This window comes from Anarrhichthys ocellatus, unplaced genomic scaffold (genome assembly GCF_004355925.1).
Source record: "Anarrhichthys ocellatus isolate YVR2014 unplaced genomic scaffold, GSC_Weel_1.0 scaffold65, whole genome shotgun sequence".
NCBI classification, from domain to species: Eukaryota; Metazoa; Chordata; class Actinopteri; order Perciformes; family Anarhichadidae; genus Anarrhichthys; species Anarrhichthys ocellatus.
The window spans coordinates 1572331-1644419 of record NW_022280095.1 but is presented as its reverse complement, the minus strand read 5'-3'; the positions used below and the strand labels follow the sequence as shown (position 1 = coordinate 1644419).

General features: G+C 39.9%; 3 protein-coding genes across 3 annotated transcripts; 1 reads left to right on the top strand and 2 right to left on the bottom strand.

Moving 5' to 3' along the window:
• Positions 1–2158: 2158 nt before the first annotated feature.
• On the top strand, positions 2159–4238 carry ugt5d1 (UDP glucuronosyltransferase 5 family, polypeptide D1). Its single transcript, XM_031872684.1, has 3 exons — positions 2159–2452; positions 2556–3269; positions 3654–4238. Exons 1-3 carry the CDS (start codon positions 2159–2161, stop codon positions 4236–4238), a joined length of 1593 nt encoding a protein of 530 aa, XP_031728544.1.
• A 9547-nt stretch (positions 4239–13785) lies between these two features.
• postna (periostin, osteoblast specific factor a) lies at positions 13786–30597 on the bottom strand. Its single transcript, XM_031872711.1, has 22 exons — positions 30345–30597; positions 29582–29680; positions 25950–26014; positions 25685–25842; positions 25416–25580; positions 25155–25301; positions 24822–24963; positions 23591–23803; positions 23353–23487; positions 22968–23116; positions 22371–22507; positions 21510–21640; positions 21209–21339; positions 19976–20078; positions 19811–19878; positions 19659–19704; positions 19527–19559; positions 17295–17858; positions 17177–17203; positions 14855–14941; positions 14655–14690; positions 13786–14356 (listed from the first exon to the last, which is right to left on the bottom strand). Exons 1-22 carry the CDS (start codon positions 30461–30463, stop codon positions 14301–14303), a joined length of 2811 nt encoding a protein of 936 aa, XP_031728571.1. The 5' UTR covers positions 30464–30597; the 3' UTR covers positions 13786–14300.
• A 3872-nt stretch (positions 30598–34469) lies between these two features.
• On the bottom strand, positions 34470–57064 carry trpc4a (transient receptor potential cation channel, subfamily C, member 4a). Its single transcript, XM_031872647.1, has 15 exons — positions 56528–57064; positions 53183–53412; positions 52503–52721; positions 47491–47631; positions 46724–46900; positions 46064–46264; positions 39430–39775; positions 38638–38777; positions 38340–38540; positions 38104–38225; positions 37686–37881; positions 37390–37584; positions 37049–37090; positions 36525–36614; positions 34470–36026 (listed from the first exon to the last, which is right to left on the bottom strand). The coding sequence occupies exons 2-15, from the start codon at positions 53339–53341 to the stop codon at positions 35340–35342; spliced, it is 2916 nt and encodes a 971-aa protein (XP_031728507.1). The 5' UTR covers positions 53342–53412; positions 56528–57064; the 3' UTR covers positions 34470–35339.
• Positions 57065–72089: the final 15025 nt, after the last annotated feature.

Sequence of the window (72089 nt, the reverse complement as noted above, 5' to 3'; positions counted from 1 at the left end):
ACTATCAAAAACCATTTCCAGCTTTCATGTGTGTGAAACACACACACACAGAAGATGTCACCATAATGGGAGAGTGATTTGGCAAGTGCATACCTGCTCTCTCTCACTCTGAAAATGGAAAAAGCAAACAGGGGAATGTGTGTCTGTTGATTAGAGGTGACGTTGAACGAGGTTCCACTTGGATTGACGTGTTCATATTGGCCACTTTAAAAGGGCCACTTTGTGGTTTTCCAATGGAGTTCCCTAAATATATATTTCCCCACTCATGAAAACAGTCCATCCAGTGCCGATTTTCAACCTACTTTTCCTCTGTTGTTCTTCAACGTTTGCCTTCTTCAGGTCACAGATGATGGAATTTATCATGGAAGATATTGTCATGGGTTTTCCTCCTCCAGTCAACTTGCAAGAACTTCTTTAGATCATACTTGGAGAAAGCTTATATTTTTAGTAAGCTGTATGGTGAAATTGATTTTCTATTGGGACTTAAAAAAAACAAATGTAAGTGGAATGAAGCAATTTTATTTGCCAAGTTTAGCTTTAATATTTTCAACAAAATAGAGACTTCCTTATGTACATGAAAGAAAACAGCATATCAAAAGCACAAAAGCAGGAAATACTGTCCTTAATGAGTTCATTAATTATTAGTGCTAGGTAGAAGCATTTAATAACAGCCCAACCAGGCTGCAACCTCGGTTCTGAAAAGTGAAGCCAATGCGAAAGTGTCTTCAACATGCATTCTCTCTACTGGCCGTCAGAGGACGACTCCTCTGGTTTCAGTCCTATTGTATGAGAATCTATGAAAAAACGACTCTACCTCTCTCTTGATCTACCTCAGTAAACACTGTAAACATGAGTTTTTGGTCTCAATCGCTAGTTTCAAATCTTCTTAAATACAGCATGATGTTCATTTAGTAAATGATGATCCCATTTAGAGTGAGTCCTGAGTAACATTACAAAACACTTTTTAGTCCAACACCCAGGCCAGGCGCCAGGATGAAGTGACTGAGGGGGCTGTTAGAAATGACAAGGGGTCATTTTTTTATCATGAAAAAAAATCAATTGATTTAACCATGCAATAGCCTCATAAGGCTAAACAACAACAACAACAACAACAACAACAGTATGCTACTTTTAATATAATCAAAGACTACACTTATTAATCAGAGTATCCACATATGAATGTAAAATTAGCAGAATGCTAAATATTTATTAACTTATGAATGATTCTCTGTCAAAATCAACAGGGGGAGGCATGTTGAAACAGCTACAGTATTTTCGTCTCTCTCTCTTTCTCTCTTTACAACCATGAATCAATATTGATCTCAAGGTACTGATATGAGAGCACATGCCTGGGATCAATGAGTTCAGTTCTAAGACCTGCAACCTCCATTCAACTGCCAGCCGTATTTTGTACACAAATTGTACAGAGCAAACCTCCGAGTCAAAAACTTGCAGAAAATAACCGCATGACTAACTGCTAAAAGCATAATAGCTCATACATGAATCCAGGAAACCAATTTATGTTTCTCCAGGTACTTATTTGTACCTTTAAGATGATATGCATGGAACTCATGTGGATTAACATTACACAACCCACTCTAATACTCTTGTGAATGAGGTCACAGGTTCTTCTGACGCAAGCTCTCATGAAGGAGAAAAACACATCCACAAAACCAGAACACTACCACTACCAGCAGTTCAACAACATTACTAAAAGAAGTAATGAAACTATGATGACATGACGAAGAAGAAACCATCACTTTGTATGTTATCTGCAGAACATGCGTGGTCATTACTTCACTTGGACACATGCCATATTCCAGTAACTCATTCACCTTTGAGGACCGATCATCTCTGAGACTGGAGTTTGACCTCAATTACATAAGGAACCGTTGGATGAACTGCAGTCTGCAGGAAAGAAGCATCACTGTTCCCACTCTTGAACATGGGTAAGTGAATTTCAGGAACATTATCAAGTTGTAGTTCGTATCATACCATATTAAAAAAAAAAAACACCTGTAAATTCTCATTTGCTACACCAGAAGAAACTGTATAATTTTACATACCTGACGAAAATCCATATTGTTTAGCACAATTCTTCGCTTGTTGAAACTGAAGAGATTTCTCATGTTCATCTCTTTCTTACACTTTAGGAACCATGCCATTGCATTGTGTGTGTGGAATATTTGTATTCCTCAGTGTATGTCTGATTTCCTTCACACCACCTTGCGATGGAGGAAACATCCTGGTGTTCCCTGTGGACGGCAGCCACTGGATCAATATGAAGATCCTGCTGGAAGAACTTCATGCCAGGGGACACAGCATCACTGTGATGAGGGCATCCAACAGCTGGTACATCCCAGAAAAGTCTCCTCTCTACACAACCATTACCATGGAAAAGATTGAAGGTTTCGAGGACTTTTTTGAGGTGTACCTAAAGGAGAATATGAGGGTATGTCATTATGGCTCATGTATATGGCCCCACGTGGGTCATCTAGTCATTCAAATATTAAGATGATCGCTTTTTCACCACTTTAAAAATAAACATTTTTCAGGCGCAGAGAGAAGGAGCTTCAGCACTTACTTTCTTCAAACTCACCAAGGACTTCCTCTCTATGATCTCTATTGCTCATTCAAAGTGGACTGATGCCCTCGCTCAAATCTTTGATGATGAACATTTGGTCAAAAGCTTAATGGATGCCCAATATGATCTTGTTCTCACTGACCCAGCTGTAGCACCAGGGGTCATACTAGCCAAGTATCTCAAACTGCCCATGGTGCTCAATGTTCGCTGGATCGCCAGTGGAGAGGGCCACTTTGTGATCGCCCCCTCACCACTCTCTTATATCCCAGTGCCAGGATCAGGCTTAATGGACAAAATGAATTTCATCCAGAGGCTTAAGAACATATTTTTCTATGGCATTGTACTGTTCCAGCAGAAATTCCTGGTGGGGCCGAGCTATAGCGCCATCTGTGATAAATACATAGAGGGTGGATGTGACGTCATCTCGCTTCTTCAGGAAGCAGACATTTGGCTGTTCAGGTCAGATTTTGTGTTTGAATTCCCTCGGCCCACAATGCCAAATGTCATCTACATAGGAGGGTTCCAGTGCAAACCAGCTCAACCTCTGCCAGCAGACCTGGAGGAGTTTGTTCAGAGCGCTGGGGAGCACGGAGTCATCATCATGACTCTGGGGACTTCGGTGAACGCTTTGCCCAAGGAGGTTGCTGATGAAATCGTCAGCGTCTTTGCCAAGATGCCTCAGAAGGTAACACATGCTCATTAATTGACTTTTGCAATAGCATGGCATGTTAAAAAAACTGAAATTTAAAATTGCTACTTGTTTGATCTGGAGAGGCTTACAGATATTTAGGCAGCAATAGATCCTTCGTTAAATCCATTACATTAAAAGCAATATTAATCATGAAACAGACAGAGGCATTAATAAAAAACCTTTCCGCATGGAATTTGTCAAAAAAGCCCCTGACAGAAGGGTGCCCATCTGTCAGGAGCTATAAATATAAAATAAATATATAATAAACGTAATAGACTTTGTAAATAAAGAACACAGGGTGCAGCAATGTCAACATCATCATATTGCATATATGCTGGTGTACACAGTAAATTCCTAATGATTTCCTTTTCTATTTAGGTGATATGGAGGCATAAAGGGGAGCGTCCTTCTACTTTAGGCAACAACACCCTGATAGTGGACTGGATGCCACAGAAGGACCTCCTGGGCCACCCACAGACCAAAGTGTTTGTAGCTCATGGAGGAACCAACGGAGTCCAAGAAGCCATTTACCACGGGGTCCCTGTGCTCGGTATACCCTTGTTCTTCGACCAGTATGACAACCTTCTACGGCTGCAGGAGCGAGGGGCCGGGAAGATCATTCAGCTAGCTGATGTTAACGGCCACAGTTTTGAGGAAGGTATTCACGACGTGCTCCATCATGACAGCTACAGACAGAACATGCAGAGACTGTCACGTTTGCACAGAGATCAGCCGATGGCACTCATGGATCAGGCCATCTTCTGGGTGGAATATGTGATGCGCCATAAAGGGGCTCCTCATCTGCGAACAGAGGCCTATAAGATGCCCTGGTACTCATACTATTGTTTAGATGTACTACTACTATTGCTGACTGCAGTGACAGTACTGCTGCTCTCTACTTTGGCTATTTTCAGGTTCCTGTGCTGCAGAGCTAGAAGGATGACCAAAAGCAAACAACACTGATTAAGGTCAAATTGATTTAGAAATATGCTACAATGTGTTCTCTAAAGTGTTTTGTTTAGACAAAACATATATCTTACAGTGTCTAATTTGTATCTATTTATTATTTATGAAGTCAAATTATAATTTGTCATATGATTTAATCATATTAAATATAGATAAAGTTGTATAGAGATGTATCTCCTCTACTGTTTCAGAATGAACTGTCAAATGTATTTAGACAGATTAAGATTGCAATTGTAAAATACCCACAAATCATTTGTGAGAGTCTGATCTTTGGAGAGTCATTTTGCAAGTGTACACCTGCTCTCTCTCAAACTGAAAGTGGAAAAAGCAAACAGAGGAACCTGTGTCTGTTGAACAGAAGTGACATTGACACTGCGTGGTTTTCCAATGCAGTTCCCTCAAAGGTACTCATAATAACAGTCTATCCAGTGATGATTCATTTTGTTAAATATTTGTACTTTGGTCAGTGCTCTTTCCAACAGATAATGAAAAGCGTGGTTGTCAATCCAAAAAAGTTTAAGGCAACCAATATTCAACCACATTTTTTTCTGTTGTTCTTTAACTTTTGTCTTCTTCAGGTCATAGAATTTATAACTAAATTGTGGGTTTTGTCCTCCTCCAGCTGACTTGCAAGCACTCATCATACATGGAGAAAGCCTTCATTTTTAGGAAAATAAATTATTCTATATGTAACATGTTGCTTCTTTATTAGTGTGTTGTGTCCTGTTATACAGGTGGCAAAGCCATTTCAGACTAATTCCATCACAACACTTTGACCTGCACTTTCACCCCAGAAGTGTGGATGTTTAGATTGATGATATCTACAAAAACCCTCTTCGCCTCCAATACAATAAATCAAATAATCATTAGCATCAACGTGTAAGGAAATGTTTATTGGTGGAGCAGCCATTTGTCAGCCTTACAAGACATTTTTAATTATTTTACTTTATCTATTTAATTAAATGAGGCAGATTCAGCCAAAAGCTACACATTCCTCTACAGTTCCTGGTTAGAAAGACATTACACATCCATTTAAAGAATAATCAATTGCCTAAATACACTCATTCACACAACTGGTTTCATAAAAAAAACGATAATGTAATTTGGCAATGCTGTATCAAGACAGAGAGCAAAGCTAAAACATGAGCTGTAAATTGAAAGTGGAGGCAACCAAGTTGCTGAATAAACAAATTGCAGGTAAGAAACTTCTCCTCATTCATTTGTCCATTTGCTCTTATAATCTGAGTGCTTCCTGGTTTCAAGCCATTTTCTCATACATCATGTGTGGGGCTGCAGAGACCCCTCACTGAAGCATGAGTCAGACATCTCTGGGTTTCCACATGGTCATTATTCTGTCCAGAGCCCTGCTGAAAAATGAAAATGGCTTCTGCAGACTGTAACAAAAATAACCCTTCTGATACTTTAATGGCAACTTTTATTTATTTAAACTTAAGCTGTTACATAAAACATATGGCACGGCAGACTTTTGCATGGCTGAGTAGGTTTGTGCTTTAATGCTATTTGGATTGTTTACATTTAGCTGTTAATCATTTTTGAAGTAGTTACTTCATGCGAATTATTTGACAGCTAATGGTGAACAAAGTCTGGTAAACCTACTGTGTACCAGGTTGCTGTCGGGTGTACAGGGTGTGTTTGCCTTCCTTGATATGGCTGGAGACAGAATAAACGACCAAAATAAAGGAAACACCTGGTAAAATAAGGAACACAAACTATAAACCCTGATGGGGAGCAGTTTCCTGAAATGTCTGCTCAATGTCCTAGGTTTAAACACTAGTTTACGCAAAGTGATTCTGAGCTATCATTATATTCTCATAAAGCATACAATGTGTAATGGCAGAGGAGTTGATGGCATCTGTCAAGTTGTCATGTATTTGTCTCTGAAAACAATTATAAATTCTCCAATAAGCTCAAGCAGAAGTAAAGTAATGAATGTTTATCATGAGTGTGGAAGTTTTTTACAACATATTTTATCTCTTGCTGTATGGGAGATCTTGGACACTGCCAAGAATCAGTGTATCAACAAACCATTAGATGATGGAATTTGTCATTTTCATTGGGGACTTAACAAAGACTTGATATTACTGGAATAAAATGTTGGTTACACGTCCTGTAGGGTTGGGTACTGAACTATGTACTTTTAATGGTACTGACTCAATTGTGTCGGTACTTCTTAGTACAGATTTACGTTAAATTAATTGGTGGCAAATTCCGGTAGCCTACCTGAGAGCACATCTGGGTGAGAGAGTATAGAGAGAAAGAGAGTCTGCAGCTTGTTAAAGTCACAGTGAGTCAGTGCAATGGTGAGCCGAAAGTGGTTGCAAGTGTGGTTACACTTTTCATAACTTGACATTTGCTGCAATATTTGTAATTTGAAATGCAAAGCTGTTGACCACTACACCCATCTTGGCATCCAACGAAAAAAGAGGAGTGAGCAGGGAATATAGGCCAGGGTATTGGTTTCCAGCACTCCTCCAGTTGATCCACAGCTAACTATAACCATAAACAATGCAAGAGCATTACGAGGACGCCAGAGGCTAACGTTATGCAAAACTTGGCAATCAGTTATATCTTGCTTGTTATTTTTTGTATTTATATCAATCCGTATAAATGACATCATCTTCTAAAGTAAAATCAATGCCAGTGAGAAGATAAACCAAAAATGACTGTGGAAAATCCTATAATTTCTGAAAATAGACCATATTACAACAATTTCCCTTTCCTAAACAATCCAAAAACAGATGCCTTGAAGCAAGCAGTGGCTGGAAAGAAAAGGCTTCTTTGATAAAGCACAAGCTCATATGTTTTTGGTTATGAGATGAGGGAGGTTGTTCTGCTAAATCCAACTACTGTACAAGCTAAATCACTTATCATTCGGTGATGTACTGCTTGAGACTCCTGAGCTTACTGATGATGGAAGCAAAGCTGTTGGTAATGTTCCAAGGTACGAAGGCGAAGTGAGGTGATTTACGAACATTCAAAAGAAGAAAGAAACAGGATTTGTAGCATTGTATGACCATTGTTACTTTTGTGGATCAAATGAGCAGGGGTCAAATTTGAATGTTATTTTATGAATTAGCATCCCATTACCAAGTCACAGTTAACAAAAGTAATGCTCTATTGCATTGATTCCCTCATTAACAATCTATAATCGACAGTCAGTGTCATATTTGTTTACAAATCTGTAAACAATTGTTATAATGAAATACACCGTGATTCAAAGCTGTTGATTCACTACAATTTGATTTTGATCAGATGGAGTTTCAATTTAACTCAGACAAGATGCAGTTAAGATATTGTAATTCCACATTAATTATAATTATTCATCTTTTATTGACTTGTTGTTGACTGGGACAATACTTATGGTGTGTTTGAATCCACCATTTATCATTGCTGACACATTTTTTCATTTCTATTTTCTCCTTCTTCTCAATTCAAGTGTGTTTTTGCTTCAGTTGATGCCTTTGGCCAGGATGAGTTAGTTAGTTTGGAAGTTGTAAATGTTAATGTTGTTGCTTGCTGCAGAGTCCATGCGTTGGCACACACTTTTTTAAGTTGCCAGAGTAATTCTAAGCTTGAGTTTGTAGTTTCTTTAGAAATTGATAATTATCTTTCCACTGTAACTTAACACCATCACAACCCATTGTAACCAACATGAATTCAAACTGACCACAGCTGCTATTCTCTGCCAAGGAGGAAATTACAAACTTTTAACAGTCACATTTCAACCCTAAAGAGGAGTGAGTGTTTCATACTCAAAGGATTTTGTGTGGCATATTGAAGGTTATTTTGAAGTATCCATAAACCTCAAACAGTCCTTTGCATAAAAGGGTGAAAGAGTTACAACTAAAACTGAATGGAGAAATAAAACGGAAGAATTGATGCAATACTTTCTAGAGTGTAAATCACATTTTATGACATCGTGAAACAAGCTAAACAGATGAATCAGTCTGTTTATATTTCAACAAAACTAATCTGAATCGGTCCAACAACATACTCAACTAGAGCTAAACAGGCTCATGTGGAAATGCAATCGCTGAATGTCTTCAATGTATTGTTGAAACATTCAAGTTTCTTATTTTCAAGTCAGATACAACAGTTCTAAACTTATGCACCTCCATTGTTCTGCAAAAATGTGTTCTGGCAGATAAACTGCATTGTCTCAGAATAAATTGAATCATGGTCAAGAACAAAGCTGAAACTCAACATGTACTGCAATCCTACTTGTGTGAAAAGTCACGTAGCTCTGATTAGCTGCTCACTGCACAACTTTCACGCGCTGTTCTCCACATTGTTTTTGCCCCGAGGGATGCCTCGTCTAGTCCAGACAAAAGGTCAGCCACCTTAACATCTGCTGTAGGAACAGCCTATACACACACACATAAAACACGTGCTGCTCTGTCTTGTCACTGGTTTTAGCAACTGTTACAGAGAGCACACAGCCTTCCTCTCTCTGTGTTTTATCCCTCCCTCCCTCATTCTGTTTTCAACCTTGTCTCTTTTTTGTGTCTTTCTTCCTCTCAGATTTTGCACCACCTGTTTCCTTGGAAAATCCTTCTTGTTATCATGGTTAGTAATGGATGATGTCACTGTACATGTTCTGTGTTAGGCAAAGACAGACTGTGAATGCAGGGAAAGCAGATCCCTTCACATCATTAAATGCTGAACTTTGAATATGAATGTACATTGGCAAAATCAAAACTAGACAACTGCCTAATCATAAAGGAATATATATAACATATACATTTGTAACCGGAGGAGTCACCCCCTGATGGCCATTAGAACGAATGCAGTTTTAAGGCACTTCAGCATTGGCGTCACATAACAGTACTTCATCAACTCCAACTGTCATGTCCCAAATGTTCTCATATTAATGGATTATTAATTAAATATTATTTAATACCACACGTTCTATACAAGTAGACGTTTTTTTCTCATGAAGCCAGGATTTGTCGATGCTTTTTATACTGTACTTTTAATGATTTTGACTTCTTTGCTTATTTTCTAATTCGTTTTTAGCATCTCAATCATAGCATATATGTTGCGTTCAGGAGCAGAACACAGGTTGGCATTGGAGGATGTTTACTACAGTAGTTTATTGTATGAAAATAAACATAGTAAAAGTCGGTATCACTGCATTTAGTTAACATATTTGTTTTCTGTTTCCCCTAAACACAGATGTGTGGAAATATATATATTCTATGCAAAAATATTTAATGTTTCCAGCTTCACAAATGTGAAGACTTGCTGTTTTTTTCTTTTAATATCGTTAATTTATTAATAATAATGTTGAGGTTTGGACAAAAGAAAAATTGTGACGGCATTTCTTACTATTTTCAATGTTTTTAAAAACCACACAATCAGTTGACTAATGGAGAAAAATAACCAGCAGATTAATATTTAATACTTCAAAATGAGCTCCACCTCAACCAACTACAACAGAAAAACAATTTTTTTAAACATTTTCCTGATTATACTTATAACATTGTCAATGCAGCACTTTTACTTGTAGTGGAGTATTTTTACGCTGGTACTTGTACTGCCTGTGACATCGTGGTGACTCAGCCTGGTGATGGAGGACAGACGTGATCTTAAGAGAGACTCCGTGTTGGTGAAAGGTCACCTGATGTTTCTGTGGAGGCCGGAAAACGTGACCGCAGTCTCGTCCCAGTGATTTCCCAGTGATGTTATCATCACTGGGAAATCCCCAACAACCTGGAGTGGTGGAGGAAGTATTCAGATCCTTTTACTTCAGCAATAGTACTAATACAACACTGAAAATACTCCACTACAACCTATAGTCCTGCATTTAAAACCCTACTTCAGTAAAAGTATGTATCAGCTATATTAAATTGATACATTTACTACGCAAACACTACTTACCTGCTGGAATACGACAAAATCCAGCTAGTGTTATTGTGTCAAAGCTTAAGCTTGTTTGAGTGAATTGTACAAAGCTATATTGCTCCATGCCTCTTCTCTTTTAGCAACACTGGTGCAGTTCTGCAACTTTTTCTCATCACTCAACACCACACACACACACCCACACACACACACACACACACACACACACACACAAAAAGCTTCTTTGGCTTGTGACCCAAAGGGCATCTGCAAGGCGTGACATCAATCTCTCCACAGACGCACAGATCAGATGAATTACTCTCTCTACGGAGGAACTACTAGCCAGAAGCACAAACGGATCCGCTGACCTGCACATTAAATCCTGCTCTGCTTCAGCCGGGCATTTGCACGTGTTGCTGTCTGTTGAGTCTTGAAAATCATAGTCATACTTCAGCTTTGTGGAATTTTCCCATATAGAGCACACATCATCCATTCCACTTGTAACAGTGAAATATTATTGTGGAAAACTTATTGTAATATCATGACAATCATTGCAGAGGAAAGACAAAGGTAAAGGCAAAGATAGGCTCTAAAATTTGGAGCACTATGGTTTACCAATGCACATCTATCTTATTGTATAGTTCACTATAGAATACAAAATCCAAACACATTGTCTGGGATCAGTGGAAGTGATATATTTAGAGTGGTTTGGAAATGTTTCTCACAGTACATCGATCATGAAGTGAATCCTGGCACTGAGCATGGAAGGGAAGATCGGCTAAGACTTTGGGTCAAATCCTAGGAGGGGATACAGTTTAGTAAAATGTGTATTCATCGGGGGAATTAGTGGCAGTAGAGGAAGCACTTCTCCCTAAATATATATACTGTATGTCACAAGGTGCTAAAAAGTTGTGAAAAAAAAGGAAAACATAAAGCAATAAACCTCTCTGATATAAAGGCTTTACAAATTAAAAGTTTGTGTTTTTATTGGGTAGTGAATTGTAAAAAATATGCTAAACTACAAAAAACATTACAGAGGAATACAAACAATCTGTGTCACATGCAGTCAATATTGGTTTAGTTTTCAAACAAATATCGGCAAAATTATTTTGAAAAGTTAATATTCAATTCAATAGAATGCCATTATAGCCAATTTATTGATTCGGTTTATTTCCATTCTTTTTTAATTACTCATTGTACTTTATTATTGCAAAGATCTGTGGAGGACTGTGAGTTCATACTTGGCCAAGATTGGTTCCTGGAGCAAGATGACATGATCTAAATCACATCAATTATTCTGGCTCGAATGCGTCTTTGTGAGTTTCATCCAAGGGGTATATTTCTTTGATTGTTCGTGACAGAGTGAAACAATGAGTCAATTCTGTCATCCCTAGAATCCTCACAGATTGATTTCAAAACTTTGGCTCCAGAGAATTGAGACACTGTTCATCTGATGTTAGTATTACTCACGACATGTTAGGTTGTGTCTGTAATGATAGGTGAAGCCTGAGACTCTTAATATCAGAGATATCTCAGAGTGGTGTCAATCAAACTCTCCACCAGAAAGCATTCTCAAACTGATTTCCTGTCCTGACTTTGACGAGTCTTATAACTGAATGGAGGCAAAGATGAGCACACCATTTTCCTTTTGCATGTTTACATAATTCTCATGTAAATCACTGCTTAAATTTCTTAACCAAAGGTTATAAAACTATAGCATTATTTCTCACAATTAAAAAAAAATGTAATTAATTTTTTCCTCATCAATCTACACTCAGTACCCCATAATGACAAAAATATCAACCTCATGGCTTGGATTTTGCTGCCATATGCATTGTCTGTGAGGCCTTACAGGTGTGAGCCTTTCCAAATCATGTCCAATCAATTGAATTTATCACAGGTGGACTCCAATCAAGGCGATCACAGATGACCAAGCAAAATTGGAGGCACCTGAGCTACATTTCCAGTGCCACAACAAAGGGTTTCAATACTACATTTATGTGATATTTCCATTTTGTTTGTCTTTTAATGAATTAGCAAAACAATCTTAAATCCTGTTTTCGCTGTGTCATTACTTTCTGAATGCACTGTATCTAGTACCTTTAAACATGAGAGACATAGTTTTTTTCTGACTGTTATACTGATTCTTCTACACATCTACAATGACTACAACCACCAACAAAACAATGACTCACAGTAAACAAGAGTCACTTTGGAGATTTAATGGAGCATTTTTAAGAGGGCAATGGATAAACAAAGAACTAGATGAGGCGAACAAAATAATAAACTTGAGTAGTTAATAATCTTTGTGTTGACTGTTTCAATGGAAAATAATGCAAAGACTCCAAGCTTCTGTACCCATGTGCTTCATGTGCACACCTAGTAAGCTGACGTCCTATCATAACCTCTTTTCATCACCTTTTTATCAGCACTCTGTGACGTTAAGCCGGCAGTCCTCGTGCAAACTTCAACTCCCCTCGGCTGCAGTTAACTCCCCTCGGCTACTGCTGCTGACCTGGAAGAGCTACCATGGATCATTTTAACGATCTTGCAACAGAGCTACATGGACAGTCCCATGTTAGTTTTTTTCATATGTTATGATAAACTGCAGGATAATATGAGTCACACATGAGATGCATTGTGTAACTGTTATGTTGTTCTTAAATTCTGGCCTGTTGTGTACAATGTTTATGAACATATTCTCACCATGCAGATACCTTTTGTTCAGGAGATGAAAAAGACAAATCCGTATGAAATATCTTTTAAGGGAATCCTTTGAAGACATTTTTTTTTGGGGTGAAGTTCGTAAGATTCATGTGGTAGATGAGCCATGTGAACATAAGTGGTCCAAAGCCAATGAATGTAATTGAGAATGTAGTTTTGAAATGGCAAAAGCCCCACGAGGGGTTAAAACATGATGACGTTGATACACAGATTTGAGATAAACTAATATCTCACTGTTAGACACTGATGTTGTTCTATATTACATTTTTACATATTTTTATGATATTTTTTGGTTCCATAGCACTTTTAGCTACAACAATAGAAAGATAAGATTAATGAAACACATATTAGTATTCTGAAGTCACTATGCTAATTTTATTTAGCACTTTTTCCTTGAGGTAAAAACAAAAAAGGATTGTAAAGCATGGCAACATATCCTCATATAATGGGTCGTATGATATCTTCACGTTATTTCTTGCCTTTTTGTGCATTTTCCTACGTATATCCAGCAACTAACTACTTGGTTAGGTTAAGGAAAAGGCTGTGGTATGGGTTAAAATAACTACAGAAGTGGAGTTACTAAAGTATGAAAGTCATGTGACAAATAAGTCAATGTTGACTTCTGGGTTTCACACCAGACACAAACAGCGGCTTCCTTGGTTAAAGATAAAAGGTGTTTTTAGACCCTCCCATCCACCCAGACCTCCTCCTTATACTTTGTCGCTCTTTTTCCAAGTCAACTATCCTAGATCACGCTTATGTGAATTACATAAAAATGTATTATGTGGGCTATGAAACAATTGCAGTGCATTATTTTTCGTAGGTATAGTTACGAACAGTGTACGTGAACAGCCTGAGCCTAGTTTTGTAAAGCGACATACTGAGGTCAGGCTCACATTCAACAGCATGAAACATATTGATTTTGTGGAGTAGAAACAGTCATGGAAGCTTGAAAGAATTATTGAAAACTGTATCAAATTTAATTGTCACCATATGATAATTTACAGAGGTTCAGAATAGCATCTAATGGTAGCACTGTTGCATTTGTCATATTCATAAAAATGCATTCATTGTACAGAATGCTAGCACCATAAAAAGCATACAAAAATCTTCCCAAGCCATCCGTTTGCAAAGTGAAATGATAAAAAAAAAAACTTTAAACACAATGTCTCAGTGGTAGAAAATATCTCACCTTACACATCATCTACCCCGCGGCAAAAATCCATATTTCCCGTGCACACTTACATGACTTACAAGGTAATAACTGCTATTACACATCATGCCTATCACACACACAGTATGGTCCAGATGGAATAATAAACAATCATTCTTACTGGTGGTTTGGACAAAGAAATAGCTAGATTGATTAGATCTCTCCCTATTGGTCCACAGTTTTTCAAGCACTCAACCAGGAGCACTGGAGATGCGGTCAGTCTCTGCGGTGAGCCCGAAGGTGTTTTCTCTCTGTTGGATTCACGCCCTTGGCTTAGGGTGACGCCTGACCTTTATTCTCTTCCTTCTCATTCCAGCTGTGAAAGAGGAGTTAAGAGTTAATGGAGAAAATTAGAGGTGCAAATAAAGACAAGGACAAAATAAAACATGTCAAGGTGGAAATATATGAGACATGTGACTAGGTGGAAGGACTCAAAGGTACTGGAAAATATAAAAGTGAAAAGAGTGAAAGTAAAATCTAACAATGATAATTTGTGGTTAAAGAGTTGACTTTTGCTGTGCATATTTTCCATCAGTGATTATGTGGTTTTTGGCAAACTCTTTTTAGTCTGATCCAAGATTGGTGTTGATAAATGTGTCATCAACTGCTCTCACCTGAAGGTTTCCTGGCAGCAGCGAATTCACCTCCGTCTGTGAAACAAAGAGACAAAACAGTCAATCACTGCGTTGAGACACACACACACACGCGCGCGCGCGCACACACACACACACACACACACACACACACACACACACACACACATGCAAGTGAAATTCAAAATCTGAGCAGATCAGATACAGTTATGAGTATTTACCTTGAATGAGTTTGGTAATTCTCTCCGATTCCTCCTTGATCATATTTGGGTTGCCGTGGATGGTGGTGATCTTAGAGAAGTCCGGGCCTGACGTTCATAACAAAACCATTAGATCACAAAATACTGAACAATTTAACATATGAAATCAAGTATGGAGTTAGATCAATTAAAAAAAATACATCTCGTTCTCTTTTCCACCTTGAAGCAACCACTGAATTCGGTCAGTCCTGACCGAATGCAGATTGATAATATGATTATTTCAAGGAGGAAAGGAGAACCATTTGAAAGAAACCTGTTTGGTATAAAGAGTTCAGACCGGCAGCGGAGAAGGGTGTCGAAAGTCATGAAACGACTTAGCAACGACAGACTGACAGGTACATACACCCCACAAAACACCTCCTCCGCCACCACCAACACAAAGTCAAGCATATTTGTGCAGTATTTATGAACACATACACACATTCTTAGCCCACAAACTAAGCTGCACGACACGTGTGAAGCAGTTTTAGGTGAAAACACCTTAAAGCTCACCTGCACCCACACCTGCTATTGGCTTCAAGGTCTGGTTTGGGTACCATAAAAGCCATTTCATACCAAGTACAGATTTTCATTGGTAAAATTTGCACATCATTTTATATAAATGATTGTCCTTATGAATGCTTGCACACCTCTGCGGAATATTCGTGCGTGGCAAAAAATATTCAGACGGACCTCGATTTCAACAGTGACCAGTAACATCCTTTGTTCAAACTGATGTCATTAAAAATATCACCGTCATTCTGTATAATAATTAGCCATATGTTTCTGTTTGTTGCAAGGAGAGTGTGTATTTTTGGAGCAATGGACTTTCTGAATGATAGCAGTTCGTTTTCGGGGCAACGAACTGTCGGACAAATGGGCGCTTACTCTGATGGGACATTTTTCAGACTGCTGGTGTCTCGGAATAATGTGCCTTCGGAATAATGGGCAGTCCCTCTCTCAACACCCAATAATGTACGACAAACACCGCAAAAACTACCTCAACAACCAAATTGAGGACAATATATGGCTTGAGATCGCCGAGCAGCTTGGATACGATTAATTTGGTAATGTGGCTGCACATGCTAACGTTATATGTTGGTCACGGAACGGGGCTAGCAACAACAGTTAACTTAAGTGTTAGCATCAAATTTGGGGTCCAAATAGTCAATGTATTATGTGGTTTGCGGCTTAGACATTCTCTGACTGGATGGATTTTTGTTGGCAATATTTAGGAAAAAAACTCATTGGGACTCATTGACGAAATGAAATACGGCAATGCAGATAATTTGCAACGGAACCGAGGTGCAAAATTGTCATGTGCAAATTTTTCATATTCCCGCACCGCATTTTCTTATCGCACTGGTGAGAAACAGTTTTAACATGGCACATTTCAATTTGCACACTGCTGCTCACACATACACATCACAGCTGTACTAGACAGAGAATGGGAGACAGGATGGTTTTCTTGCCTGAGAGACAAGAACAGTGACGGAGAGATGAAATCAGATGGATAAGTGGTGAGATGGACAGACACCCAAATCATGGTGCACCATGGGCAGTGGAAGAACTTGGCTTCATCTACTATATGTTGAGCCTAACCAGAAAATGGACTGTCAAATCAACCTCCTTCCTCTATAGCATCATTACTGAGCCTACATAAACATAAACCAGAAGGAACTTGTGATGTTTTGAATGGTGGCTGGCCAAAGCTTGTCGTAATGTGCAATCCTAAGGAACATAATGTGTAACAGAGTGTTCTCTGTTTAAAATATGTCTCGCTGTCCATTGCAAAATACTATTACAGAAATGTTGTGTTTCTCCCCCCAACATCACAGCAGCCAGGAGGAAACATAACTACTCCAGCTCGACCAACTTAATGACTTGTACTTTCTGGAGTTAACGGAACTGTTTGGATCACACGTGTCGGAAACATATTGGAAAGGCGGTCAAGAGCTATCAAAATGTCCATGGCCACAGTGCCTATAAGCAATATTAGGGCGCTTCTGCCTCTGGCAAACACTCTTTTAGTGAGTCATAAGTGAAGATTGAGATTATTTTTATTTTTTTACATTGCTTTCCTTTTTTTGAGGAAAATCCTACTCATTCTGCCTAAAAGGCTAAAATGGTGCATACCATGAAAATGATGTGTCTGATTGATCATTAGATGATGATGCTCGGTTAACTGCGATCAAGAGAACCGCAGATGTATTTGTTAAAAGAGCTGTTAGAAGATGCATGAAAGTTCTTCAATCTAGACTGTTTTAGCTCTTCAAAGGAGTGAACATGTTAAGAGAAACTGACCTTTTTCATCCGTATCAAGATTTCGACCTGTGGTATAAATAAATCATGTTGTGTCATCACATCTATGTCAAAACCTTTGTGAAGACCAAATTTGATCATCTAACCTTCAGGAACTTACCTTCGATAACTCTTGTAACCTTGGTAATGGAAGGCTCTCCCTCAATGAATCTGGTTACGTGTGTGATGGAAGGCTCTCCCTCAATGACTCTGGTTACGTTTGTGATGGAAGGCTCTCCCTCAATGACTCTGGTTACGTTTGTGATGGAAGGCTCTCCCTCAATGACTCTGGTTACTTGTGTGAGGGAAGGCTCTGACTCAATGACTCTGGTTACTTGTGTGATGGAAGGCTCTCCCTCAATGACTCTGGTTACGTGTGTGAGGGAAGGCTCTCCCTCAATGACTCTGGTTACGTGTATAATGGAAGGCTCTGACTCAATGACTCTGGTTACGTTTGTGATGGAAGGCTCTCCCTCAATGACTCTGGTTACGTGTGTGAGGGAAGGCTCTGACTCAATGACTCTGGTTACGTGTGTGAGGGAAGGCTCTGACTCAATGACTCTGGTTACGTGTGTAATGGAAGGCTCTCCCTCAATGACCCTGGTTACTTTGGCGATCACTGGCTTCCCCTCGATGACCACCTGAGTGACTGTTGGCTCTGTCTCGACCTTTGTTGCATCAGGGACTGTAGAGAGGGAGCGGTCACATGAGTATACTTTAATTAAGAAGGAAGAAAGATTATCCTTTGAACACACTCTATCAGTATGCCAAGTCATCAAAGCATGCAGAACAGATAGAGGCTAATGTGTGTAGGATATTAGGTTGCATTTTAATAACCGCTGCTCTTATACTCCATGGTCCGGTGAGCTGATCCCAATGGACAGATTTAATTTTCTAATCTGTTGTGTTTGAAAAATCACATATGTTTAAATTTTATACATTTACAAGTTTGGGTATTTAAAGAATCAGTATCTACTGATAATGCAAAAGGAAAAAAGTGTGACGTGTTACGTAATCACACATTTTTCTCAAATCAATGAATTCCCATCTGGAGCCAGATATCTCTGTAAAACCCTTTAACTCCTCTTTTGAATTAGCTTCAACAGAAACTTATTCTTTTTTCACTTCTTTTTATATTTTCTGATTCTGAGCGATGATCTTTTAATGTGACATTATTTATTTGAGTTATAAAGAGATGAAAGCTTACAGATTTATGTTTGTATCCTTCTAATCTTTGGCCTTTAAGTCCCTTGATATGTGGCCGAGTCCAGTAATCAGAGCCAGATTCATGTCTGTCTTTCAAACAAAGTGTGTGTGTGTATAACAAGTGTGAATGAGTATGATGCATGGTTTTACTGCCATTTGTGCAGTTGATCATTCATAAACAGGTTTTATTATTTTCAAAGTTCTGTAGACCAAAACTAAAACTTTTTGGAATCTGTGCCATTTTAATTCATACCTCTTAATATACAGTATAATAATATGATGAATAGTTTGTTTGCTTTACAAAGATGAATCACTCTTTTAGCATTCTGAAAAGCCCCTGAGGTCCAAACCTTCAGCTCTAAAGTCATGTCATGTGCCTAATTACCTTTGAAAAAATTGTAATTCATCTCTCCTATGTTACCCAATATATGAAGTCTCCCATCTGTGTGAATGTGCACTGGACTATGCCCAACTGAATGAGCATCATCCAAGAGTCCTCTATGGTCTTTGACTCTGTTATGCTTTGACAGCCTAATTACCTCATCCCAAAAGGAGCTGATTAAATATACCAAGAGGTCCAAGTGGATTTGTGCAATAGTGAGAGTGAGGCCTCTTCCAACTATGGAAGAGGCCTGAATGGAGCGATGACACCAAGTAACATGCTTTTAGCTTCAGATTGGATTTCAACTGAAGAATGGTAAATGGACTGTACTTGTATAGCGCTTTTCTAGTCTTTCCGACCACTCAAAGCGCTTTCACACTACTTGTCATCATCACTTATTCACCCATTCACACACTGATAGGCAGGGGCTAAGTGCCACCTGCCTATCAGACTAACTCATTCACACACACCATAGGCACGGGAGCAATTTTGGGGTTAAGTGTCTTGATCACACATCGACATGCGACTAGCGGAGCCGGGGATCAAACCGCCACTCCTCTGATTGAAGGACGACCCCGCTCTCCACTTAGCCACAGTTGGTCCAAAGAACAGATGCACATTTTTGAACAAAGGACATACATTTGTTTCATAGGCAGTCATGCCTTTTATAATCATCACTAATGATAAATATAGGCTATTGTATGATCGTGAGTGACAGATTCAAAACTTGTCTTTTAATCATGTAGCTAGTAATAGGGGTCTTACCTGTTTCAACATGTGTAGTTGTGATGATCCTCCCTGTGAAGTAACACAAGTAGTTTAAAGTTGTTACAAATGCATTTATATTCATGAGTATTCATATTCATATGATATGTCATGAGTGCTAAAGAGACTTACTGATGAACGTGAGTGGAATCTTATCATAAGAAAATCCTGAAACAAACTGAAGAACAAAAAGCATAGAATGAAATGCACAAGACTCACAAAATAATAGAAAGATTTGCATTGATCTATGCATATCCAAACGGTGTATTCTATCTTCTATCTACCTTTATCTGGATGTACTTAATGAGCTTCCTCAGGAGGACCAGGAAGTCCTGGCGGCCCACGGGAAGAGCTGTAAGTAATATACATCATCAAAATAGCATAACATAATCCATCCCAGCACAGTGTGCACATTGCATGATTGCATAATAATGGTCTGGTGTTCTCACTGGCAGGATAGAGAACATTCTTCACCACATGGATCACACCATTGGTTGCCATCAGGTCACTGTCTGGCACATCCACAGAATTGACATGAATAGAGTTGTTTACCTGTCAAAAACAGAAAAAAAACACTATATGCACTATCTATTTTCAAGGGTATCAATAAACACATTCTTATTTTGAGAGCTACGTCAGCTACCGCATAAAAACATTACCACAATTAAAGATGTATCATTTTATGAAATGGTTTAACATGAGAGGTTTAAATATCAGGTGAGACTTAATAGGAATCCCAGGCAGTGTGCTGCACTGTCGGGAGTGAGATCTGAGCATACCTATTTTTTTGCAATTTAAGGTAGAGGTTACTGAAGGTGGACATGCTGAGTCAGTCAGGGATATGTTTCCCTTCTCCTTTGGCTCCTCTGGCTCTCTCTCACCCACCAATTTCAGCCAGATCAGTAGTTTTTAAAAGCCTAACCACATGTTTAAATGAATCCCCGTCCCGATGGGGAATTATCTCAAACAAGCTTTCCTGTGTCCATTAAGGAAGTCCTTGGCTGATAACCTGATCAGCGAGATAGGAGAAAGAGGGAAAGCACAATTGAGGTAATGGGTGAAATTAAATGACTTGAAGACTGAAGAGCAGGAGTAAGGCAGACATAGAATAATGGCCGGTGGAGGACATTAGATTGGGAGGTGGGGAGTGGTGGGTGAATACCGAGAGTGGGCGTTGATGGAAACGACAGAAAGCCAGGTTTTATTACTTCTGGCCTTTCTCCAGCGATATTCAGCTTTGAAGTAATAGATTAGCACTGGCTCTTTGATGCTTTTGTTTTAATGAGAATGTGGGGAAAAATTAGATTGAGCTTCACAATGGAGGCTTTGAGAAAACGAAACATGTGTGGTAATTTAAAACTTAATACCATAATACAAAATATGTTCTTAAAGGAAATAAATCAGCTTTTTCTTCAATTGACAATTTACTACATTTCCCAGAGTTCCTTTTTGTAATCAAACCTGGGCAGGCATTGAAAGCTAGCTACTAGTTTGTGGGGTATAATCATGGTTACACATCTTACTCAAAACACAACACTCTTGATGTGTTGAATGTATTGTGCTGATGCAACCTATAAATGATTTATCCCTGTTTGATTGTTGAATGACAGATTCAGGAAACCAGTTGTGTCTCTTTGACTCTCAGGACACAAATACACACTTAGGTGATGGATTGTACATACAGACATAACTTGCAGGTTATTGCCCTGGAGGGTTTTGAGCAGATTGGTAACTCCTCCCTCTAATCCTCCATTGATGAAGATGCCATTACTGAAGTGGTACAGCAGAATGATCCTCAGAGCATTCAGATCACCTGTCAATGACAGCAAAAGGCAAACATGATTTACATACTGAGAGCTATAGCATTATTCATTATTTTCTCCCCTCATCCCTGCATCGTACAACTTTTAATCAGTACAAACTAGCAAAGAGAGAGATACATGAAAGGACTTGGATGTGTGCTCATATCAGTAGAGTACGCACTTTTGAGTAGAGCAAAGTCCTCTATATTGAGATTAGCAAAGGCATCATCGGTTGGTGCAAAGATGGTGTAGGAGCCTTCCTGCTTCAGCAGATCAGTCAGACCTGCTGTCTCCATCAGTGACAGAAAAATCCTACATTTGTAAAAAAAAAATAAAATAAATAAAAAAATAGAAAGAGGAAAGTCAATTCACACAATGACCATACAGAACAGTACTGCCGGAATGAAATGAAGCCTCCATTTAAGCGCATGCGCAGGTTAAATTTGTAGTCTTTTGGGTTCATGGAAATGATAATGATGTTGATGTTTCACAATCCAAAAAGGCAGCAACAACATAATAAAAGTATAGACATTTTGTGCCAGTTCTGTCAATTTCAGTTTAACATCATGGTGTGTTTCAGACTGAACAAACTCAGGACATCAACTTTCTCCGCAAGGAAAAGAACAACTCTGGCTATAATGGAACAATTAGTCCTAAGCTCGGAAGAGACCAGGTGTTATGTCGCGTTTGAGCCAAAAACCTTCAGGGTGTTGTTAATTTTAGACAGGAGGATTATGGTTTTGGGAATGTGACATGATTGAGTTCGGTTTTGAATTTAAGTGATACTTGTGTGGTCCCATTCACGCATCTGCTTCTACATCTGCTTCATCGTCAACCTCTACTGGTGCCAATATCTGTCGCAGAGCCAGAAAATGTGAAATGTGGATGGTGAGGCATTGCAACTCACGGTTGCAAAATGTACTGTCAGGAAAGAATATATATATATATATATATATATATATATATATAAAAACAACAACAAATAAACAATGATTACGTTCAGAACAAGTACAGCAAAACAATCCGTAAAATAAGTTCTTACTTAAACCGTCTGTCAGCGATCAGGAGCTCGTATGTTGTTTTCTCGGGCGGTTTGATGAGAGTCCTCATAACATGGAGGGCACTGTTGCTTCCCTCTTTACTGCCACGCACCATACATGAGTTTTCTATGCACACAGCCTAACAAAGGAGAAGAACATTCAGAGAGCAGGGTAACAGGCCTAAAAGTCACTGTACAAATATGGTAACTATTTAGCTTAATGCCACACTGTCCTGTTTGATTGCAATCAATAAAAAAAGAAGAATACAAAAGTTTCTGTGAGGAAATCAAACCCAGCTGTTCCTAATATATGAACCACCAGAGCAGAACACACACTTCATCTGCCAAGAGCTGGACTAATTACCTGTTTTATTGCATTTGCTTTCAATTGAAAGATTGCCAGATCATGTTAACACTTGGTAAGGGGCCCAGTCATTTCTTCCAGATTTGCAATATGGAAGCCGACCCTCTCCATTATCTTTCCATAACTTATTTTTTTCTCTTAATTTCCTATTCCTTTCCGACTCTGTTTGACTTCCTAATACAACAATACACACACACACACACACACACATGCACACACACACACACAGTTCTCACAGTGCGGTAAATGAAGACTCTGAGCAGTTTGCCAGCCAGTGTTTCCAGCATCTGTCCATTGTAGAGCTCACTCAGTTTAACTTTCAGCTTCAAGATGTGGTTTTCCAAAATTAATTTCAGCCGGCTCTGCTCTGTTGACATCACCTCAGCTGACAAACAGAAAAGGTACAGATTTAAAATGACTCGGGTAATGTTACATGTAAGTCCTTACTAAACATTTCTTCCTCTGGATGCATTAAAAAGTTCTAGTGAAAGGTTTAAAATGAGTGAGTATATTTTTGATCTGTGAAAGACAACATATGAGTCTTCTGTCACATCCTTCCTCAAGATCAATCCTTTAAATCATTGTGTGCACCCACAAGAACTTGTTTGGAGATCAACTCACTTGTGAAGGCAGCGTTGACAGGAGCAAGGAGGGTATACTCTGTCTTCGGACCCATGGCAGCCGATAAGCCCAATTCAGACAGCATGTCGCTAAAAGTGCTCTGCGATGCCCCCATCAGCTCCATCCCTTCCTTGGCTGATATGAATCACATGTTTGTGATCACAGAGAAACAATTTAGCCAAATGATTTGAACAGATATCAATATTTGCTGAGGGAGAATATTTAAGATGTGTTTTACCTGAGTCAGGGATGAGCACCTGGTCGATTAAGTGGACGACGCCATTAGTGGTGACAACGTCCTTCTTCAGCACCATCTTGATTCCATTGACTGTCAAACTGTCGCCATCACAGCCGATCTCTATGGTGCTGCCCTCTGCGGTCTCATACACTGACCCTGCCATGATTGCTTCTGAACACTGGACACTGTTCAGCAGGTGGTAGTTCACCAGGGCTGGTGGGTCGGAGTGTAAGAGAGAAAGATAGTGTTAAACAGAAAAAGTTGCTGATGTTTTAAACACGTTGTGGGTTTCCTGTAGTTATTTTTGTGATCTGGTTGTGCAATCCGAGGTTTACAGTTGTGAGACAGACACAGACACATTCTTTCAGCTCTTGTAGAAATATTCTGTTAACATTTAGATATGGGATTACACCTCGGACTGAGTCCAACTGTCAAATTTAACAATGCCTGGCCTGCAAAAGCAAAGCAATTACAACATGAAAAACCATTCCAAACCCACACAACTTCAAATGCAATTGGTGTCGAACTGCAGGCCAAATCACTCTTTACTTCCTTTTTAGACCAAGACACAAGGCTCAATACCATCTTTACTTTGGAGGCTGTTCTTCTATGGTTGGTCAGTAAAGCCTGTTTGCCAAGTGTCTGTGAATTTATCTGAGGTTATATAGTGTCCCCTGAGGACACCGCACACTGGCTTCATGCTAATAGACGTTCCTGGCACGCCACTGATAAGCTGCAACTGTGGAGACATGAATTTCCTGCTTTCATTGTGTGGTTTGCTTTTTTTGTGAGTGTATGTCTACTCTTTACTCCTGAGAACTTGGTGGGTAGCCCAACTAAGTTTTGATATGCTTTTGGGAGGAATTTGCAGAAATGGTTTAGAAGATGGTTTCAGTAGTTTTGACATTAACCTGTCAGCATGCATTAAGCATTAAATATTCATCCAGTGGAGGACATACTGCACCAAATGTCATGGCATGGAAGATATTTCACTAAACCAAACCTCTCATTGGCACTTAGGAGATCCCCAACTCATTAGGCTACATTATCTGGAATGAATGTACAGCATTTTGTGACAATCTATCTGGTTGATGTTGAGATATTTTAGTCTGGAGCAAAGTGGTGAACTATAATATAATATAAGTGTTCAAACATGTTGCACATTAAAATCAACCAAACATGGTATGTTAGCAGTTTATGTCACTATTAGTGTGTCCCATGTACAGTGTACCTGCAATTACAGCCTTGTCTCCCATGATACGCTCCAGGTAGCCTGGGCTCAATTTGTCAAAGGCTTCATCAGTGGGAGCAAACAGAGTATAGTGGCCAGGCTGGTCCAGCTTATCCATCATACCAGACGCCAATACTGAATCCTGGGAAACAAGAAGACAGTGTGTCTCACATTTTGTCATTCTGAGATAAACGAAACACACATCAGAGTTTCGGATTTATACTATTTTAAATCAGCATTATAATTTTACACACATTCTACTTCGTGCACATTCAAATGTAACATTTGTTTTGTAGCCCATTTCAAGCTTAGAGTGCTTTTTGTATTACATACTCTGAAGGTGGAGAGCTCATCGGTGACATCCAGGACTTCCTTGATGTTGATGCCAACACCGCTGATGACCCGATCAATGACATGCACCACACCATTTGTGGACACCTGATTACCATGGATGATCCTGGCACAGTTCACTGTAACAATCTTCATGAAGAGGAAATGTTATATTAAGCCAAGACCATCATTACGGTCAGAAGTCCTTTATAGACATAATTCAATCATGTGCTCATGCAATGTTGTGCATTTCAACAAACTGACCCCATTTGAGTAGTGGTTGATGTAGAGCCCCAGGTCATTGTACATGGAAGTGAAAGTCATGTCGTTCTTCATGTCTTTGGTCAAAATCCTGCGGTTCACCATGTGGAAGTGAAGAGCGTTGTACAGCTCAATGTTCACGTTGCTCACCAGTGCAGACCGTACATCCTAAGGAAATCACAACATTAAGGGCAGCAAGTTTGAGTAATATAGTAGTATATTGCATTTATTTGTATTCCCTTAGAAAAGTTTGAAACCTTCAGTCCACTCACAGATTCTACCAAATCCCAGGCTCCATTGCTAGGTGCAAACATGGTAAAGGAGCCTTTGCCTTCAATTTCCTCTCTCAGCTTGGACACGTCAGAGTATTGCTGTGTGGTCGTAGCCTTTACGAGCCCCAGCGTTCCATAGACATGGTCAATGGGAGCCACTGGGGGGAAGCAGAGGAATTCAGACTAGTCTATAGTATGAGTGAATACACATTTAGAATTTACCAGAAAAGAAGACAGAAAAGGGGCTGTGGTGAGAGCCACTTACCTGCAGGGCATCCTCTCATACCCTCCAGCTTGATGTACCCAGGACAGCATTCATATCGGACCAGGCTTCCAAAAGAAAAACACAAATATGTTAGACTTGTGATACAATAGATTAACTAATCTTGATAAACGTAAATGAATGATATTCATACACAGAGAAAGGCTGCACAGAGACAGGATCTTACTCACCAAATACAAAATCCATAATTGGGCAAAGCACATTTAAAAGTCAAAGCAGAAAAAAGTGAAGAAAACATCCAAAAAAGCAAGTAAGTCAAGGAGAAAAGACAAGAAAAACACCATGAACATCAAAATGGTCCATTAACCAGGCAGAGTGTGCACAACTCTCAGCAGGCCAATCACAGAGAACAGCTGGAATGGACTCAATAATAAAAACATCCCCAAATGGAGATGGGGATGCCAACATGAAAACCAGACAGGGGTGTCTGGTGCCCCTCAGCTGCTCTTTCTGTTGGCCATTAATCTAACTCACAAGGAAGTCTCCAAGAAAATACAGATATACAGTCAACTTCTCGTGAATAAGCGATAGGTTGAGGCTTTTGGGTGGAAGAAGCAGCTTCTGAACTTTGTGAAAACAGAGCTCCAAAAAGTAGAAACTTCTTGGCAGGAAGCTGAGCGGACCTCCTAACACTAAAAGGAGCTGTGCAGCTGACTATTCAAGCAGTCTGACTATTCAAGCAGTCGTATGGTTTACAGGAAATCAAACTGCATTTCATTGCAATGTTATGAATGAGGTGTGAGAAGACTGACAGTGTGTGCCACAACTGAGTATTCTGTAAAATTCAGGTTTAATGGAGTAGAATAAGTAGAGTTTTAATGAAAATGAACCGTGGACGGTAATTAAATATTTGATTTGGATTGATCCCAGATCTTCCAAGAAACAAGACTAGCAGTGAGTCAACATTGGATGCTCAACAATGATCCACCAGAGAAACAGCCATGGAGTTCCTGAATGCTGGAATAAGTTTAATTGAGGTTTAACCCTAATAACTTCATGAGTTCCAGTAGGAGCTTTTTGTGTGTTTGCTAAAGAGGTTTGCTTAGTGAGGTTTGGGGCAGAGTTTCCTGCTTTCTGTTTTCCCATGACAGCACTTTCTATATGAACTCTCTGCTTTCTCTACAGTGTCCAAAACAAGAAACTGTTTACTTTCCTTTCAGAAATTGAACAGAAGTGATATATTATGCAAGAGAAAAATACGCCCTTCATAGCCACTTCAAACACTATCACACACACACACACACACACACACACACACTCACAGCATCCCACACTTTTTCCCTTCAACTCCCTTAAATGACTCAAATGTCTTGGCAAACATCTTTAATCCACTTGAATCAGCATTTGTGTGTTTATGATGTGTGCAATGATACTGAATGGTGAATTTTTCTGCACACGGCCATGCCGCATGTATAGCAATCATTTTCTGCGTTGACCCTAATTGTTATAGTGTAAAATACGTAAATATACATGTACAGCTGGCTGTCAGAAAGCTATGAAGTCATTGCGCCCCGACTGTGCTCTGACAGGATAATGGATGCAATATTGAGACAAAACTAGCCAGCACACTGCAAACTAGGCTTTTGGCAGTATCACTGCATGAACTAGTTTGATGTGGCTTCCAGATGAGCAGTTGTGGAAACACAGGGCATGAATACACACACTAACACACATTCACACAGTACACTCACACAGAAACACTAGGTGGGGTTGTTTGGCATCAGATAAAATCATTACAGTTCTTTTCCTGTGATGTAATTAACAATCAACAGTGTCTCTTGTGTCCTCATCAAGGGGCTTTTCTTTCTGCAGTGCCAGTGACTTCCTGAATACTTGCCAACATTTTCCATTTCTATACATGGGAATGGGCTTTACCATTTCACTCACACTATTATGATTTAACCACAAATTAAGCCCTTGTCCTCTACTCCCTGCATGTTGTGTTGCCACCTACAGCGCATTACTTTGAAGAACATCGCTACCGCCTGACCCTCCGGCAATGCACCTCAACAGTTCTTTGTGTGAATGAAGGCATAAAAAAATCCCCATGGTATAATTTTACTTATATTGAGAATTAGAAAAAACAAAAAGCATGTTAAATTCACACCAGCGTAATTAGTTCTTTGCGATAGTGGTTTCTAAGAGAATCAGGCCAAGTACTGCGTCAACTGCTGCACCCTCACGACTTGTTTAAACAGGACCTTATTAGCACACCAGCGTCCAATGTACATTGGAACATCCAAATAGCCATGCTATCTTTCCTATTCTCTCATCAACACCAAATCCCGCTCAGACATAATCACAGCTGGGGGGATTTCCTCCACTGCTCCTGAACAATGTCCTCACTGTGACCACAGACAGAGGGAGAAAGAGCAGCACAATTCTGCTGGCTTCGCTTAGGTTTATGTGTGTGTACAACTCCAGCTGAGCCTTACACTCCATCAACACATAAGCAGCTATATTTCCTATGATTGCATATTTTTTGCTGTAATATCTACTCATTCAGCAAGTCATGGCATGAGAAAATATTGCACCGACATAAATCCATCAACAACATGTCCCGCAGAAGCTCAAATATCTAAAGCCATTCATGCACTCTACTCTTTTGCTCTTAGTCCAACATTTTGGCAAATTACTATCTCTATATTTGACATATGTAATTCAGGAAAAATCATGTTCTTTCCAGTTTATTGTGAATTCTGAAGCATATACAGTACATCACCTCTGCAGTAGGACAGAAAACTGTTCACTTATACTAGCACTATAAAGAACTCTCCCTCAAAGATGGCTAATTTGCCTCAGAATAAAGAGTTTCAAAACGCAGTATAAGACACATACACATTCTTCTTGCATGCACACATACAGTACAAATCAAGTACCCACCGAATCTGGTGAAACTAGAGTTACAAGATATCCTCCCGTTTTGCCAAACTGCACACACACACTAAAAGCACATGGGCAACATTTTTCCTGAGCACCTGAAACGTGTCAGAGGGGAAGTGGGGCACTAATCATTGTCAAGTTCACACCATCAAGAGGCCCACAATAGAGCGAACCCCCGGCCCGCAGGCTACATAGCATGTCCAGACTTGAGAGCTGGGGAGGGCTTAATCGAGACAAAAATAAATACTGTACAAATAGAGAGATAGAGGGAGATATATGCTGCAGCTTGGGTCTTTTCTCTTTTCATGTTTAAGAAATCCCTAAAATCCTTAAAAAGACATCTTTAAAATGTTTGCAATTTAAAAGCTCAATCATCATCATCATAGACCCTCAGAGAAGAAAGTGAGACAGCTACGTGTCAGTCAGGGTGACTTGAAGGACACGGAAAGAGCTTGAGGGTCCAGACAACAGGACTCACACAGAGCTGACCTCTACGGTTCATAAAGAAAGGGCATTAAAGAGGTAAACGCAGCAGTGGAATCCACATGTATTATCTGACTTGTTTGAAAATGTGGAAATATTCCTGTATATGTGAAGGATGTGTGAAAGCTGGGAGTGGTTTGCACTTTTGGTAAGGTCAATTGGGTTCTGTGCAAATAATATTAATAATAAAAAGGAATCTAATAAAATCACGTTGCAATTAGATCCATTCCCTGTTTTGGTAGACTTACGTCTTCTTGCCACAGATGGAGCCTTTGTACCAGTTCCTACATGTGCTGAAGTACTTCTTTTTAGACCCTTGGACCTGTTGCAGGGCGCACACATTGGGTCTGTAAGAGAAGGGAGGGGAGGAGGTGATGAGGGAGTGACAAGGAAAGCGAGAACCGGGGGTTGAAAAGGAAAGTTGAGGGAGGAAGTGGGGAGAGGAGAGAGACAGGTAAGTATTTTGCAGCTTATACGTTAAAATCTTTGTCTAATCTTCTTAATATAAGTCAATTTCAGAAAGCAAGGAAAGATAATTCCTTTAACTTAAATGAAAAATTTCAACTCAGAATCAAATTCAAATGCTAAATTGGGCACATTATTAACAGCAGAAGAGTGAATGAATGCGCCAGACGATATTGAATTTTCCGTAATGGCTTAAATCAATAATTTCATCGATATGGCCTACTTCTCTACTCATGATCGAGTGCTCTTTGTGATAAAAAAAACACCTTAAAACAGCACGGATATAAAATCTGACTTACATAGCTCTTCATATGGGTACATACAGTATCTGTGGCTGACTACTGATACTACAATTACTGTGCAAATATTTGTTCAGCATACAAATGCAAACAAGTTGACCAGGGTTGTAAAAATTGCCAGTTATCTGCGAAATTAGAAACATAAAAAGCTGCTGCATTGTTCTTTAAGTTTGGCATTTGTCACCTCTCTCTCCCCTCATACTTTCAATCCCTCTTTCCCTCCCTTCCCCATGTCCCATCTCCTTACCCTTCTTTCCTGGCCCGTATGCGACTATGGGTGACTATCTTATCATAGGCGGAAGTATCCACACTGCCTAGAGAGCAGAGTGCCACCAGCACTGAGGTCACCACGAGCAGCTGATGCATCCTGGGGAGAAATCAGTCCTCAAGGGCACAAACACACACACACACACGCTGTCTTGTAAACACCTGCACACCCCAAAAAAATACGCAGGAGATATGTGAGTCTGAGTCAGAGAGGGAGCCTTTATACCAACTCTCTAACACACACCCATACCCACCCACTCTCTCTTTACTCCCTCACTGTCTTTTCCATACCATTACAGCCTGCTCTCACCCACACACACTCTTCCAAAATCCTCCCTCCTGCTTTGACTCAAAGCTTAATTGTCTCCCCCTCCCTCACGTTGCTGCACACGGATTTCTCATGAATATCATTACCACCATCACATCCCAGAGCACCGAGGACACCCCGTACCTCAAACTTCACATCGTTCTACACTCTATAATCATTATAAGTTTTATATTCCAGCTGTGGATTGATTGTTTTTTAAGAATATATTGTGTTTTGATCCCCATCACGGTTAAAAAAACAAACAAGTAAGACAGTAACTTATTAAAAGTCCTCCTATTTCTCAAACACACAGGCAGAAAGCACACCTCTGAAATTTGGCAGCCAAATATGTGAATTAAATGGACTGAAATGTTTTTAATAGGCTATGAAATGAGGCTGTAAATCAAACTCAAAGACCCGTAGTGATCTATCTGAGTAGATGATGGGTTTACACTTTGCTTAACAGAAGCCTTAATATATTTTTACCATCCCTCCCCTGGGACACCAGTCTCCTCATTACCTTCACTATGTGGATTCAGCCTTTCCTCCCCTGAACTCCCATTTGCACTCCGACTCCTCTGTTATCCCCTTCATCCTCCCTGCTGTCATGTTCATCGTTTATCAGCTTCTTCCCCGGTCCCAACTTTTACAGCTCTCTCCGTCTCTTGTGTTGAAGCCAGATCTGATACTGCCTCAAAGGGAAAATTCATCATGGAAAAGGCTACTCGTCATATACAGTCTTGACTTGTGAGCATGAACAAGTATGCATCTAAACTGAGAAACATGTAAGAAAGGACACTTTTGATGACGTTGATTCATTGAATTGAGAGCTAAATCCTGTGGTCTACACCACAAACGTGACCACACACACAGAGGGCACCATGGTATAAGTAAATGTTTAGTTTCTTATATTAAATACATATAATGCAGTAGAGCAAAGATAAGAAAGTTTTCCCTGAGGTGTCCTTGGCCAACAGTAATGAACAGCGGGAAGAAATGAAGATTGTCTTCTTTGAATGATTAATTGAAATCACTACAGCACATCAAAGATTGACTCACTCTTGCTGAACTGGCATGACCCCTCTGGTCCCCGGGAGGACAGCAGCATGCAGGAAGCTGAGCTGCCTCCATCAGGGCATCCTCCCTTTAGAGATAACTTCTTGTTTGTCTAAGACAAACTTTACAGACTGGGAACACACATATTCAGCCCAGTCTGGAATTTACAGTAATTTAAACCTTATTGATCTCCTGTCCTTTTTTCCTCTTTGATCCCTAGACATAAACAGACACACACATGGTAAACGGTAACTTAGATTAAAGTTAAAAGTAAATTGAATGCCTCTCTTTCCTTTGTCTCTGTTCTGTCACCTTTCCATTGTCTGAGACAAACCTTTAAGAGGAATTTAAATCCTGTTGAGCGGTTTCTTCCCACAAAACTGCACCACAGTCCTCTCCAGGTTGCAGGTGGTTATTTTGGATCTCAGATCCTGCAGAGAGATAGTGGCAGAGAGGAAGCAGTGATCAGGAACCCCGACCCTATAATGACATCCCCCCCAAGTGGAGAGGACTTGTCAGTGCAGCCGTGTTTGAGTCCTCCGCAACTTGGATTACTCAACGTTTTCAAAATCCCATTAACATTATGTTTAAAAAAGTGTGCCTGTTCATTTTCCCACATGTGTGTGTGTCTCCACGTTATTCACATTAATACATCTAATTTGAACTGTCAACCTTGTGTGTTCAAATTAATAGCTTATCTGGAGGTTTAGAACTAATCAGTTTAGTCAGAATTGAAAGTCACACATCATTATTTGTTATCAAATATGTAGAATTCGACAATATTCATATCACTGAATAAGATTTATTAAGCATTGTGGGAGCATGTTTATATGCTAGTGTAAGCGCTTTCCAATTATGTGTTTCTGCATCTGTGACAGTCTTGTTCAACGTTGGCAGGTCCATCACAAACCCCGGGGAATTTCTACGCAGCCTTTTGATCACACATGGAGCACAGTTTCATCAACTGTTGAATATTTCATATTTTTTCATTGGCCTGCTCACTTGTTTGAACGTATTAAAGTACAAAAAGGAAAGTGAAATAAAACAGCCAAAAGATCAGTTCAGAGAAAATAAAAATGTCTAGTTTGTGGGAGAACACACAGGGCAGTTTTCTTAAATAGTGCACACGTGTTGTGAAGTTGTTGGAACCTGAGATTTTTTCTGAGATTTCTTATTCCTATTCTTTGTAGAAACTTTCTTCCTTGTCCTTCTCTTGATTTTTCTCCACGTACCAAAAGTCATTCAGCATGGTTTGGCTTCCTGGATTGAACGGCCCATTCACATACACATACACTCATTTGCAAAGAAGAAACAGAGTAAAATAAGTCTGTTTCGCTTATGCGAGTAAGAAAGAAGATCCTTGCAAATGACTGAAATCTGCTACTACTAGAATAAATGAGATATGAAAGATTAATGCAATAACACACACACACCTACATACACACACAAACACACAGAGGGCGACAAAGGAACACAATGGCTACTAAATCTTACGCGGTAGAATGAATGATAAGGGTTGATGGTTCAACTGTACACATTTGAGTAACAAACTCATGCTCTTCATAGAACTGAAGAGTTTTCAGTGGCAGTTCAAGTGGTGGAAACATTTGGCAGATAAAGGACACATTTACAAAATGCTCTCGTTGTGTGGTGCTGCTGCACTGACTGTTAATGGAGAGACATTAATGGGTCGTTACAGGGCAGACTGTGTTGGATCATGAAAGAAAAAGCCTGCTGAATGCATTCAGTTATTCTGTACGGAACGTGGTCTAACTCCTTTAATGCACTCGTTATATGGCACTCGCTTCTGGGATTCACACTGTTCAACAATACCTCCATTCAAAACAACTCAAATACACAGTTTGAAGTATAAAGTTGAATGTGTTATGTGTTAAAAACAGTATGGTAAATGTAACTGAATGGAAGATTTTGCAACACAAGCAGACTTCAAACTAGATTATTTTAATTGAAAAATGAGTCTCAACAATTAATGAATATATAAATATTTCTGGTCTGGCAGGCGGTTCATTAACTGATGCTGTGCCCATGGAGAATTGAGAATCCAAAAATATAGTGCTGATTACCTGGGGCCTGTTCCTCAGACTTATCTACAGGCTCTGCACCATCCTTTATTATAAATGTATGCGTTGTTAATTTGGAGCCCTGGGAGTGGAGTGAATCTTGCGGACATCAGCTTTTTAAATAGAAGCCTAAGCCAAGTTAGTGACAGTGTCCGGTGTAAATGTGTAAACTGCAAGTCAACTATTAACCCATTAAGTATTAGTATACGTGCATCATGTTCAGTGGCCGGTTCATCATGTTTGGTACTATGTAGTTATGGCTTCATGGCTTTAAAACTCTTTTTCAAAGAACATAAACATGTCCTTGACATCAGATTAAATCCACGAAAACAGCAAGGAAAATAGGGCTGTACGCTTTTGAATCAAACCAAGTATGTTTTTTGGAGTTATTTCTTTTGAATACCTCACTTTTTTTTAAGTTTTTTTCAGAATCAAACAGCCTTAAAGAATGAATGACTACAAATAACCTACAAAACATCATTATTGTTAAACTGTAAACACTTACTAAGCAGCAACATAAAATAAAATAGTCTTTGCAAAAGTGAAATCCTAATAAGATGAGCGAGCATGTCACCATCTGTCTGTAATCTGCATTGGACAAAAGAAAAAAGCCAAATAAAGAGTTGATCTATGTTTTAATTCATTAACATTCATTCATTTAAACTAACATGACATCTAAAAGGTACCAGTTAAAACAATAAAAACAAGCACATTTCTCAAAATAACAAGTTCATTTTCTGTGGGAGTGACAAAACATCAATAATATGTTGCTTTAAATAGGCTGTGTTCATATTGTGTACCTCCCATTATTCTTCATTGGCCACGTTCAACTTTACGAGAATACTTGTCATGACCTGTCACTGTTATTTGTACCTCCGTCCTCTTCAGAATGATGAAAATCTCAATCCCAGGTTTTGCATAGAAAAACATTGAGAGAATTGTTGCATGATCAGAGCTTGACACATCTTTCAGACAGCGTATGCCAGTGTAAAGTGCAGAAACAGACAGAGTAAGGCAGAGGGTCGGGTCTAAAACAGAACACATCTATTGCTCTAGTGAGATAAGGATGGGCAGTTAAGCGGTGTAGAGATAAACGGGAAAGGAAAAGAGGTAGAGAGAGAGAGATTGATGAAGGAACTTGAAAAGAAGGGCACATGTCAGGTAAGTGACAGGGAGAGAGAGAGAGAGAGAGAGATGTTAAAAATGATCAGTTTCAGGAAATAATTACTTTCCAACCAGTAGGGATGCGATAAGATGACTTTATCCTAAAATCTAAATCCTTGCTATGCTCACACAGAGCTCAGTTTACCTTTGCTGCATCTCCACTTCTAACATAGCTGCATTTAAAACACTTACACCAAAAGCCTCTCTGAGTCTCCAAAGATCAAATCTGATCATTAGTTTGGTAATAACTGGAAAAGTCAAGACTCTTTGCAAAACAACCTCACTTGAAACTCACATTGATTGTCTCTCTCTCTTTCTTCAGTCCAGCATTACTGGGCCTTTAGTTATATCCACGTGCCGTCATAGCTTATGCTTCTTCTCTGGACGACACTGGCAAACTTCCACCAGCTACTGAGTCACCGCAGGATAAACTCTCGTTGTCCCTTTTCTCCGTTTCTTTTTCCCCACCTTCATCTGAGCTATTGTTGGTCTTCAATACATCGTTGCTTTCATTTGGGGCCTCATTTTCTGCAGCTTCCTCCTTCTTTTCTGTCTGCAGGAGTTCTTTAGCATCCTTACCTCTTGCCTGCTGCTCTGCGTCTGAGCCCACGGACTCCCCTGCCTCCTCTGACAAAGAGTACATGTCTCTGGAAATCTCTCCTGCACCTAATGTGGCTTCATTTCCACTCCAGTGGCGTTTCTGGAACAAGCCAAAGTCAGTGATATCTTTCGGGGAATTTCTCCCCTGGCTTATGCTGGAGCTCTCTTCAGAGACCACAAGTCCATTAGGTAGACCGTTGGAGGCTTCAGGCGGCCTGGGTGAAGCTGTACCACTGCCCTGCTTGAGGATGGATGCGATCATCTTGAAACGGTTGAGTTTGCTTTTCACCTGCACGCTCTGGGGCGAGGGAGAAACCTTGAGCGAGGAGTTGGGGTAAGCAAGGCTGGACTCCGCTGAGCTCCCACTGGCCTTTGCCACCTGTAGAGCAGGCTTCCCTGTCTTCACCATGCCCATCACCTCGTAACGAAAACTGGAGATATCTTGTTTCAGTTCCTGGAAGAGGAAAGCAAAAAGTGAGCTCCCCTGGTAAATTAACGAATGTTTTTTTCATTTGACTATATTAGCCTGAGTAGTTGGTATTTTCAGGGCACTCTGTAGAGTATTGATTATATTCTAGCTCGGACAATACTAAGTGTAGAAAGTGTAATTCATAAAATATTGATACAGCAATTTTGTTTTGTCACAAAGGATATGAGAACATTTTAATGGCATTTCGCAATTGCATTTTGGTCTCTACCAACTCCAGAGGGAAATATCTGGCTTCTTAGAAGCTAAATGTTCCATGTTTACCAGATAGTTGCTAACTGTGTCTGTCTATCTGACAGCAAAGTTGTGGGATGGAAAACCAAAACAGCGACCTGAACTCTAACTGCAGAGTCGGGTGATAATTCTCTGTGGGTCGTCACTATGAGCCACTCCTTACAGTCATGTGATCTATTGTTAATATATATTGATTATAGACGCTTATTCTCTGCTAGGAGCTGTGCCCACCTTGAAGTTCTCTTCAGTCAGGCCTTCCTCTGTCTTAGCATCTCTGATCATGGCGGCCACATAACGTTTCACCAAGTTCCTCAGCACCTCCTACATCCGTGAAACAAAAGGCAACACAATAACATCCTCCAATATTGAATGAAAGTGTTGCTTCAATACAAAACTCACAGTCAAAAAGACGCCAAATATATACGCACAAAAGGAAACGCATTTCAAGCTGCATCTCATCCAAAAATGCTACAATAACCACCTGCAGATATGGGCAAATAGGAAATACTCTGCAGAGAACGGTGATGAACATCCCGCTGGGTGTAATTGTGTGAGACATCGCAAAATCATTCTATTGACAGATGGAAATTGAAAGTGTAGAAAGGCGTCGAAGAGCAGTGTGATCTCTGTCTCTCTCTCTCACACACACACACACACACACACACACACACACACACACACACACACACACACACGCACACACTAGCAGAGGACAGTAATTGTTTTCAGCTTGCTTTGAAAAAGACTACATTTACCTGATACTGATGGTTTACCCTCAGGTTATCTGCTGCTCGCCTCTGCACAGAAATCAGATGCCAGAGAGCGTGAGTTAGTAAAAGAGTGGGAGATGAGAGAAAGGGCATATTTACTTTTTCTTCACGGTATCACACATTTGCATTACACTTTGCTGTCTGTGGGTCTCGCTGCATATGGCCCCCCTGAGTGTTGCAGCATAAGACAAGAAAGACTTGTGCTCTAAAGTGAGATTCATGGTTTCTTCTTTGAATTGATAGCATTGACAAGTATCGATGAAAAAAAACAGACACGCAAACTCTTCTTCTTCAATGTGTGTTTTAGTATTTGACACCTGACTTACTCCAATAGTTCCAAAGGTTTCAGGGCGCTTGGCTCTGGACCTCTTGCACACTTGTCTCTTGATCCAGCAGATGAGGTACAAGAATGATTTGGGGCTGGGGATGATGTTGAACGGGGCTGGCAGAGTGGCCCCTTCTTCAAAGTAACTCATCCACAGCTTTGTCCTGGCAAACTTCCACTCGATGTCTGCATGATCCTGAAACCGAGATTAGGGCACGTGAAAAGCACGACACAAACATCATCTATCCCACACACTCATGCGTCTTTTTGTTTGCAGTGTGTTCCAGCTGCGCTCACAGCAATGTGCTGGTAGGAGTTGTTCATCATGGCTATGAGCATGTTCAGGAGCACCACCAGTGAGATGATGTTGTAGGTGCCGAACATGGTGGCGCCGACAAACTCAGTGAACTGATGGTCAGCATCCACGTTGGTCACATACAGGCTGATCAGACCAAAGATTGACCAGAAGAGAGACTGCAGTGTCTCAAATAACCTGCAAGGGAAACAGGGAAATATATGTGTTACTCAAAGCCTGCAAAAACATCAGTTTCTCTTAGCAACTGAAACTTTTTTATTATTTTTGTTTTCACACATTTTTCAACCAGTAACAGCAATATACAGAGACACACAACTCTCTCATACTTTGCCACTGAATTTCACACCATCACACATCTAGACTACGCATGCAAGCACGTTTGGATTCATGTGAACTCACGTGGAGAAAGCGTTATTCTGCTCCACACAGCGGATGCCTTTGCATTTCCCCCTCTCATCTGAAGCCTTGGTCTCATAGTAAAAGTAGAGCTGGTTCAGCCCATTAGCAAATGCAAGTAGGACCTGGAGAAAGAGAGAAGAAGTGTGTGCCAAGTGGATGCAATAATTTTAACAAATCCATGTGTTTCTGTATGCATGACTATATTCCCGTCTGTGTGCAAACGTTTGTGTGTTTACCAGACAGTAGATGAAGAGGAACTTCAGGATGTCCAGCAGCATTCTGCCCAGAGAGATCTGCAGTGGCCCAAGGTGAGAGTTGGCTGTGAACAGCGAGATGAGGCGCAGGGAACTGAAAATGTTTGCAATGGCAAACACTGCCTCAGCTACTAGGGTTGGGTGCCACATCTCCCACTGGTTCCTCGGTTTACTACCACTGTACTGAACAGGACAGAGGATGGAAACAGATAAAGTGAGAGCACTATAAAGTTACACTGCACCTTGTCTATTTGACTTCTATTCTTAGATAATTGGTTACCTTAGCGTAGGCTACGATCTTTAGGGAGATGGTGGCCAGGTACAGAGAGTTCATGACAAAGTCCATCAGGTTCCACCAGTCGTGGACGTAGTCTTGGAAACCACCATCCCACATTTGTTTGATCTCTGCCCAGATGAATCCTGGCAATACAGAGATTGTCAGATCATCTGTTCAATAAAAATCCTCATACCATGGACATGAAAAATACTTGTTTCTGATTGGCGAGCAGGTAGTATTTCTAAAAGTCATTGCTGCATCCAAGGTTCTGGAAATAAAAGTCACGTTTATTTCCTGCACAGACATTTTCAGGTGAGTGGGAGTTAGAGCCTTTTTAGTTTGGATGGGCATGGATTATACAAATGCATTAGAATTGTATTAACAAGACACAATGACTGTTAACATGCTGATGTTTAGCAGTTATAATGTTTACCAGGTTCACCATCTCAGTTTGGCTTGTTTGCATGCTAACATTAGATCAGCACTAATCGCAAAGTACAGCTGAGGCTGATGGGATGGATGTAATTACTTGTGCAGCTATTGGGTCATTAACCAATGTATTGGTAATGAAACCAAATTAAAATTTTGACTTGATGCTGAAGCTAGATGAACAGTCCAGGGATCAACAAAGTCATGACAATTCATTCTGCGAGGTCATTTTATGGCAATCCAATCAATATTTGTAGAGACGTTTCCCTAAAAACCACAAATGTCAAGCTCATAGTGGTGCTAGAAGAAAAGTCTGGGGATCACTAAAGTCAATAGGATGGATCAGACTTCACTCATTTTACTCACCCAGCACCCAGGGCAGGATCATCCACTCCACAGTGGTCGGTGCGGGGCCCTGTCTGTCCTGCCTGTCCTGCTCTGTGGTGACAATGTGCTGGGAGGCGAGGAGCAGCAGGAACAGAAAGGTCAGGTAGGATGCTGTGTGGCAGATGAACTTGATGAAGGGCTTGCGGATGAAGAGGCCTTGGCGACTCTTAGGAGCGATGAGGTACCACAGAGCAAACACAGGATAGAGGAGGCCGATGAAGACACAGGTGAAGAACTTCCCGGCCCAGTGGCGTCGTCTCCAGCCGGGGAACTCGTCATACCACCGGGACGCCAAAAGCTGCTGGCAGTTTGGCTGAGCTACAAACTTAAAGAAATAAAGAGGAGAGTTATACTTTTCTGTTTGATCTAGGGAGATAAAAAATAACTAGCACTTTAATCTAAGGTATGATTCCAGCAGGGAGACAGCATCCTCAGCCTGAGGCTATTGAGTGGTTTTACACAGAACATAATGCCCTAGTGGCCACGTGCCAGAATTAGCAACTGCAGCAAGTTCCAGTTCAGAGCATGCAAACGTAGGAGTGGGATGTGTTGGTGGTGTCAAAATGTAAAGAGTAATCATCGACACACATGGATATTTTAGAAGGAAATCAAGTAAAGGCAGTCTTGACATAAAAGGAACCTTATACAGGCTGCGAGGTCAGTAAAAAAGAATCTACAAGAAACTAGAGAGTCTTATCTCCCATTTTATCTCCCTTACACACAAGGTTATTCAAAATGTTTGCAACACGATTCAACATGTGGAAAATATTTTGTGTTCTTTTCCATTGTTTGGATTGTTTGAATATTTGAGATGTTGTGGGATCAATACCTCATGTGAGTGCTAAGAGGAAAAGAATAAAGGACAATGTTGTCGAGGTCATTACCATGCTTCTCTTGGTAACTGCGTACAGGTTTGAAATCGTCAGTGAGACCAAAACAATCAATGCATCAAAACTGCAGCTGTGCTACAGAACTGCCTCCGCCAAACGGTCTGTAGCATCAGCAGCATGTGGTGATAATCTAGACGTATCTGGAATACATTCCCGTTAAAGATAACAAGCAAACAAACTCATTGTGTATCGAATACATTAGTTTAACAGCATGGGCACATGCAAACACACTTAACACAGGCGCATAACAGCGTTATGAAATATCACGTTGAGCCTTTATACCAGAGTCAAAGTGTCGACCGGCACCGTTGGGTGTCAATTCACCAACTCTGCAGCCTTGTTACCATGGGAACCAGAGATCCCTAACTGCGTTGGGGTCTGGAGTAGAATTGCTCATATTTCCATACTTCAACTATACAGTGTTGCCACAAAACCTGAGAGGAAATGCAGACGAGAGGGAATATCGGAGATGAAGTTCATGGATGAGTGGAGAAGAAGACGACTACTTTTTATGAGAGAGAGAGAGAGAGAGAGAGAGAGAGAGAGAGAGAGAGAGAGAATATGATCGATGATACAACTTCAACTCTTTGTATCACCAACATATCAACATATGCTGACGATGGAAAAATAAAGAGGGAAGGAAAAAAGGAAAAAGCTCCCCTGTTGATTTTCTCTTTTCATATAATTCCTTTGAGCGTGAACCTGATTATAGACGAGATGGCTAACCTCGTTAAGTTGCACCCAAAGTCTGAAGCAGACTCATGGGTGCAGGCCGAGTCTTGTAATAAAGTACTTGATCCCAGTAAATAATACAGTAAAAAGAGCCATTGTTTTAGTTTTTTATGGTGTTATCGCACAAGCGAGTGGCCCGTTCATAAATAAAACTGTTCCTTTGTAGCTTTCATCTTTCACTGCTTGTCAGAACATTATTTCTAATTAATGATAGTAAACAAAAGGTACTTGAGCTGCCTGATGTCTTGCCTTAAGCAGCATGATACATTAAACACTGACAGCGATGCTAATGAGGTCAGAAATTAAGCTAATTAGCACCATAATTAGGAAATGTAATAATAGCTGTAATAATAACGTAATCTCCAAAAGGCGATTACGTACCTTTACAAGATAAATATGTGGTCTGTATAAGATTTCTTTTTTTTGTTCGCAGTATTTGATTTTATAGAAAGCAAAAGTGTTGAAGTGCCCTGCCCTCATAGAGATACAGGTTATTATTCTTTCCTTGATTTACGCTGCTGTAACATTTAAACTTCCATTCATTAAGAACAGCCTCTTTCCAATACAAACCTCTTTCTATTCCTCCTTCCTGGTGAAAAACAATGTCACCATTCCTTCGTCTGTCACAATCACTTCCAAACTCAGCTGTGATAAAGTGTCATGTTTGCCTTAGGTGGCATGTTCACACAACTCAATCAGAGTCCCTCCTGGTCTTACATCCCATTGAGAAAGTGCATCTCTACACCCTTTCCTGCCTCTCGCCACTGTCAACAGCCCAAAATTGCCAGGACAGTGATTAATCTATCAATGTTTCAGGGTGTTTTCTAGCTCTGTGAAGACAAGTTCCCCTGCAGCATTACCAACATAAAAGGTCTGCTGAAACTCTTCTACTCCGCTTCCACAGACACACACCGACAGGCATGGAACTTACAGCTGGCTATATTTTAGTTGCGATTGGCTTTGATAATCGTTGAAATATAAATGTCAAATATGCCAAGATCATCTGCACAATCTGATCACCTTTACTTGCATGGTGTAAAAGTTTCCCTGTAGGATATAGTCATCATTCATCATTTGTTACAACTTACCTCACCACGATGTACGTAAACTTCTAGCTGACAAAAAGGATTTCTGAATCAACCCACACACTGATGGTCACACTGTCCGGCTATAGTATGAAGGAGATTATTCCAAACACAAATAAACTTGTGTGAGTATTTTTAGCATTGGGAACAAGTGGAGTTACCTCTTTCTTTTCTTTTAACAAAACAATCTGAAGGCTGAACAATGCTCACCACTGAAGACTGAACTGGGAAGACAGATCTTTCTGTTGCAGTGAATAAGTGCTGTGTGTTAATGGTCCTTCATTACGTAACACTTATTCTTCTTGCTGCAATGTTATCTCCATTTAATGGTGGCATTAAAAACCTCTTGAAATACCGTATTGCAGTTTTTACGACATATCACAAGGGGGCAACGTCATACTACAGCATGTACCTCTGACGAATTCAAACATTAAAGAGGCAGTCTGGCTCCGCTCACACTGTGAATCTTCAATGTACTCACCTACATTTTTGCAAGTACATCAGTACAAATGAGAGTAATCCACTGCTGAAACCCTCAGGAAGGTAGAGGGGATAATCTGCACTTTATTGTGTTACTGATCATATTTATGTGATTTGGCCTCCCGCTGCATCAAAGCGCAGACTGCTCTGTTTGCTCTGCTCTTTAGAGTGGAGGCCTGTGGAGATTTCTCTTCAGACCATTATAAATTGGGTTTCTAAACCCTGCGAGCACAGCAGAAGCAAAACCGCAAAACACACACAGATGCAAGAATAAATACTAAAAACCTAAGCCAGCGTGCACGCTAACGACATAAGAGGGTTAAGAGTTGAAATGTCCTTCGGTTTTTTTCGGTTGAGAGTCAAAAACATGCTCCCTGTGACTCAGTGCAACACTCAGCCACAGCCTGTACAATAATACAAAAATGAAAAATAAATCACACATTCAGGCTGAGTGTCATGCCAATTATAAGAGCTTGAGTGTTTGTCTGGAAAATTGCTGAAAGAGATGAGTTTTGATCACACCGCAGACAAAATGCCCTGAACACAATGGCTGTCCTCTGCAAAAACAAGCCTTTCAAGTCCAACTAAGCGTCCACGTAACCCTCGATGCCTCGCAGGGGGCGAAACCCAGTCTGGCTTAAAGATCGTCTGTCACAGGCACAAAGCAATCACTTTAAATACCTCTGTGAGTGTTTGTTCGTATATATTTACTCTGTACACATTTGTACTGCAGCAGAAAACATTGAGATATTGACAGATCTACTAAACGATTTCCACTGCAAATTCTCTTTTTGGTTGCAATTTTATGAAACTCTGATAAGCTACGTAAATACTTCACCCATTTTACACACTTCAAACTTTTGTTCTCTTTGACTCAATGAATTATTTACTGAAGAAATATCCCACAAAATACTACACCTTTTGGCACAGCGCTGCCAAGACAACTGTTATTACTGTTAATGAAATATTTGCTTGTGTGGTTGGATCTATATTAAATCCAGTTCCACACATGCCTCCATTAGAGTATCTTCACTCCACATACTACAAAGGTAAAACCAGTAGCTCCATTACTACATATTCTGCAAGAAATCTGTAAATCAAGTCATCAAAATAAGTGCAGTTTCCAACAGAAATCAACATATTAAAAGGTGTAATTTTTGAAATGAGGGTTAGAGTTTTGAAAAAAGAAATAATAAGGCAGGTTGCTTTATTAGAAAGAAGAAAATGGAATTAGTTGAACCTAACAGGTTGAAAAAAAGGTTTTCATTTGTTGACTTTACAAAGAACATTTAATACACTACAGCACTCTATAACAGCATTTCTGACAGAATAACTTTACCTTGAAATGATTGCTAACCAATCTAGGCAGCTGGGACATTTATCATTTAAAAAGGACAGCTGGGTGGATTGTTACTCATATCGTGAGACACTGTCCTCCATCAAAGTCCCGGTGCCCGGTCGAAGGGTGTTATGGATAGCACGCAGGAGAAGGGCATATTGGGACATCGTCTGAATAATTAAAGAACCCCTGGGGAAGAGGGATGTGTGGCAAATCATCCCCTCAGCAGCAGGAGGGGATGATTGCTTACACTTTTGTGAAATGAGGGATTTACTGCCAACAACAGACAGGCTGGATAAGATGACAGGGGGACTGTCCATCATCATGTACACCTGTTGCACTACTTCCAATTGTCCGTTTGAGACTCAACATGCTCACTCACCAACCTGTGTTTGATGTGCAACAACTGGATGGACGAGGGGGGGAAAGAGCAGAGTCGTAAATCGAGAGGCCTCCAAAAGTGCATCTGCTCTGAGCAAAGACAGACAAATTAATTATAAAACGCTCCGAGGAGTAATGTGTCGGCTCCCTCACCTTTATATTCAGCGGAACACTTATTTGACCCCTTTCTTATTGCCTGAGGAAGCCATCAGTCATCCCATAACTTAGCAACACTATAACCGGGCTTCCTCATTACATCCCATTAAACCCAGAAGAACGGCTAATGCATCAGTTAGATGATTTTCTGGTAACCCTTTTATATTCACCCACAGCACTAAGCTTTTAACAGGTGCAGTAAAATTAAATAATTGTAAAGTGATTACAACCATAACTAACTAATTACAAAAGAGTCAGTATGCAGATGTATGATGTTGTATTACTGCTCAGTAACAATTATAACATTTTTGGGGTGTTGGAAAATATTATCCATACTGAATGTTTATATACATATCACATGTATCTACTTATTAGGAATAGAAATTGCACCTTTTAATTAGATTTTTTTTCACACCAATTGTTGCTGGCTCTACCTGACAAACATTTATCACACAACAGAAACAGCATGAAATCAGTGGACTGTAAAGGAAATACTGCAATGGAGCTATCAGGTTTGAACCATTTCCCTCAAAATTATTCATGTGTGTTTAAAATGCAACGGAGGTCCTACAGGGTTGCTGAATAAAAAAGTCCAATTTATTGGGAAGCTTCAGGAAACTGAAACTCGACTGTGAAAGTAATTATCACTTAATTAATGCCTGTTTGCCTGCGCATTAAACCCAAATGTACTATACATGCTCTGCATTAAATATCACAGACTATTATGAAGCACATATGTTTAACTGAATGTAGAAATTCAGCAACAGGCTAATGCCTTTTCAGTGACACAATGACTGACTTGATTTGAATGAATAAACACCATCTTCATGTTATTTTAACAAAGTAGATCAAGAAGTTACCTTGCAGTTTTAATGCTTTGGTAATGAAATTCAAGCTTTGCATATCTTCAGCTGCCAAAGCTAAAAGAAAGATACAATCCTAACTAAAAAAGAAACTGATGCTGATCTACCATCAATACACCTGCTTTTATTGGCTGGCAGTAACACCTGTGAGAAGTCATTGGCTTGGTGCAGCAAATACAGCAGGCTTGGCAGGCATGTGGCATTGAAATCTAACAACAAGCTGTACAGTAGATAACGTAGCAAACAATACTGGCCAGAAGGGGAAAAAAACGAATACTAGAGGAGAAGCCTGAAAAAACACAAGATGATTTCTCATATATTGCAGAATTTTACAGGCTGAAACTGTAATATTTCTTTCTCTGACTCTCCCTTGACTGAGACGCACTCTAGTGTTCGAGATCATTTTGTTGATAGCCAAGAGGATGATATTCTCTGCTTCCTTCCCATTACTTTCTACAAGTCTTTCATGTTTTATCCTTCAAAAAGTATTGAGTTCTTGTGTTTTAATTGTGAGCAGGGTGATTATCAAATTAACTACAGATGTCACACTATGGCACTCACTCACTTAGCCTTGATTCTCACAGCCTTTGCCATCTGATCCAGCTAGAAAGCTATGAATTATTCTTTAAAACATAAACTGAATACCTTGTACTGTACCTATACATAAATAGTATGCATCTTGCTTACCTCTTTTTGGTGGTATTTGATAGCTAGTTTGAGTCTTGCCAGGTCGGTGTTGCCCTCTTCCTCCAATAAGTTGACGTCATCTCTGTAGTTGAGGATCATCTCCAGCTCTCTGGAGCTTCTTGTCTGGTCCAAGAGGTCCTTGGCAAACTGTTTACACTGCTGAGACAGCTCCTCATACTCTGATTTGAACTCATTCTCCACCTTAAAAAAAGTGTACACAGAATACAGATATGGCTAAACACCAAGAGTCCTGCAAGAACCTTGCAGCTGAAATGTAAGTCAATATATTATATTAAAAATGTCTGAGTACAGACCTAAAAAGTGGTGTTTCTAAATTGAATCTGTGGATTTTGTGTCCTGAAAGCACCTGGCATTTGTAGCTTTATAAGAAAAAGAATGATAATGAACTTGTGTTTTACATATGGAAATATCACAAACCATAGCAGGCAATGATCCAGTGTTTGCAATTATTTCTGTGAATTTTCATCGCTGACCCTTTTCATTATTTTTATGTCAGATGACATTTACCGAGAGCAATTTATATTAATGCTGAGCTAATAAACGGACAAGCCATTGAATGCCACATAATGGTATCATGAGAGGGCACAGAGAGGTTAATTAATGCAACATAATCAAATCCTACGAAAGGACGTTCCTCACCTTGCTGAGCTCCTCCAGCTCCCAGCTGAGCCTGAATGCAGTGAGGAAGGGGTCCTCGCTGGAGAGCGCAATTAGCGAGGGACTTGACAGCGCTTTGTAGATGTTGAGGCGGGAACGAGAGTGCCGCAGGCTGTCCACGTCTGAACTAGACACACACTCCACACAGTTACAGCGCACCTGCAGCATCAAACAAAGCATGAACACATGTTAATGAGGCTTCCCAGCATTTAGTAATAGAATCAGGCTTCGGTCCTGCAATGCAAGCGCTGTATCCATTATGTCAACTATGCTGGATATGTTGTTAGACATTAAAGGCCCAATTTTGACTGTATAAATTATTTGCATATTTACACATTACATTGAAAATGTTTCCTTTTGTTTCTCAAGTGAACTAATCATAATCTGAAAACCCCTGGGCTTTAACAGAATCAGAAGACATCAAGTTGGTGTCAATTATTTGATAATATCTTATAAATAAGATCCTAATACAAATACTTAATGACATGTATACTGTGTTACTACCTTACTGAAAATACAAATTGCTGCTGTTGAGTAAAAATCCAGTTGAGTGTATCTTCTGTATCTGAATCGTTTCGATTTATTGACTCATAAAACACTTTCATAACCAACCTCTGGATGTAGTGTCATAACTGCACTTTAATCCTTCTGCACACAAGACTTTTGTTTGCCCCCAGAACGTTTGTTGATATTTTGGCGATACAGCGTTTCACGTGGACAATAAAAAAAAATACAAATGGTATACCCACCTCATGAGGCTGTGGCATAGACACACCTTTCTGCACCAGAAGCTTGATGATTTCATAGTTGTTGGTGTGTGCAGCGAGAATGACGGGAGTGATGTCAGGGGTGAAGTCAGAGAACTGCTTGTCCAATAAGATCGGAGGAACCTTTCAGCGAGAGCACAGAATAACAATCTTTAGACCCACACATATATTGAATGAATGGCTTTGGCCATTATGTGATCGACTACCAATTTAAAGACCTCAGATTTATTGTTCCTTCTGTCAGGTTTGACTGACATGCTCAGCGCGCAGTGGAAGTACAGTAATTGGTGTGGTTGAACACAGTACCGAAAAGATCTTCTGTTCCCCTCAGAGAACAGTTCAAAGGTCTTCACAGCGAAGATAAATGGAATAAACAGCAACAAAAAGAAAAACATTAAAGCTTTTGGCAGCTGCAGTGAAAACAGTTCAACTGCCTGCAAGAAATGGTGCCCTTGGTCAAAGTCACAAACAAAATGTCGTCCATATCAAGACAGCTGTAAAGGGTGTAGGCCAAAATGTAATAAAAAGCATCAGTATTTCACACATTTCACAGGGAATTATTATGCTCAGAAAGAAACTCATTCCACCTATTCCTCTTATCACCCACTCCAGCTAAACCCCTTTTTGCTATTCCCCTGTCATTCAGCAGGCTGCGGGCTGCAGGAGAGTAAGCTGGCTCTTTTCACTTCTTTTAATTGAAGTATACTGTTATCTGATTCTGCGGTGAGAGAGAAAGGGGGGAGAGAGACAGGAGAGTCAGAGAACTGTTGGAGGATAACTGTGCGATATGTTAGGACGTATTTAGCAACTTGATGTAGACAGAGGAGAGATATAAGGGGATAGTGTAGTGAGAGAGCTTTACTCAGACTAATGTCCTCTTTAAACTACTACTTCTAACTACACAACTATATTGGTCTCTCAGAGGCAAGGTGTTCTCATCTGATAGTACAAAATAATCTATCAGCAGCAGGAGGCCTTCTACTGGCAGCTTTCTACACGAGAAGCCATATGTGACAGTAAATCACAGTTTGGCGACAAGGGACACGTGGAAAAAAACCTGTGAGAGCTTTTATGTGAGTCTTACTATGAGTGGATGCACTAGGAAAGTAGAGTGGAAACAGTGCTGTAAAGTGATATACAGCACTGTTTCCTGTATTCATCGATTTATTAGGGATATACAATAGTTACTCTTCTCATTAGCATGAAAAGCACGAAATAACAAGACTTAGCGTGAACAGCCATGCTAGCCTCTCTGGGACACAGCAGTGCTTTGAGCTAATGGTGACATAAACATGCTCACAGAGACATTTAAGTAAAAAAAATACAATGTGAGCCACGAGGTGGTTTTAGAGGGAAAGTCAGGGTATCACCAAAGTCATTAACATTCATCCTCTGGAAGCCATGTATATCTGTAGATTTTGTCCCAATCCATTTGGTAGATGTTGACAAAAAGTTCCCTGAATAAGTGAAAACTTTGACCTGCACTCGATGAAATGTAAGGGGATCACGGAAGTCATTCAGATTCATCTTCTACGCACCACTGTAATCTGTGACTAATTGCGTGGCAACCCAGCAATAGGTTGAGGTACTTCGCTTGAAGCCACAAATGTCAATGTGCTCATGGCGCGCTAAAAGAAAAGTCAAGGGATCACCAACATCTCTAGAATTAATCCTCTGGGGACCATGAAAGTCTCTACAAAATGTCATAGAAATCCATCAAACAGTTGTTGAGATAAGTCTGAACCAAAGCGGTGGACTTACTGACCAAGCCCCAATAGAGCCATTTATAGAATATAGATTTGATTTGATTCTAAAATAAATTACTGAAAGACAATAGATGTGAAAAGTCTCTTTTAAGATAAGATTTGAGGATTATTGTACCGTTGGCTGTTTGAGAAAAGTTCCACTTTCATGAATAGAAACAGGAATAGTATCAGTGAAACTCTGAGAAAAAACCTATGAAGATTTCTCATAAAGATTTCATCATCCATATCGCATCCAAAAGTAATTTTACATGTGGAAACTAACTACTTGTGTAGTTTACTCTCAGAGCAGCAGCAACTACAAAGAGTGCCACAGATCCACGTCTGAGAGTCACGGAGGAGGGGGATCTAATAAGCTATATACTCTGTTCTCTGAGTGGGAGGAGGAGGGACATCAAATAATCGACATCAAACAGCCTTGGCCTGTGCCCAAGCACGGAGCAAGAGGAGTGCAGGCTAGATGTGGAGTTATGATAATAATGGAGAACAGGAATGAAATTGTAGCCCACTTGTCTTATATTAGAATGAGGCGTCCACCGTCACCACGTGGGTTAAGATAAGCATCTGCAGAAGCACAGTGTTTCTTTTATTTTAACTGTGCTAATTTTCCAGACCCCCCCACTGGTTTTCACCTGTCATCCTACTACAACATCACAAACGCTGTTCAGATCAAGATGGAATAAAGTGGGACACTGAGCGGTCCTCTTTTTGAGTGACACTGCAGAAAAACAAGCTCAAGTCTTTGTGGAGTCAAGCAAGCGTGATTATGCTTATTGTGTTCCATGTAAGAAGGAGAGGGAGTTCCTTACGTAACTATCTTTATGTGCACATGTAGGTTGCAGAGTAACCCATAAAAATTAAAAGACTGACAGAAAAAGAAAAAACACAACAACACAGAAGCACCCTGAGGCCCTTCTAATTGAGAAACACTGTGAGCTTCAGTGTTTGTGCCTCCGACAGATGCTTATCTGTGCTCAGAGGATAATACATGAAGCTGTTTAAAACGCTGATATCCAGGGCGCTGCTCAGTGGAAAACAAATAACCCACAACACTTGTGAGATTATTACAAACACATCATTCAGACAGCCTGCAAAATGGAAAGATAAATACACACAATTCCAGCAAGGCATACATTAATCTTCCTGCTAATAAATCTCAGAAAAGACAATGGCAACAGCTATAATGCAATGTTTTGCCAGACAGCCTTTTAATATAATCAATGGCCTTCTCTTGAGGAGATTTAGTGTGATCTATTTTCACAACCTACTCATGTGATGGAAGGAAGCATATGCATCCCCACTATTCAATTAGGGGGAGCAAAGTTATCGTTTCGCTGCGCCGCATTTTGATCTGTACTTTCACCGACATGCCGAACTGATTTGCGAGTCAATGTTTGCCATCAATCGTTAGCCCAGTGATCGGAAAGGATTCGCCTGTGGAGATGGGATATTCACAAAAGAGCTGAATCACAGAGTCGGCTCTTTTAAGTGTAACGTGGCTATTTTGCATTAGTGCTGTTGGTAATATTTTTTGGGATTACTTGGGATCTAGTGGATAAACACATATAAGCACAGTTTATCCATCTTTTTCAAATGCAATTAATTAACCTTATTGCACATTGTCTTTACATCCCAACAGCAATCATTAAATCAAATGGTTTGAAAAAAAAGAAAAACATTCCAGTATCTGTGGCAGTCGCAGTACTGTACTAAGCCCGTCCAATCATTTTCTTCTGCTGGCTTCCTCCCCCCACACAACAGCCCACTCACCTAGAATGTCATCGCACCCTTAATAATCTAACGAATCTTTCCTGGGTGACGGCCCCATGGACCCTGACAATTATGTATTCTTCCAAGTTTGCTCCCCTATTTTAAAGCATAACCAGGCGCTCATGAGCAGAAGCTCTATCTCACAAAGACGTTAAGCGAAATGTGGCGGCTGATAGATGTCACAGCTGAGGGGTTCGGATGGATATTTTTGGCCTCTGTATCTCATTCTCCCTCCGTCTCTCTCCATTTAACAAACAAGCCCGAGCCATCTCTTGTGCTCTTTTGTTCCCTAATACATGCTTCCTTTTCCTTTCACCCCCCCCCCCCCCCACTATTTCACTTTATATTATCAAAGACAAACACACAGCTTCTAACAGGAACAGCAAACAGCAATAACGTCCCCTTTTCAGTTGATCGATGAAGCTAAAAACATCTGTTCCTTTGTGGTTTATGGTGCATTACTGCTGAGAAGTGAAGAAAAGAGCAAGTGCAGCCTGTACGTGTGTGTTCCAGTTTGTACAGTATGTACACAGTGCATGTGCGGCAGGGACAAGAACAAGAAAATGCCCCTTGAGTCGAGAGCAATCAGTGCAAAAGAGTACCAATCTGAAATGAATTACACTGTATTTTGTTTTTAATTATAGCAATAAAAGCTCTAAACAGGCACTTCTCAAAGACTAGAGGAAGGCTTTGTTAATGAGCAGCAGTATTCTGAAGTTTTTTTTTAAAATAAATATACTGTAACTTTGGATAAAATGTTACTTTCTCTCAGTAAACATACTCATTAAAATGTCTTAAATGTAAGACCTGTTCCAAAAGGCAGAAGAAGTCTTAGATAGCCTTTTGAAGTGTCGACTTTTGTTGTTTCCAACTCTACTGGGTCAATTATTTTAGATGGTATAAAAAGCTGCAGGCAACTGCATTCAGCTTGTAAGCTACACAATGAGGAGCGTTTTGTTTTTACTGCAGTTTATACCATTCAGTGAATTGGTATTGAGGCCACTGTGCACTTCCAGCTCATTGTTCTCTAGGGTTTGTTATTAATTTACTTTTATAAATCACTGTTCATACATTTTATGATAAACAATACATGTGGTGTGAGCTGTGCATCTGTCCAATGCCATATTCTGCTGGATAAAAGCTTATTATACCTTTTACACATAAAACATGGCGCAGGTCCCTTCAAACACAAATAGGATCACTACAGGTGATATCAGTGAATCAACTACAAAAAAAGAATAATAAATTAGTGCTAAAATTAGCAAAACATGATTTGACAAACTGGAAAAAAAGAATGCATTTCTTCTGGGGAGAAAGTAAACGTCAACAATCCTAGTTTCTCTGCTAGTGCCCCCCAGCCTTGTCAGCAGCTCACTGCCTGTGCACCGACACACTCCTTCCTCACGAATAAAGCACTCTTAATTTAAAACTCCTTCCATCCCCCTCATTCCCCCTCCTCACCTGCATGCCACCACTAGGCTTCTTGTGATTTAGCAGCAGTTCCACAGCTCCCACCACTTCCTTGCGGATCGCGTGCAGCAGGGCATCGCCGACGTAGACGTTAAAGCTCAGCAATAGTTCGATAATTTCCAGGTTCTCGTTCTCAATGGCAATCAGCAGAGCCGTGCGGCCGAGAGGGTCGATGCAGTTGATGTTGATCTTGAAATAGATCTCAGCCTCCTGGCAAAATGAGGTAGTCATTGAAAGTCAGGGTTTCTTTCTAGTGCTACTCTGGGACTTTGTTTAATAGAATATCAGTGAGTTGAAGGGAAAATAGTAATTGACAGAGATTTTTGAACGGAAACGTTAACACCACACACCTTTCAGATCTGACAGAGAAACTCCAAGTCTACAGAGTTTTGCTCTGAGAGAGCAAACACGTACTACCAAACAGCTGGTGTCTACTAAATATCTGACACCTGTCAAGGTAAATAGATGCCGCTGATGTTATTGGAAATGAGTAGAGGATAATCATGGCTGCACATCTTACCCATACATCTGCTAATATTTTCTAAATCAATCCAATTAGATTAAGGCTTTAATTCCCATCCATCCATCCATCCATAATTTAGAGGTTCAGTGGCTCTATTTATCATATTATCCGTTCTTCCATGGACTTATACACACACAGATACACATACCTCTAGAGCCTGTTTGACACTAGCATAGTCTCCCTTCTCCACAGCTCCAAGGTAGGCTTTCTCCAAAGGTGACAGCTCCGACTCTGCCCGCACAACTCTCAGCGGGATGCGGTCCCGGTACGAGGAGCTGTCAGTCCGCCGGTAGTACAGCTGTGACATCTCCCTGGGCTTCAGCTTACCGGCACTCTGCAAACACTGCTACAGCTGCTGCCAAGCTGAGGGAGGTCACACTAGAGGGGACCGGAAACAAAGGTGTTATAGGAAGAAGACACATGTTGTTGGTATTGACTTTGACAAAAAAGAAAAGATGAGAAGACGACAGGAGCAGAGGTGAAGGGATTATATAGACAGAGAGAGATGAAGGCTTGAAGTGTTGCAGCTCAAATGGATGATAAGATCTTTAATTCTTGAGTTAATGACTAAATGTCATTAGTGATGCTTGCTAATTGATTGACATCAGCTGACTAAGTGGTTGCCTGGTGACAGCAAAAACGATGCTTTATGATGCACAGTGCAGCTTCACAGAAAAAAAGCCGTCACAGTGACAGTGACTGTCTCCTAAGGCAACGGTCAAGATCTCTGTAATCTGGCAGTGGTGAGATCTACAAGCACACTTTCATAATGAAATACTGACCATGAAGAGAAGACGGGGAAGTAGTGTTCATAATTACATAAATAAGTAGCATTTGTAAATCTGAGAAGTTAATCCTAAAAATGAAATAACCCTTTGGATGTCCTCAGATTATGCAACCATAATATTGAGCTCATTCTAAAACGAGTATCAGTAGTGAGTTGACTATAACCACTGAGCAGGTGCGCAAAAACATGAATACAAACACAAGGGATTGGCCATTTTCTATTGCTCTTTAGAGGATTTAAAACCACAGGGGACTGAGAGGACAAGAAAATAGGGGGTGCAGGAGATGGAGAGGGTGAAGAATAAAACATTAAACAAGATAAAGTCTCAAAGGTTACATATTACTAAATATAAAAAAGGAGTTCAAGTAGCTGGTGTGTAATGCCGCCTGTCTCTTCACTGTCTTAGGATAACTCATTACTGCTGTCCTCTGTGAGCCTCTGCATTTTAAATAATGAGTGGATTAACAGATTTACAGCAGCCCAATTAGTTTATGAGAACAGCTATGCAATTTATAAAAATGTGTAAAAGTTTGATTTTCTAAAATAACATATTTTAAGGAAAAAAAAAATGTTTTTAAACTCAAATCTTGCTTTTGTGCTGAGTTAGAAGAGATGATTGATGCCAATGTGTCTGTACGGTAAATATTAAGATAGAGCCAGCAGGGGTTAGCTTAGCTTAGCACAAAGACTGGAAACAGAGAAAAACGCCTATCCAAGCTCAGTCATAATGTGAGAAATTCCAGCCAACTGCAACTCTAAAGATCACTAATTAGGAGGTTATATCGTGTTTGTTTAGTCTGCACAAAAAAGAGTGAAAACAACATGTTGTGATTTTACGGAGGTTACTTGCGTCACTATTTCTTGGCTGGCGCAGTAACTTGCTGGAGTCTCCGCTGGTTGACTGGCAACCTCGCGGTGATGACAAGACTTCAGGAAGTTACTCCCAGCCAACGTAACGTCCTGTAAAGACATGGGAGAGGATCGGGTTTTGAACTAGCAACTCTAATGTGGCCAAATTCTGATGTGCTGAAAGGGCAGGCATTTAAGACGGCTCAAATGCAAGCTAATATATAGCACCAAAATAACGGATATAAAACGAACATCGTGCAGTTAACTGTCGGCAAGTGTTCCTAAGCAACATATTTTTCCCCATTGTCACCTGTCATCTCCTCTTACACTCAAGGTGGCACTTTAGGGATGCCCTAAGGTGCCTCTAATTTCCCTCCTTTAAAGAAAAGAGCTTCATCGTGAAAAGAAGGATTTCTGAGATCCTGGGCATTAGTGATATTGCTATAGCCCTTTGTGAAACATATCCACTTTGACTGCAGTACAGTCACCACCACTGAATATCTATCTTGAGAGGTTAAGTAAAAATCATGCACGATGCAGAAAACATGCATGCACAGTCAGGTCTGTTGATTCTAAACGTGTTTTTAACAACATAAGCCCTCTCCTCAGCAACAGCGTTAAACATATTCTAAAATAAACAAAAATATGATTTCAATATATTTGAATATTCAACTCTATTCAAAAAATATATATATATATATATCTTTTCTCTTAAAAGTAAATTTTTTCACAACTAGTCATGGTCTCAATAGCTTATTTTGTGTGTCTTGTGATTTCTGGATTCACTGTTCCACTATATAAAGGATAGACAGAAGTATGTTTTAGTGTTTGTTCTACAGATGTCTTATATCAGGTAATATATCATGTTTGCTGCGCTTATAACACTGTTGTGTCATTGTAATTTGGCTTTTGCCAATAAAAAAAACACTGAGTTGATTGTGAACATGGGACACAATTTGCCACAAAATACAGCAGCTATATATAAAGTTAGGCTGCCCACTGAGCAAAACACCAGTACCAGTGTTGATACTGATGGTCTGCTGATATCACTGTGGGCTATTATTGAAAACACACATGCTCAGCCTTCTGTGCAGAGGGCCCTTCTTCTAGTCTAATCACACTTTCCTAGAATCGATACATGATTTGGAAATAGAAAATCTGAGCGTGTTTGTTATGGTGTGCAGCACCACTCAAGCGTAGAGGCAGGGAATATGATGGGCAAAATGTTTTCTTATTCTGAAAGTATCATTGATTGGACAGCACACAATGCATATACTTGAGCGTTCCAGCAATCCAAGAAGCCTATTTCCAGAAGCCTGCCCTGTGTTTACAATAGCAGTAAAACAACTATAAAATGGTCCAGCATGCATTAATTAACGACAACAGGTCAATTGGCAGACTCAATGTGCCATTTCCAGTGAATGGCGCCATGCTTACACTCACAGGTGGGATTTTGACATTTTTATTTCTGTGTTTGTGCGTGAGAAAGCTGACAGCAAATAGCATGGATGGAAATAAAAATGGTTGCGAAAATGAGAGAGGACTCTTCTTCTTGCCTGCTGGGGTCCTTCGTCAGTTACAAGCCGAGGGACCCTAAAGGCAACAAGTTACATCTGATACTTCATATAGTACTCCTGTCTGGCGTGAAAAGCCTTTTATAGACAAAACATGCGAATTTTCAAGTAGCCTTCACTGGCGCAAATTATTAACCTTTGGGATGTTTGGGATGGGCATTAAAGTTCGCTCACCGAGATCAACGTTCTTCCTTTTGAAAACATCCCGACACCACGTGAGGACTAATAAAACAGATGTTTCAAGCTTAAAAACATAATTCGCCTCAACTTCCTAATAGCTTACCCCAAATGTGAAAACTGCAGTGTGGATCTGCATGAAGACCGTTCATGTGTTGGTGCCTTGTGATGTCAGTCCGCCTTTCTCTTGGTTTTCAGTCTAGTCTGCATTCTCCCATCTCATTTTTGGAGACTTGAACTGTCCATCCAGATTCCGTCAGTTTTCATCACGACTTCCATTCGGTCCTATTTTTTGGGGGGGTGAAACGCAAACCGGCGCACTCCGCATTCAGCTTACCGCGCAAGAGACGAAAGCGACAAGTTGTCTCGGTGGATTACACTTGATTCAGCAACGCGTCCAGTTTTCCCCAGCCCGTATTCCCACAGATGTTCTTTCCCACTCGACTTATCCACCTGTTGGGGGATGATTGAGCGAAAAACAGCGCCTCCAGGAATAAACGCGGAGCAGCCAGATGCCTGGCGAGCGGTATGCGGCGCGCTGCTGCAGACTGGTCGTGCGCACTTGGAGACGCATTGAGCTGTGGCACTGCAAGACGGGGGGAAATCATCTAAACAAGCAACTCAGCCAGACATTCAGCCTCTCCTACAAACAAATGAAAATCGCACCTAACACACACAATTCCAGTTTCCCATTTAGCTTTTCTTGTTTAAGAAATGACATCCAGACATAGCGGATTGTTGTAAGAGCATTGCCTTTGATATTACTTAGTCTACTATGTTGTTGTTTTTTTTTTAATTAAATAGGGCTAGTTTTAAACACAACTCTGCATTCAACTATATGTAAGGCATAGTATTTAACTTTTAATTGATGGTCAACCAGTGGACAATTGTATGTGCTTATTACTTAATCAGGCTTAAATCAAGTTCCATCCAGTTATGACTTATTTATCAGTGATGGTCATGATGTTAGAGTCAAGTTATATATCAGGGTTTGCCCACTATAATTTCTTCAAACAGCTTATCTCATCACTGATCATACCCCCCCTCTCTCTTTAAGTTATAGACCTGTTGGTGCTGTAAATTCTTCCTAATAGTGGATAAAGCTGTTGAATGTCCCCTAACATGTTTACAGAGTCTCCAGGCCAGATTCATTCCTCATGTCTGTCTGTATGTTTGTGTGTGAGTTCATGTTGGCAAGACTTGCACTTACACTGCAGGTTCCTGTCACAGTGAAATGTCACAGATTTCTGCTGAAGATGAGTCTGTGGGTTTGTACTATACTCATACACCAATTTAGTTATTATAAGAAAAAGGAGAAAAAAATCTCCTTTCTTTGCACTTTTGGCTGCCTCTTGAGGCATTTCTAAATGTACAAAAAAATAAGGCTTAGTGTCCCTACGCAGCTTATTTCTTTGATGCTCTCTATAGACTCATTAAATGGCTGTATACCCGTGGGATAACGAGGTTCCATTAAACTCGACCTGAATCCCACATGGAGACTTCTCTTGGGTACAGCAGCTCTCTGTGTCTATCCTGTCTTTTTTATCTGCTTCATTCACAATTATGACCACGTATCATTATAACGAAGAACACCTGCATTTGAGGGTCAATAGCTACATTACTTCCTCCAACTGATTTAGGAACACACTCACAGACACGCAAAGCATTGATCATGACAGGCAGGTACAGGAAATTGAACTAGATTGAAAAGAATGTGACGTATGCCTCTAAGAATGCTGTACCAGTGAAACAAAGACATGGCAATCAATGGTCAATTAAGGTAAGATGTCAATAACTCATGCTGGTTCTTTTCACTGCACGTGCTTACAAGCAAGTTTTCAAACAAAAGCTAGAGTAGGTTCAGGAGTATGGGGAGGATATTTAAATAACCTCCGTCTGTGTGGCGGACAGGCCAGGAATCAGTAAAATATTATTGATTCTAAAAATAGTCCTGCAGCTAATTCTTCTCCCATAAAAGGGGATTAATTGGAGCGGACATTTAAACAACATCTGATACGATGTGGAGAGGGAACGCAAAACAGTATAGATTCACTTGCCTCACTAACAATAATTTATTCACTTTTCTAAATCTGGCTCATTACAGCACAGGCCCTTTGTTATAATGAAGGTAGCGTTTCTTGCACTGGTTGGCAACATTCTGCATCAAGGGGAAGAACACTACGACTTCTGCAGCAGGGGGATTTAGACACAAGGGGCTCCTCTCTTCTATTTTTACTTAACAGTTGCAGGATGAGGGGGAATTCCACTTGTCAGACATGCAGTGTAGTTTTCATTCATTTCAGCATATTGCAGAGGGGGTATAAACACCCTGTTATTGCTCGTTGTTAAGACTTTACGTCGCAATCTATTCAGCTGCTGCAGCACATTTTTGAGCTTGTGGGCTTGTTGCTTCAGTACTCTCGGTATGAATTGCAGCGCAGTACCTTTTTACACCAAAACATTTTTTTCCAGATGCCCATTTATGAACAACTGGCGAGCTGCCTTGTAGTTAAGAGTTGTATGAGTTTTAACAGATGGTGTTTTTATCAAGGTAAGAGGAGACCTAAGAGAATGTGCAGCAGGCTGTCTCTGCAGCTATAAGCAAACAGGCAACCTCTCTGTGAAATGTAACCAGCCCGCTATTCTGATATGAACATCCAGTTGGCAGTGATCTCCATTTGCAGCATCCCCTCTAACCGTCTGTCTTTCCCCTTTTTCTTGCTCCTATCGCTGCCTCACACTCTCTCAAACCGCCGCAGGTTAAACTAGTTGAAAGCTTAACGAAGAGTTGGTCAGCTCTCTTTTACAGAGGTATGTGTGTGCCTGTTCCCTGAAATCTAAACTTGTGCTCTAACCCAGAGTTTTCTCTTTTATCTCCATGGAAACACAGTGCCGTCCTCATCCATGTCCTACGCTTCTGAGAATAATCAGTCACCCTTTCATGAAGTTACACCGCGCCATGTATAGAATCAGGGAAAATACAGAGCTCCTGTCAACATCACGATTATATAAGTCACAGGTTTTCATAATCCCTCTTTTTTTTCTGCTGGGTGCATCTGTGGGATTCGTGCTATATTTTGTGTCTGTGGCTCTCTGGGTTCCCTGAGGTGAGTGTAGCTATCTGAGCTGTTTAAATCCCCATTACTCTCATGCTTTCTGAGACGCTACTTAGTAATTAAAATTGATCTGTCTCTGTCCTCCCTGGAGATGCACTGAGGCTGTGAGACTGCCACCCTGGCTTCCCAAAACACAGTTCATATTTTAAGTGAGATTTCCACAGCAATGCACAAAGAAGTGCAAGGATTTACTTTTTCTCATTGTTTACACCTGCACTGTATTTCATTTCCTAACACGTCTTTTTTTGTTGTTGCAAAAGACAGGAGTAACAAAACAAACTGCTTTTCATTGTTTAGTGTTCACCTGAAATTTCCTTTATACAAACTAATTTGCTTTGCTAAATATATTTAGTTGGGAATGTAATTACTGCTTGGATTGTGTTATTTTATAATCCAGTAAGTGCCACTGGCAACAAAGCAGTGTCTCCCGAGAATCCTCCGAAATCAATGGCAAGACCCATGTCAGTAATAAAGAGTTATTGGAACGAGCCAACATGATGTCGCTGAGTGAGGATGACAAGTGGTGTGGAGGGAAGATGATCGGACAAATACTAAGGCAGGATCAAAACAACAACTGCGACATTGCGATGAACTGAGCGACAGAAGACAAAAAGAAGCAGAGAAGGACCATCACTGAGGCACACAGCTGAAAAAGGCCTGATGCACCACGAGACACAAAAAAGGGTAACAGGAACAAAGTTATATTGAAATGTAATTAAGGATGTATCATTTTTAACACATGTATGATATATATCTTAGAAAAAAAGATGCCACAATTACACTACTAAGAATCAAACAGCAAAATCCAATTAATAGGCTACTTTCTATGCTTTGTGGGTATGTTTTTGGGGAGGTTAAGTTCAGCTGTGCACTGAGTTAGTGTGTATTTTCTGGTTGACATTATGATAAATTGTTTAGGTTAAGACTTCCTTAGCTTAATATGAAAATGCACCTTGGATAAATAATATCCCGTGAATGAGTAATAGCCATTTATTCTTGGACATAAATGCAGTACAGTGAGTATAAACTCCAGTGAATTTTGCAATCCGTTTCCTGTGTAATGTTGATACACTTTTTACTCTCCACTCGCAGGAGTTATGTGAATGTTGTCACGGTCGAGTAAACAGCCTCTTCCTAAGAAACCGCAGGTTGCAGCAGCAGAAATGGCAAACTCTGCTCGGCTATCACTCTCCAGACCCCAGAGAGAATAAACAGATTTGAGCAGAGTACGCACACACCCTCTGTAAGTACATCCTGAAGCTCTGGACTATACTGTGCAGGATGTTCACCAATGCTGACCCTTATTGAAAGAGCAGCTTTGACTCTGCTGCAGTGATCTGTCAAGGACATAGCAGTTATCTTTGGCATACATAATATCAAATGCATTACTACATTTTTCCCCCCTTTCTTGTGTGCAGGTATGTTTCCAGAGCACTGTGTGATTTCCTTTTGATGTTTTTATTACAGAGCTTTTTAAAGACCACCACTAGCAAGTTTTATTTAGGTGATTAAACTATGATAGACCAGGGTCATTAATGTCGCCTGTTCAAAGGAATGTTTTCTGTCTGAATCCTTTAAAGGCAATGGTAGATTGTCTTCTCATCTCAATTGGCGGCTCTTTTGGTTTTCCAGTAACAATGCTTTTATTATGAGGACTCTGAAAATAGTTTTCAAAACAACATAATACACATGCCCACTTTTGCTATTATCTGTCACCCTCAGCTGTCCCTTTGAGAGAGCAAAATGGCCTGCTAAATTAAATGTCTACTACTTTTAAAGCTACTTTGCGAAAGAAAGGGGGCTGCATTTTAACATTATTCAGTTAACAGTAATCGATTTCAAAGCCTTTCCCAGTTGACAGTAAAATAACTTCACAATGGTGAATAATAAAAGAGCAGCCTTTAATTTGCATAAATGTTCCAGCACAGCTTCAAACACTGAAGTCCAGAGTGCATCACTTCACATCTTCAAGACAGTGCGGCCAAGTCAGGACTGATTTTAATGCTTTATTCAAATATGATAGAGTGCTACAGTGGAACTTCATCTGATAGCCTTCTTTCTTACCAGTAGTTTTCTATGGGCTATAGCGCTCCACTTGAAGCCATAGACTGTATATATACTGTAGATGGACGACGCATCTCCACGTCCTCCCACTCTACAAAAAGTGAAGCCAAAATATCTCAGATACAGGAGCTGCCAACTCGAGATTTTGACTTAATTTGGAGTCGACATTAGCTACATTAGCACCACGGTAGCTGTTTGGCAAAAAAGGCAGAAACAACTACTGTAATATCTTTATAACTGCATTTATGATCATATAGACAGATGTTACACATATTACACAGACTCGTGACGGTTATGGAAAGCAAAAGTCACGTCTCCTCTCTCGCACAATTCCAGAGCTTCCTGCTCTGCGACTACTTCCTTCAGAGCAGATGTAAAGCACAGCTGTCATGACATCTCATCCCTTTTCACAACATCAAGTGACACAAAAAAATAGAACTTAAACATATATCAGCTACCTAAAATGACAGAAACCATCTTTGGGAAAAACGTATTTGATGTTTTCTTTGATTTATTTCTTTGGCCTGTATCCCATCTGCTTACATGGAAGGGGGCGGGATTTATGACCTATACTGCAGCCAGCCATCAGGGGGTGGTCAATATTTTTTGCCTTCACTTTTGGGCAGTTGTCATGTCGTCAATCTTTAGACGCATGCGATGGTTACGACACACTCCTACTTGTACAATAAGAGAAAGTATCATCAACTGTATCATCTTAAATCCCATTCTTTTCCTTTGCTTTTTAAGTATAAGTTTCGCAATTTCTGCTTTTTCATTTTGCCTTAATTGGTTTATAGTTGGTATGGTTCAATTATGGTCTACATTTCACTTTCTCTACTCTTAATAAGCCAGTTCTACACCCTGTAGTCATTAAAAATGTCCAAAAAACACAAACTCCTCTGATGATATTGTAAGATAATGTCCTCCAAAGAAAAACAACATCAGTCGTTTCAGTGAGTGCCACCTAAAGCTCTAGCTCCTGTAGCTCCTGTAGTAATTATGAGGAAGTCAGGTGATGTTATAACAGAGCAATAAAGTCTGCGGAGGGAGTAGGTTGGATGCATGGACAAATGAGTATTTTCTCATCTAACTTGTATAACTTGTTATCACTGCCTTGCACCAATTGAAGTGCAGGGATCCAAACAATATATGAGTATATTGCAGTGAATTATCATAACACTACAAAGAGAAAACTGGTTTGCATAACAGCTGACTCCATCACTTGAAAACATTTTCAAAGTATTACCCTGAAGAAGACGTGTTGACATGTCAAAACGTTTCCAGTGTGTGACTATCTTCCTTCACACAAGGAGACTTCTGAGTGACAGATTTTTTTAAATGGTCAAAATTGATGCCGCACGGACTGACACATCCTGGCTTTGAGTAGTCAGTAGAATATCCCATGACATATTCACTTCTCCACATTTATTTCCTACTACAAGAACTATGTCGGTGTTAATGATATGTTCGGTGTGTAGTTTCTATTTGCAAACTGTCAGCTTTTCACTGGCACATTCCAGCGCTGGAAAAGCTTTCAGGCGATGCCAATGTTTGGGTAATTCTCAAAAAACAGGAATAGTCACCAAATGTATTTCTCTGGCGGCACAAATCCCTGTTCATGTCCTGAGCTTTTGTGTGGGTTGCTTTCATGTCAGCTCTGCAGCATCAGCATTCAAACGATTCAGCATGGCAGGCTGCATGAGCACTCGGGCAATGTAATAATCCCAACTATATGATAATCATCAGTAAAACCTTTTCTACTTTTCTAACCACTTTTCAGGATTTTTTGTTGCAATTCAAAATATTAGACAGTTTTAAGCTTCGATAGTGACACTACAGCTGTAACAACACCAGAAGATTGCTGTACGGTAGTTTGCATTTCAATAAAAAAGCTGTATTAACAATTTATTAGCTGGTATTTATTGTTCAGAATATTGAAAAACACCTGCAGTTTTGCATGTTGAGACAAAGTTAGGAGCTATTTCCTGCCTCACTTTTAATTTGAAGTTTTGTCTTTTGTCTGAAACTTGAGTCAATAATCATCAGTGAACTGTCCGTGCAGGGTCTTGCCTCCAGATACTTTGAGTACACACACATTAGCCTCTGCTGGCATCAAGCCCCCATTAGACCTAATTTACTGAGCGTCCTTACTCCTTCTTTATGTCATCAATTTCTAGTAGTGGGTCTATCATGCACTGCCCACACAAGGGAACAACCACTGAGGAACCACCACACAATGTACCACAAAGAAATCACTCAGGAGCGGTTAATGAATCTCCACGTATAGGGAACCAATATGTCTTGCAGCACTAATCACACAAGTCTGCTCAATGCACTCTCAACAGTTGCTTTTTATAAGGTTGCTATATGGGATATTTCAGAAGCATGACATTTCTTTAACTGGCCATTTAACCATTTAATAGATATTCTGTAATTACAGTTCAAAGAATGTCAACCAGTGATTTGATTTCCCTCCTTAACAGTATTTTCTCCCTGTCTTGGTGCTAGTTAACATTTGTAGGAAACAATGCACCATTTCGGTTAAACAGCACCACTGCAGGTGTGATGTGTATTTTGTTTTCCTCCCAAATCTCAAAAACATGCAAGTCGGTGGGACTGGAGGCTTTAAAACACCCATATGTGTAATTATGTATCATGCCTTTAATTGACAAGCATGCAGTCCAAAGTGTTTTCATACAGAGCAACAGCAAAGATCCAAGGACATAATGTAAAATAGACTTTTTAAAAAAAGCAGGGAACCACTTTAAGATATGGATTGCTCTACAAATGGCCATCACTCTGAAAAACATCTTGTACAAATGCACCGAAACATCTCAGAAGAACTATTTAACTCCCTCGGTAATTGCAAGCTGGCAATTAAGAGATAATATCAAATCAATATCAGCAAGTTACAATTCAAAACTGAAGCAGCATGAGCATAATTATACGGAGCGATAAAGTCTTGAAAGGTGATTTTTTTGGTTAATAATCTTGAGGGAACAAATTATTATCGTTAATTATCTTGTGCGCACAAGATAATAACTCGTTCTCACAGCTGTACTGACATAACAAAAATATCTTACGGGAATTTAGGGGCTCCGTAATACAACGTAGAAGTTACTTGCAGAGCTCAAATGTGAACTATGTAGGAATTTGTAAGAAAATAGTGAATATTTTCTTAGAAAGTATTTCAGGATTATGATTTTTCAAGCATGTGGTCAGAGAGAATATAAAAATGAGGGAGAAAACAACTGGCACAGTTCCTGTTGCTGAGGCTGTTATCGCTCGAGATGCAGCTTAGTGTGTTTAGCTGTGAGGGTGTGCCCGTATGTATGCTTTGAGCATCAATGTGTGTGCATTAGATTTGGTGACAGATCGTCTCACGTCAGTCAATTAATGTGTGAGCCTCTGTGCCCCAAGGGAGCTGGTGGAGAGCCAGGTGTTGCCCACTGTCTGACCCCCTCTATCAAGGGGACGACCAGATGGGGGAGTCTAAAGGCCTTTTTTGGGAGCAATACTGAACAATGTCCTCCAGCAACATGGACACCTACACAGAGATGACAAAGAGTGAGGGTGTTGACATGTCTGAGGTATAGGAAAGAAAGAGGAGGATTATATATATATATATATATCTTAGGTTGCAGTACAAATCTTAGGTTGCAGTGACTCTTTGCTTTTTCTTTTGTTTTTGCATCAGTGCTCATGCAGTCGCTGCCAAAATGTTCAATATTGCAGAGAGCTCCCGCTGCACATGGTTAATAAGAAGGACCTTATGAAAGCTCTGTTCAAAAAGTAAAAACAGTGCCCTAGATACATACAGAGGCATTGCTTTGGTTTCTGGTCCTTGTGATTTTAGGCTCTCAACTCTTCCAAACTTTTCAGGCAGGTAGGGAAATAATTGGACAGAAGTGAAATATTCATGTCTGACAATGTTGAAAGTTGAAAGATGACTTGTTGCTTGATTTCATTCGTTCAGATTTTTTCATAAATATAGAATAATCTTCGCAGACAGCACGGAAAAACCACCTACTAACACACACATCATTAAGGTTTCAGATACTGTATATAAAACAGAGCAATATTTGCAAATGTAGAGGCAGCTCACAGTCTTAGAGGTTTTGATAACTACTGTGTTCATTATAGTGGTCCCAACTTTCATGAAATGAAAGTAAAAACCCAAAGAAATCTAAGCTTCAATCGATATTTTCTCTCTACTTTTCATGCATCAGTGGTTCATATTCACTGTGCCACTGCTTGTTTAAATACAAACACGTCCATGTCATGTCTGCCATAGATGAAATGTGACTCATTATTCTGCTTCCTTGTCATGCTATCCCTCCTAAACCTCAAAAACAAGTTGCATAATTGGCCATATTTTGGCAGAATTATAAGTATTTTTAACATATTGACAATACCAGTGGAGAAGTGGAGGCTATTTTAGTTTCTGTGTACATTTTGGCACTTTTTCTTTGGTAATGTTTAAACCTGAACCTTATTGTCCCATGCTTTTGTGTTTAAGTGACTAATGGGAAGAACCATTTTTGAAATTGGTCCAGTATTGAGTGAGAACGCTCTGGCCGGCAGCCGCTCAGGGCAAATCTGCACCTTCAATGTACGTCAACTAAGAGTGCTTGTCTTTGCCACTGACAGTCTCAAATTGTTATTATGAATGTCTAACAACATGGAAAGCACCCTACAGAGAAATACAACACGTTTCTTTAGTGTTGGAGTACAGAAAGTGTAGTCTAGTGTCATCAAAAAGATTTTCAGTGTCATGGCTGAATATTTAGCTAATTTCTACAAAGTGGATGCGACGAATTATTTCAGAACGAGACTTCTCTTTGTCAGACACTCAGAAAAAACAATCCGATCCTGTCAGTGGCAAACACAAGCACTTTTAATAGACGGAAATTGATCACATTACGGACCGTTTAACGGCTGCCGTCTGCAGCGTTCTCGCTCAATACTGGACCAATTAAAAAAACATCTGTTCCCATTAACACAAAAACATGGAATAATGTCCAGGTTGAACAATACAGAAGTTAGCCTTTAACTTATCCATTACAACAGACTGAATACAAGCTGTCCACAGCTGGTGTTCTTCAATGAAACATTCTGGAATCTCTCTTTTGGCTTTGTGGACCTGTACCTTTACTTGACATGCTGGAATTAAACTGATGCTAATCTTTTGCATATGACTCTGGGCAAGTTTCCTTAAATCTCGCTAACTGTAGATACCTGTGAATGTAGTGCATTTACCCCTTATTAGTGGTGGCTTGACAATATGATACCATGATTTGAATAAGATTTTTCCTTGTGCAGGTTCAACAAGGATACTTTTTACTGTGGATGCTGGTGACACTTGATCTTACCTCCTTGATAACAAGTACCACAAGTTTAAAGGAACAGTGTGTAAGATTCAGTGGCATCTAGTGGTGTGTTGCAGATTGCAACCAACGGACTCCATGCAAGAGGACCTGCTCTCTATGTATATATAAATGGCTTTTTCTAAGATAACGAAAACACACAATTCTTCGTTTCAGGTGATAAAGAGTTGTGAATATTAGATTCCATTTCTGCCAATTAATCCCCCTAAATGTGACACACAGTTCCTTTAAAAATGACACTACTCCCCATCACTGGCACTGCTGCCATAGGGTTGATCAATAAAGCCACTCAAAGTCAGCTGCAACCATGTATAAGAGATCTAATCTGAGAAAAATTTGAGACAACCCTATAGGAGAGACTTCTTGTTTCTTTTTCTGTTCATGTGTTCACACATTCTTCTTTGTGCATTGGTGAAGTATTGATTTCCATTCAGGAGAAGTAGGATCAATAAACATCCTCCTCTGTTTTGTTGCACGAAAATATAAATAGTTTTCTTTGTCTTGTTATATTCAAGTTGAAATCGCGACCTTACTGAAGCATTATTGTCACCTTCTGCCGAAGAATGAAAATGTCACTAGCTTTGATATTGTGTGGGAAGGCTGTCAGCTAACGTGGTGATACCACAAATGTGTGTAAACATATCAAAGTTAATCGGGAAAAGGGTAAACAAAAGAGAAAGAAGAAGAAGCCTCAGTAACAGTCTGTGTTAAAAACTGTTACTTTATTTTATATCCTTCTTCTTCTTATCATTATTGTTATTATATTGCCCTATCAAATTGTAACAAAAAATGCTATATTGTTTAACACATGTCGGTGTTTGGTTCTCTCAGCTTTTTACAACATAAAGCTTTTCTGGTGCTTTGGCTTTGGAGCCATTTGATTGCAGATGTGATTGTGATCTGACACTCGCACGCACACGCCAGCTTTAAGACATCTCCACTCATGCTTGGACTAATGCCTTGGGAGGCTCATGGTAATTACCCTTATCGACCTCTCCAGAGCACAGTCATGGCTTATCAGACAAGGGATCCAATCACAATGCAAATAAAGGTAAGTTGAGCAGACCGATGTTTCCCTCTCCCTCTTGCCTTAGGTGATAACCTTAAAGAAAACCCAAGAGAAATCAAATGATCAGCTCAAACTGCATTGATTGATTGTCTCCTAATAGGGTATTAAGCAACCCCACAGGGAAAAGGCACTGTCTGCCTCAAAAATAATAGCAAGGGCTTTGTGAAAGTCTGTTTCATCGAATGAAACAGACATTCGGTATTCTCCAATGCCTCACTGAACCTGCACCTTTGATTATCATTCAACAGTTGACCCAGTTATGCAATTATACCTGCCACATGTGACAACTCACATACACCATGTGTGCACAATAGATCAAACGCTTGCTGTAAATTGCACATGAGCAACAAAAAGCACAAATGAGTCCGAAATGAGGTTTTGTGACGTGTACAATCGGTGGTGGGTCTTATGCAAGGAAGCCCTGTGTTGACCACCCACATCAAACACACAACGACAGGAATGAGAAAATCCTGCTACACGTGTGCTGGATATTAATCAGTTCATCATCTTCACGACTAACTGGGAGATGCACTGAGTAGCAGGATGTATGGATGCCCACATAGCAGGAATGAAAAAAGTGCGAGTCTGACAGTGAATTAAAAATCAATCATTATTAAGGATAAGGATGTTTATTGTCATTGTGAAAACATACAATGAAATTAAGTTGGCGACTCAGTCAGTACAGCAGCAACAGGTAAAAAATGTATAAAAACATTAAAACAAGACATGTCTGATTTAAAACAAGACATTAAATAAATATATACAAGATAAAACACAGGCATCAATGGCTTTAAAGTAAAAAAGGTGCTTTGTTAAAGTGTTTCAGTGTTTCATTGTACTTGTCTTTGTGTGTCTGTGAATCAGTTTGTCCCCATTTGTCAGCTGTCCATCATTGTAATATGGAATGTACTATAAAGCTGTTTAGGCTTTGCTTTGTTGGAGTAACGTTTCTGTTTCTCACGCCTGTCTTCTGACAACAGCTTCTGGTAATTTACCGGTCTAATTAAATCTCCTGAAGTGAACACAATGGCCGTGAATACAAGTACTTGACAACCTTATTTCACACCAAATAAACAGGTGGACTTTTGACTGTAAATGCAACAGGACACTAAAGTAGCATAAGACGAAGAGGGAATTGAAGTGACATAGAATCTCAGTGTAATTCATAACTTATTCATTTTTAATGGAGATCAATTGAAAATACTGTAGCAAAAAACTTTTTCTGTGGTGTAAAAATGTAATCTTTAAATTACTCATGTCCACAACATGGAGTCTACATTTCAGACTTTCATGAGTGTTGGGGGTTAAGTGCCTTGCTTGACGGCCCTTCAGCTATAATTGGTGAAGCAGGGGAGCGCATGATTCAACTATGCACAACTGCTGGTTACATTGGAGCAGATGAGAAGGACAACTCTGCAAATTAATAAGGCAGAGAACTGAGAACCACAGCATCGTACCAATGATTGTTCATTTTTGGTCACATACTAACTAACTTTCAGATGACCTGGTGGAGCATGGAGACAGCATACAAATGGCTTTATAGTGAATATTTCAGATAAGAAGTGCATCATTGCAAAATTATCTTTTTTATTCATCACAGTTATGAAGACTTTCCCTCCTGAGTCAAGCTTGAGCAGTACAGAGTGCCGGCTGAGAGTTTAAGTGTGCCCTGCTGCTTTTGCTTCTTTCCCTCATGCCTCTTCCATTAAAACGGCATACTTTTCATCTTGCCTGATAGGTAGCTGGTTATACTGTTTAATCACAGCGGGCGGGTACAGAACGAAAGCAAATTGCTCAAACAGGGTAATTTAGCACCTTGGGAGGAGAGAGCTTTCTAAAGCATCTCGAAGGACACCATCACCATGGAAATGAAGAGAAAAAAAGAAAAGAAATCATCTGTGTGCCGTAATTATAGGTGTAGAAACATGCACTCCATAATTTACCTGTCACTGTGTTCTCTCTTTAGAAGGCCTCTGCATGTATGAGTAACGTGTCAAAGAAAATACCATGAATATCAATGAATGAATACAATATGAGTTGTAGATTTGTATTTCAAAAGGATAAATCTCAAAGTCCTTCACCAGAATAAATGCAACATGAAAACAAGACAGACGTAATGTCATACTGTTTGATTCGGTTGTTAGTCCAACATTAATTATATATTCATGACGTTCTTATTAATGATTGTATTGTTTGACTGTAATGACTGCAGGATTGCATCATTCTGGTTTATGTTATTGCTGTGGCAATTGGGGATCTTTCTTTCTTCTTCAGTTTCTGAGGAAACAATCACCAGACAATAGCAACACAGCGAGTACTTGCTTCAAATGTATTGAACTTTTCTTCTACAAATGCCCCTGACCATTATATCCGCTTGTCCATATTTATCAGCAGGAAATTAACAATCTTGTCAATAATGTAAGTAATGATATTTGTGAAAAACTCAACAGGGTGAAAATAAAGTGGTCTGACAGACAAATACAGAAGGGCGTCGTCTGCATAACAATGAAAACTGATGCTATGATTGCAGATGATGGCGTCATTGACACATTGAAATGTCAACAGCAGATGATAAACATGGAGTGATACAATTACAAAAAAAATTAGCTTTTATAATAATTATCATACTCTAATTGAAAGTCAGTTCACTCCTGCTGTGGAGCTTTGTATTCATTTTTGATTTGAGGGCTTTTGACATTTTCATCTCATCCCTTTGAGTGGTTCCTGCTATCACAGTGTGGCAGTGTCAAAATGAACTGGTGTTGCCTTGATATTGCGTGTTGTCGGTAAAAATGTTTCTGACAATATGGTGTAATATTTTAAAGTATAACATGTCTTTAAAGGTTTCAGTGGTTATCATTTAAGAGACAGTGACAGTGTTTCTGTCGAGTACTCTACCTGCAGAGGTAACTGTTTAAAGGTTTTGGATCTAGATTTTGTGATTATTGTGAGGCATTAATAGAAATGAGCAAAATGGACATGTGTTCCAAAAGTTAAAGAAACCTAAAAGGCATTGCCTGTTGTCACATTGTGTATGTGTGTCTATATAACCAAAGCAAACCAAAAGACCAATAGCACCTCTGAGGCTTGATTCTTATAACTGATAAAGGAGATCTTCAGGCAATGCTAAAAGGTCAATCTTACACTTCCTTTTATACCTGCGTGAACACACTGCCTGAAGGTGATTCCAGGGACAGCCCGTGTTTGGATTATCAACCAGTTCATATAGAACATTTTAACAATTGAGATATCAGGAAACTATCAAGACCATCAGGAAATAATTACGTTCAGGTTTTTTTCTCATGATAACAGACGGTAATCTTTCACCTATCCTGTCAACAGTTTGTCATGATGACCAGCAATTTAATGAAAATGAAAAAAAATGTAATTAAGACGGGACAGTGATTTTATTATTGTTCACATAAGCTGAACTGCAATGTTCAGCAGCGTCATTCCAAACTGCTATTAACATCATCAGGTTAATGGACTTGCCTGCAGGGAATGAGCGTTATGGGTGAAGAGAGGACACATAAACATTTGTGAATAGACAGCAGCTGAGTGACGTCACACTAAATGTCTGCAAGTATTTTATTGCTTCAGCTTCAAGTGGGAAAGAGAACTCTTTAGTCCCTGGAGGCTTAGCCGGTGAATGTCACAGCATTGAGCTACACATCCATCTTTTTATACACCGTCTGTGAACAGTCTGGTCTCTAAAGGGTAAGAGACAGTACAAAGTTCAGTCACAAAAATGGTGAAACGAAAACAAAATGGAAAGAAGAGAGTGTAGTGAATGTGATAAAAGATCTGTTGCTCAATGTAATATAATTTATTATAGAATCTATTCGGATGGTTGTATATAAATTTCTATTTCCATTTTCATTCATATGTGTTCTACCACTTCATCTCTCACATTAGCCGGTGGGGCTGTTCTTGTTACCTCAGTGGACTGAAGGTGTTAGAGTGCTTGCTGTGCTCACTGAACCACATGGGAACTGGTCAAGTGAAATGGAATACAACAGACTCAGGGAGTAA

Bases quoted from the DNA above. Each gene is read 5' to 3' on its own strand.
- postna (XM_031872711.1), bottom strand. From the start codon at position 30,463: ATGCATCAGCTGCTCGTGGTGACCTCAGTGCTGGTGGCACTCTGCTCT. The intron at 23,804-24,821 runs GTACACTGTACA...CCGACCCACCAG, and splicing joins AGACAAGGCTGTAATTGCAG to CCCTGGTGAACTACCACCTG. The intron at 23,488-23,590 runs GTAAAACACATC...GATTCATATCAG, and splicing joins GGTGCTCATCCCTGACTCAG to CCAAGGAAGGGATGGAGCTG.
- ugt5d1 (XM_031872684.1), top strand. From the start codon at position 2,159: ATGCCATTGCATTGTGTGTGTGGAATATTTGTATTCCTCAGTGTATGT. The intron at 2,453-2,555 runs GTATGTCATTAT...AACATTTTTCAG, and splicing joins ACCTAAAGGAGAATATGAGG to GCGCAGAGAGAAGGAGCTTC. The intron at 3,270-3,653 runs GTAACACATGCT...TTTTCTATTTAG, and splicing joins TTGCCAAGATGCCTCAGAAG to GTGATATGGAGGCATAAAGG.
- trpc4a (XM_031872647.1), bottom strand. From the start codon at position 53,341: ATGTCACAGCTGTACTACCGGCGGACTGACAGCTCCTCGTACCGGGAC. The intron at 38,226-38,339 runs GTAAACACACAA...CTCTTTCTCCAG, and splicing joins TCCTCTTCATCTACTGTCTG to GTCCTACTTGCATTTGCTAA. The intron at 37,882-38,103 runs GTGAGTTCACAT...TTTCCCTTGCAG, and splicing joins CAGAATAACGCTTTCTCCAC to GTTATTTGAGACACTGCAGT.